We start from the raw sequence: 72,089 nt of genomic DNA on the forward strand, positions 1-72,089 counted from the left end.
GCCATTTTTCTTCTTTCTCTCTCTCTCTCTCTCTCTCTCTCTCTATATATATATATATATGGGGACACACAGAAGAGGCACTATATATGTATAAAGAGTCACCAAAGAGGCACTATATAAAGGGAGCGTCAAGGAGGCATTATATATATAAAGGGGCACAGGAGAAGTGATATAGATATATATACAGTGGATATAAAAAGTCTACACACCCCTGTTAAAATGTCAGGTTTCTGTGCTGTAAAAAAATGAGACAAAGATAAATCATTTCAGAACTTTTTCCACATTTAATGTGACCTATAAACTGTACCACTCGATTGAAAAATAAACTGAAATCTTTTAGGTAGAGGGAAGAAAAAAACACAAAACTTAAATAATGTGGTTGCATAAGTGTGCACACCCTGTTATAACTGGGCATGTAGCTGTGTTCAGAATTAAGCAATCACATTCAAAATCATGTTATATAGGAGTCAGCATACACCTGCCATCATTTAAAGTGCCTCTGATTAACCCCAAATAAAGTTCAGCTGCTCTAGTTGGTCTTTCCTGAAATTTTCTTATTTGCATCCCACAGCAAAAGCCATGGTCCACAGAGAGCTTCCAAAGCATCAGAGGGATCTCATTGTTAAAAGGTATCAGTCAGGAGAAGGGTACAAAAGAATTTCCAAGGCATTAGATATACCATGGAACACAGTGAAGACAGTCATCATCAAGTGGAGAAAATATGGCACAACAGTGACATTACCAAGAACTGGACATTCCTACAAAATTGATGAAAAGATGAGAAGAAAACTGGTTTGGGAGGCTACCAAGAGGCCTACAGCAACATTAAAGGAGCTGCAGGAATATCTGGCAAGTACTGGCTGTGTGGTACATGTGACAACAATCTCCCGTATTCTTCATATGTCTGGGCTATGGGGTAGAGTGGCAAGTCGAAAGCCTTTTCTTACGAAGAAAAACATCCAAGCCAGGCTACATTTTGTAAAAACACATCTGAAGTCTCCCAAAAGCATGTGGGAAAAGGTGTTATGGTCTGATGAAACCAAGGTTGAACTTTTTGGCCATAATTCCAAAAGATATGTTTGTCCCAAAAACAACACTGCACATCACCAAAAGAACACCATACCCACAGTGAAGCATGGTGGTGGCAGCATCATGCCAAGGGGCTGCTTTTCTTCAGCTGGAACTGGGGCCTTAGTTAAGCTACAGGGAATTATGAACAGTTCCAAATACCAGTCAATATTGGCACAAAACCTTCAGGCTTCTGGAACACAGTGGTGCAGTCTGTGGTGCAACGTGACGTTGGTGGATAGAGCGAGACATGATGTACCAGATATGCTCAATTGGATTCAGGTCTAAGGAACGGGCGGGCCATTCCATAGCATCAATGCCTTCGTCTTGCAGGAACTTCATCTTTCAGCATGACAACGACCCAAAGCATACATCCAAATCAACAAAGGAATGGCTTCACCAGAAGAAGATTAAAGTTTTGGAATGGCCCAGCCAGAGCCCAGACCTGAATCCGATTGAAAATCTGTGGGTTGATCTGAAGAGGGCTGTGCACAGGAGATGCCCTCGCAATCTGACAGATTTGGAGTGTTTTTGCCACATGAGGTCTAGCATTGTCTTGCATTAGGAGGAACCCAGGGCCAACCGCACCATCATATGGTCTCACAAGGGGTCTGATGATCTCATCTCGGTACCTAATGGCAGTCAGGCTACCTCTGGCGAGCACATGGAGGGCTGTACGGCCCTCCAAAGAAATGCCACCCCACACCATTACTGACCCAATGCCAAACCGGTCATGCTGGAGGATGTTGCAGGCAGCAGAACGTTCTCCATGGCGTCTCCAGACTCTGTCACGTCTGTCACATGTGCTCAGTGTGAACCTGCTTTCATCTGTGAAGAGCACAGGGCGCCAGTGGCGAATTTGCCAATCTTGGTGTTTTCTGGCAAATGCCAAACGTCCTGCACGGTGTTGGGCTGTAAGCACAACCCCCACCTGTGGACGTCGGGCCCTCATATCACCCTCATGGAGTCTGTTTCTGACCGTTTGAGCAGACACATGCTCATTTGTGGCCTGCTGGAGGTCATTTTGCAGGGCTCTGGCAGTGCTCCTCCTGTTCCTCCTGGCACAAAGGCAGAGGTAGCGGTCCTGCTGCTGGGTTGTTGCCCTCCTACGGCCTCCTCCACGTCTCCTGATGTACTGGCCTGTCTCCTGGTAGCGCCTCCATGCTCTGGACACTACCCTGACAGACACAGCAAACCTTCTTGCCACAGCTCGCATTGATGTACCATCCTGGATAAGCTGCACTACCTGAGCCACTTGTGTGGGTTGTAGACTCCGTCTCATGCTATCACTAGAGTGAAAGCACCGCCAGCATTCAAAAGCGACCAAAACATCAGCCAGGAAGCATAGGAACTGAGAAGTGGTCTGTGGTCACCACCTGCAGAACCACTCCTTTTTTGGGGGTGTCTTGCTAATTGCCTATAATTTCCACCTGTTGTCTATCCCATTTGCACAACAGCATGTGAAATTGATTGTCACTCAGTGTTGCTTCCTAAGTGGACAGTTTGATTTCACAGAAGTGTGATTGACTTGGAGTTACATTGTGTTGTTTAAGTGTTCCCTTTATTTTTTTGAGCAGTGTATATATATATATATATACAGTCCTGATCAAAAGTTTAAGACCACTTGAAAAATGGCAACAAAATCTTATTTAGTATGCCTGGATCTTAACAAGGTTCCAAGTAGAGCTTCAAAATGCAACAAGAAGAAATGAGAGTGAGACAAAACATTTTTTGAGCATTCAATTACTTGAAAATAACGATTAAACTGAAACCGGCTGTTTTTCAGCTGACACAAATTTTAGGACCACATGCCTTTTTAAGGCCAAATTTGTGCAAAGATGTGGATTCATTGTAATTTTCTGTCAGGTAGTCACACGTTGTGATGGCAAAGGCAAAAAAACTCTCCTTTTTTGAACGTGGTCGGGTTGTTGAACTGCATAAGCAGGGTCTCTCACAGCGTGCCATCGCTGCTGAGGTGGGACGCAGTAAGACAAAAAAGTCAAGTGGAAGACCCAAAAAAATTTCATCAGCACTGAGCCAGAGGATCCAATTGGCTGTCCGTGAAGACACTGGACGATCCTCCACCCAAATTAAGGCCCTTACTGGTGCTGACTGCAGACCCATAACCATCAGACGGCATCTGAGACTGAAGGCCTTCAAAAACAAAAAACGTCTTCAAAGACCTCGTCTCATTGAACGCCACAGAACTGTTCGTTTGGACTTTGCAAGAGAGCACCAAACATGGGACATTCAAAGGTGGAGGAAAGTTTTATTCTCTGATGAGAAAAAATGTAACCTTGATGGTCCTGATGGTTTCCAAAGTTACTGACATGACAAGCAGATCCCACCTGAGATGTTTTCTACGCGACACAGTGGAGGGGGCGCCATAATGGTCTGGGGTGCTTTTTCCTTCAGTGGAACAATGGAGCTTCAGGAAGTGCAGGGGCGTCAAACGGCCGCTGGCTATGTCCAGATGTTGCAGAGAGCATTCCTCATGACTGAGGGCCCTCGTCTGTGTGGTAACGACTGGGTTTTTCAACAGGACAACGCTACAGTACACAATGCCCGCAGGACAAGGGACTTCTTCCAGGAGAACAACATCACTCTTTTGGCCCATCCTGCGTGTTCCCCTGATCTAAATCCAATTAAGAACCTTTGGGGATGGATGGCAAGGAAAGTTTACAAAAATGGACAACAGTTCCAGACAGTAGATGGCCTTCGTGCGGCCGTCTTCACCACTTGGAGAAATGTTCCCACTCACCTCATGGAAACGCTTGCATCAAGCATGCCGAAACAAATTTTTGAAGTGATAAACAATAACGGCGGAGCTACTCATTACTGAGTTCGTGTTTGGAAGTTGGATTTCTGTTTTGGGGGGATTTAGTTTTTTTTTGGAGGTGAGGTCCTAAACTAAAAACAGCCTGTTTCAGTTTATTTGTTGTTTTCATTAAATTGAATGCTCAAAAAATGTTTTGTATCACTCCCATTTCTTCTTGTTGCATGTTGAAGCTCTACTTGGAACCTTGTTAAGATCCAGCCATGCTTAATATGATAACTTTTGATCAGGACCGTATATATATATATATATATGTATATATATATAAAGGTGGGCACAGAAAAGACGCTATTTATAAAGGGAGCACAGAAGAGGCACTATGTATATAAAGACGGGCACAGAAGAGGCACTAAATATGGAGGGAGCACCGAAGAGGTATTATATATATATACAGGGAGTGCAGAATTATTAGGCAAGTTGTATTTTTGAGGATTAATTTTATTATTGAACAACAACCATGTTCTCAATGAACCCAAAAAACTCATTAATATCAAAGCTGAATATTTTTGGAAGTAGTTTTTAGTTTGTTTTTAGTTTTAGCTATTTTAGGGGGATATCTGTGTGTGCAGGTGACTATTACTGTGCATAATTATTAGGCAACTTAACAAAAAACAAATATATACCCATTTCAATTATTTATTTTTACCAGTGAAACCAATATAACATCTCAACATTCACAAATATACATTTCTGACATTCAAAAACAAAACAAAAACAAATCAGTGACCAATATAGCCACCTTTCTTTGCAAGGACACTCAAAAGCCTGCCATCCATGGATTCTGTCAGTGTTTTGATCTGTTCACCATCAACATTGCGTGCAGCAGCAACCACAGCCTCCCAGACACTGTTCAGAGAGGTGTACTGTTTTCCCTCCTTGTAAATATCACATTTGATGATGGACCACAGGTTCTCAATGGGGTTCAGATCAGGTGAACAAGGAGGCCATGTCATTAGATTTTCTTCTTTTATACCCTTTCTTGCCAGCCACGCTGTGGAGTACTTGGACGCGTGTGATGGAACATTGTCCTGCATGAAAATCATGTTTTTCTTGAAGGATGCAGACTTCTTCCTGTACCACTGCTTGAAGAAGGTGTCTTCCAGAAACTGGCAGTAGGACTGGGAGTTGAGCTTGACTCCATCCTCAACCCGAAAAGGCCCCACAAGCTCATCTTTGATGATACCAGCCCAAACCAGTACTCCACCTCCACCTTGCTGGCGTCTGAGTCGGACTGGAGCTCTCTGCCCTTTACCAATCCAGCCACGGGCCCATCCATCTGGCCCATCAAGACTCACTCTCATTTCATCAGTCCATAAAACCTTAGAAAAATCAGTCTTGAGATATTTCTTGGCCCAGTCTTGACGTTTCAGCTTGTGTGTCTTGTTCAGTGGTGGTCGTCTTTCAGCCTTTCTTACCTTGGCCATGTCTCTGAGTATTGCACACCTTGTGCTTTTGGGCACTCCAGTGATGTTGCAACTCTGAAATATGGCCAAACTGGTGGCAAGTGGCATCTTGGCAGCTGCACGCTTGACTTTTCTCAGTTCATGGGCAGTTATTTTGCGCCTTGGTTTTTCCACACGCTTCTTGCGACCCTGTTGACTATTTTGAATGAAACGCTTGATTGTTCGATGATCACGCTTCAGAAGCTTTGCAATTTTAAGAGTGCTGCATCCCTCTGCAAGATATCTCACTATTTTTGACTTTTCTGAGCCTGTCAAGTCCTTCTTTTGACCCATTTTGCCAAAGGAAAGGAAGTTGCCTAATAATTATGCACACCTAATATAGGGTGTTGATGTCATTAGACCACACCCCTTCTCATTACAGAGATGCACATCACCTAATATGCTTAATTGGTAGTAGGCTTTCGAGCCTATACAGCTTGGAGTAAGACAACATGCATAAAGAGGATGATGTGGTCAAAATACTCATTTGCCTAATAATTCTGCACGCAGTGTATATATATATATATATATATATATATAAAAGGGCACCGAAGAGGCACTATATATATAAAGGTGGGCACAGAAGAGGCACTATGTATATGAAGACGGGCACAGAAGAGGCACCATATATGGAGGGAGCACCGAAGAGGTATTATATACACTGCTCAAAAACATAAAGGGAACACTTAAACAACACAATGTAACTCCAAGTCAATCACACTTCTGTGAAATCAAACTGTCCACTTAGGAAGCAACACTGAGTGACAATCAATTTCACATGCTGTTGTGCAAATGGGATAGACAACAGGTGGAAATTATAGGCAATTAGCAAGACACCCCCAATAAAGGAGTGGTTCTGCAGGTGGTGACCACAGAACACTTCTCAGTTCCTATGCTTCCTGGCTGATGTTTTGGTCACTTTTAAATGCTGGCGGTGCTTTCACTCTAGCGGTAGCATGAGACGGAGTCTACAACCCACACAAGTTGCTCAGGTAGTGCAGCTTATCCAGGATGGCACATCAATGCAAGCTGTGGCAAGAAGGTTTGCTGTGTCTGTCAGCGTAGTGTCCAGAGCATGGAGGCACTACCAGGAGACAGGCCAGTACATCAGGAGACGTGGAGGAGGCCGTAGGAGGGCAACAACCCAGCAGCAGGACCGCTACCTCCGCCTTTGTGCAAGGAGGAACAGGAGGAGCACTGCCAGAGCCCTGCAAAATGACCTCCAGCAGGCCACAAATGTGCATGTGTCTGCTTAAACGGTCAGAAACAGACTCCATGAGGGTGATATGAGGGCCCGATGTCCACAGGTGGGGGTTGTGCTTACAGCCCAACACCGTGCAGGACGTTTGGCATTTGCCAGAGAACACCAAGATTGGCAAATTCGCCACTGGCGCCCTGTGCTCTTCACAGATGGAAGCAGGTTCACACTGAGCACATGTGACAGACATGACAGAGTCTGGAGACACCGTGGAGAACGTTCTGCTGCCTGCAACATCCTTCAGCATGACCGGTTTGGCATTGGGTCAGTAATGGTGTGGGGTGGCATTTCTTTGGAGGGCCACACAGCCCTCCATGTGCTCGCCAGAGGTAGCCTGACTGCCATTAGGTACCGAAATGAGATCCTCAGACCCCTTGTGAGACCATATGCTGGTGCGGTTGGCCCTGGGTTCCTCCTAATACAAGACAATGCTAGACCTCATGTGGCTGGAGTGTGTCAGCAGTTCCTGCAAGATGAAGGCATTGATGCTATGGACTGGCCTGCCCGTTCCCCAGACCTGAATCCAATTGAGCACATCTGGGACATCATGTCTCGCTCTATCCACCAACGTCACGTTGCACCACAGACTGTCCAGGAGTTGGCAGATGCTTTAGTCCAGGTCTGGGAGGAGATCCCTCAGGAGACCGTCCGCCACCTCATCAGGAGCATGCACAGGCGTTGTAGGGAGGTCATACAGGCACGTGGAGGCCACACACACTACTGAGTCTGAGTTTGACTTGTTTTAAGGACATTACATCAAAGTTGGATCAGCCTGTAGTGTGTTTTTCCACTTTAATTTTGAGTGTGACTCCAAATCCAGACCTCCATGGGTTGAAAAATTTGATTTCCATTTTTAATTTTTGTGTGATTTTGTTGTCAGCACATTCAACTATGTAAAGAACAAAGTATTTCAGAAGAATATTTAATTAACTCAGATCTAGGATGTGTTATTTTTGTGTTCCCTTTATTTTTTTGAGCAGTGTATATATATAAAAGGGCACCGAAGAGGCACTATATATATAAAGGGGGGCACAGAAGAGGAACTATATATAAATGGAGCACAGAAGTGGCATTATACAGTATATATAAAGGGGTACAGAAGAGACACTATATACATAATGGGGGCACAGAAGAGGAACTATCTGTGGAGACTTATTTTTCAAGCAATGTTCCATGAGGAGAAAGTATGCAAAGTAACTCATACCAGCCAAACCAGAGACAGTACAGGACAGGTATGTGCTAGTTTACATCCTTTTTTCCCCATGAAGCACTGCCTGAAAATAAGTCACCCTACACCACGGTGTCTTTTCAAGTCGATGAACCTAAGTAAAAATAAATTCCAAGTATAAAAAGAACTTAACTTTAAAAACATGCCCCCTTATTAAACCTATTAAACGGGTAGTAAATTCTTTATAACATAATTAAAAATTAAAAAGAGGTTCAATTAAAAATAAGTTTGCAATAAATAAATATTAATGTGGGTAAATTTCTATAAGTAGTTAAATAATTCATGCATATCTGAATTCAGAAAGTTCTGAAACAAAAAATGATTCAGCAAAGAATATAATTTTCAAGGTCACCATGTTTAGAAAAAATCTTTATTCATACGCAATAATAAGTATGGACACTAGATGGCACTGTTGTACTATGCTTAATCTCTAATGCCATCACTTCACAATAAATAATATTTTTTTACATTATCATGTAAATGCTGCTGTTGACAGTAAAAGATGACCTTCTTACATAATTATGAATGCGAACATAATGCCCACATTGCTCAGAAAAATGAAGTTTTGATATATGCAAATGAGCAATGAGGGCGTTCCTGTTACACCTAGAGGCTCTGCTCTCTCTGCAACTGCCTCACCCCCTGCATTTTGATGTTCTTATTGCCTGGCCCTGTCAAAGAGGGTAGAGCCTCTAGGATTGCAGGGTGGCCGTAACCTCTGGATACATGTAAAATGCCATTTACTGAAGTGAGACAACCCCTTTAACATGTAGACTAAATTGTACTATGTCAGTACACTGTTACTGCTGTGTTCCTTCCCACTGAAAGCACCCCTTCTGCTATTGATGGATCCAGCCTCTATGGTCCTATCTACCTTGGGTGCCCAGACCTCTTGTTCCAAAGATGTAGTCAGCAGGCCAAGTCTTAACTAGGAGCAACAGTGCAGCACCGAGGAATAAGGCAGAGGCGAATTCAAACAAGCAGAAGGTCAGGGCAGGCGGCACAGGTACAGGTCAGGCAATCCAGATCGGCAACAGGATAGTCAAGGTAAGCAGGCAGGGATCAAACAGGTAGCGGAGTCCAGAAACACAGGCAGAGATAACAGCAACCTTTGCAGGACACAAGGACCTTGACACTCAGACACCTGGGGGCTGGACTACTTAAATAGGTGCAGGAGGGCTAGTATTGGTCAGTTTGGTCACATATGCTAAACCCATAAATTACAGGAAGCGATGCATGCCGGCCCTTAAATGAAGTGCTACAGGGAACAAGCTGAAAGCATGCTGTGCCCAGGGCTGGAAGGAAACCATGGAGCGGGTTCACTATTGAACACTGAGCCTAAGACCGTGGGGGACATCGCCAGACAGCTATCTATATATACACACTTACACAGAGAATGCTATCCATCACTGATAACACCTCCCCCATGTACAACAATCAGTGACTGACAGCTATATCTGTATACAAACTTACACAGAGAACGCTATCAGTCACTGATAACACCTCCCCATGTACAACTATCAGTGTCTGACAGCTATCTATGTATACACACTTATACAGAAAATGCTATCAATCACTGATAACACCTCCCCTGTGTACAACTATCAGTGACTGACAGCTATATATGTATACACACTTACACAGTGAATGCATTGAATCACTGATAACACCTCCCCTGTGTACAACTATCAGTGACTGACATCTATCTCTGTATACACACTGACAGCTATCTATGTATACACACTTACACAGAGAATGCTATCAATAACTGATAACACCTCCCCATGTACAACTATTAGTGACTGACAGCTATCTCTGTATACACACTTACATAGAGAATGCTATCAATCACTGATAACACCTCCCTGTATACAACTATCAGTGACTGACAGCTATCTCTGTACACACACTTACACGGAGAATGCTATCAATCACTGATAACACCTCCCTGTGTACAACTATTAGTGACTGACAGCTATCTATGTATACACTTACACAGAGAATGCTATCAATCACTGATAACATCTCCCCCTGTACATCTATGAAGAAACTGGTTGTTTCGAAACGCGTTTGGCGTGGAAATATATGCTGTAGGAACTACCAAGCTGTATACAGTTGATGGAATTCGTTTGAAGAAATTTTCCAGCTGGAGCGGCAATACAGCCGAAATCAATGCTGCAAACTATCGTGAGATTGGTGCATGAAAATCGACCAGCTGAACAGTGATTGCAGTCTACTCCCCGCCACCACTGACAAGGAAAACCGCTGAACCATGGCGGAGAGGAGGTTAGCTTCCAATATCTATTACACGGACATAGAGGTGAGTCCACTGTACTGTCGATGCGGGACGCCGCACAGGAAGATATCGGTACGTAAGTTACACTACCCCGCATATCTACCTACATATAGGCTGGCTATTTGATCCATACGGGATTTCATCCAGAAGGAATTCCTCTGACGGCTGTTTAGCCTTGCATTTACTACCAGAGACATTGTGACATAATATACTACTGTTGAACTCCATGATTAGAGACATTGCGATATAATTCACCAGTACTGGTCCTTATTGACTGTTTGGATGTCTCAAGCTACTCAATCCTCACATTGTTGCAAGTCTCAGTCTTATTGTTATACTGTTGCAGGTCCCAGTACACATATTGAAATTTGCATTGCCTACAACTCTAGGATTGTATATGTTGCAGGTCTCGGTATACTTATTGTGATTTGCATTGCCTAGCAATTCTAGGATTGTATATGTAAAACACATGCGATTTGCCTATCAATACTAGGATTGTTTATGTTTGTATTTTATTGTAACATTTTATATATTTTATATTTTATTGACCTTATAATAAATTGCTTTCTGCCTAGTCCATAGTCTGAGTGCCCACCCACAATTCCTTTGTCAATTACTGATAACACCTCCTCATGTACAACTATTAGTGACTGATTGATACACTTACACAGAGAATGCGATCAATCATTGATAACACCACCCCTGTGTATAGCTATATACACACTAACACAGAGAATGCTATCAATCACTGATAACACCTCCCCCATGTACAACTGTCAGTGACTGACAGCTATGTATGTATACACACTTACACAGAGAACGCTATCAATCACTGATAACCCCTCCAAAGAGTACAACTATCAGTGACTGACAGCTATCTCTGTATACACACTTACACAGAGTATGCTATCAATCACTGATAACACCTCCCCGGTGTACAACTATCAGTGACTGACAGCTATCTATGTATACACACTTACACAGAGAACGCTATCCATCACTTATAACACCTCCCCTGTGTACAACTATCAGTGACTGACAGCTATCTATGTATACACACTTACACAGAGAACGCTATCCATCACTTATAACACCTCCCCTGTGTACAACTATCAGTGACTGACAGCTACCTATGTATACACACTTACACAGAGAATGCTAACAATCACTAATAACACTTCCCCCATGTACAGATATCATTGACTGACAGTTATCTCTGTATAAACACTTACACCATTGGTGTACTAAGGAGGGGGGGGGGGGGCATGGGGGGCGGTCCGCCCCGGAAGCCTGCTCTCAGGGTGGTGCCAGAAGCAATGAGCGCTTCCATCAATACAGATTGAAGCACTTATTGCCGGAGCGCAGGGAGCTGGGTCCTGTCACTCCCCACGCTCCTCCCCTCCTTCAGGCCAGCAGCGCACAGAATGGTGAAGCAGGAAGACTTCTCGCTGCTCCACCATTCAGCCTGCAGACACAGATCGCTCTGCCGACATGTGTGGGTGAAGCCTGCAGCCCGGAAATCTGCCTAAGCTCTGCCCACACAGTGCTGTAGAGCGATCTATGCCTGTAGGGCAGAGAGGACTGTGAGCTTCAGGAACGGAACAAGGGGAGTAGTTACTGTGTTTTTTTAAATACAGAGGGGGCATAGAAGGCTTTATTACTATGGAGGGGGCACAGAGGACTTTATTACTATGAAGGGGGCACAGAGGGATTTATTACTATGGAGGGGGCACAGACAGAGGACTTTATTACTATGGAGGGGGCACAGAGGATATTACACTATGGAGGGGGCACAGAGGACTTTATTACTATGGAGGGGACACTGAGTGCATTACTACTATGGAGGGGGCACAGAGGGCATTATTAATGTAAAGGAGGAACAATGAGCATTTCTACTATGAAGGGGGCACAGAGCCAGAGGGCATTACTACAATGAAGGGGGCACAGAGGGTATTATTACTGTGAAGTGGGCACAGTGGGCATTATTACTTTGAAGGGGGCACAATGGGGATTTCTACTATGGAGGGGGCACAGAGGGAATTACTAGCACAATGGCCATTACTACTATTAAGGGGGCACAATGGGCATTATTACTGTGAAGAGGGCACAATGGGCATTATTACTATGAAGGGGACACAATGGGCATTATTACTATGAAGGGGCACAATGGGGATTATTACTGTGAAGGGGGAACTATGGGGATTATTACTGTGAAGGGGGCACAAAGAGGGCATTACAACTGTGAAAGGCACACAGAGAAGGCATAACTACTGTGAGGGGGGCAAAATGTGGGCATAACTACTGTGAGGCGGCACACATCTGTACAAATAAACTACTGTGAAGGTTGTACAATGAGGGCAATACTACTGTGAGGCGGTACCATTTTTTTTAAAGTATTGGGGAGGGTGCCAAAGAAATGACCCGCCCCAGGTGCCAAACACCCTAGGCACGCCACTGACTTACACAGAGAATGTTATCAATTACTGATAACACCTCCCCATGTACAACTATTAGTGACTGACAGCTATCTATTAGGGATGAGCGAATCGTCTTCGGATGAAACATCCGAAGTCGATTCGCATAATACTTTATTTGAATACTGTACGGAGCAAGTGCTCTTGGAACCACTTGGAACCGAACCCGAGTTTGGGAAATTGTTTTTTTACAGTAGAAATTGATTTATGAAGTTATCATGAGAAGTCTTGCAAGACTTCGCGCAGTAATAACTTCGGCTCATAGGAGCCAATACATTCTAATACTGTACTGAGCGCTCGCTCCGTACAGTATTTAGACGAAGTATTATGCGAATCGACTTCGGATGTTTCATCCGAAATCGATTTGCTCATCCCTACTATCTATGTACAGGTAAAACTCGAAAAATTAGAATATTGTGCAAAAGTCCATTTATTTCAGTAATGCAACTTAAAAGGAATTGCATTAATGCAGCTTAAAATAAAAATTTTGTGCAAAGGTTCAATATTCTAGGCTCAAAGTGTCACACTCTAGTCAGCTAATTAATCCATACCCCCTGAGCAAAGGGTACCTCAAAATTGTGACTTTGGGGTTTTCATAAGCTGTAAGCCATAATCATCCAAATTATAACAAATAAAGGCTTGAAATATCTCGCTTTGCATGTAATGAGTCTATCTCATATGTTAGTTTCACCTTTTATGTTGCATTACTGAAATAAATGAACTTTGCACAATATTCTAATTTTTCGAGTTTCACCTGTATACACACTTAGGCCTCATGCACACGACCGTTGTGTGCATCCACGTCTGTTCCATCATTTTTCACAGTTTAGCGGAGGTCCTATTCATTTCTATGGAGCTGTGAAAAAAACCTGATAGTCCTCCGTTTTTTCTCCGCGTCCAGGCCGTTTCCAGGCCGTTAAAAAAATATAACCTGTCCTATTCTTGTCAGTGGAAAACGGAGGACGGACCCATTCAAGTCAATGGGTCCGTCAAAAAAAAAAAACGGATGCACACCTTGGTGCAATAAAATTACACTTTTCATTAACCTTCCTTTTTTTTCCCCTGTCAGACAAAAAAAAAGGAAGACACAAGGAAACACAACTGAAGCAAAATCGGACACAGACCACTGAAGCCAAATCACTGACAGTGAAAAAACACTGTCGTGTGCATGAGGCCTTACACAGAGAATGTTATCAATTACTGATACCACCTCCCCTGTGTACAACTATCAGTGACTGACAGCTATCTATACAGTATATGCATAATTACACACCACTGATAGCACCTTCCACACGTACGTCTGAAGTTTTGCTGATCAGTCTGCCCTCCTCCTCTGCTCTATAATGCTGCCGCTGCATTTTTATGGTGAGAGGTTCTATTTAAAACAGTATTAAGAAATCTGCCCCAATGTATTTTCAAAAAGAACTCATCCTTTTATTAAAAGTATTTCGATATGGAAACTGGTGTCCTCCAGAGGAGTATCCTAGCTACCCCCAAAGCAAACTGTTTTACTCCATAAATAAAGAAATGCAGATCATTCCAAAGGCTTCACTAACTTTTTCTTGCAACTGTGTCGCAATCAAATAGCTAAATATTGGAATTCTTCTAACAATAGAAACAGAAAAGAAATTTCATACATGTTTATTTAGTCTACAAAAATACATTTTTGCATAATGTGGAGTCAAGAAACATATACATTATTGGCATCATTCCATGTCATGAAAGCAAAGGGGGGGGGGGGGCTTAAAATAATTAATACATTTACAGTACTTGTATATATGAGTTTTATGCATTTTTTTTTTACTACGGACAAGATTAAGTATAAAAAATAAAATGAATTTTGATTTGAGATTTTGAGAAAACAAATTGATATTTCACAGCTAAATTGGAAAATAGTGTAAATATCGTTTCGCAATATAAACCATACAGCATACAATGCATATAACCTCATGCTATTATATCTACCATTTTCTTACTCAACATGCATGCATAAGTCATTTCACCTAGTCCAGGGTGATTTGTCTTCAGTCAAACGTTAGTTCTGACATTAATGCTATAGAAAATGTGCGACAATAAAAGCCCTTTTATCCAGGATGAGGACCTGGACAAGTACTGGGGATGACTGATGGCACCAACGCTCATTCCTGGTGGTTGCCCCATGTAAAGGTGCCTCTGAGCATCCAGCACATGTGCCACCGACAGACAAGGAAACTGCATGGGGATAAAAAATCACAGTGAAGATCTTTCATCCGCATCCAGCCATCAATGTACTGTACATGCAGCAATGACCAGGGCTGGATGTGGTGGAATGACCTTCACGATGTTTCATGTAAATGCGACTAATGAGGTGGGAATGATCGGGAATAAACAGTCATAGGAAGGTTTGTTCCCGATCATTACCTGATCTCTCAGCCCTCGTAAAAGGGCTGTAAACATTGCAGATTATGTTAGTTTTTTTGTGCGGATTCTCGTGTGAAAAACCGCAGCATAAGGGCTCGTTCACACGGTCCGCAATGCACAGGCACCGACCGTGGCCCAGCCGCATAGGGATCGCGGACTTATTAACTTGAATGGGTCCGCGATCCATCCGTTCAGCAAAAAGATAGAGCATGTTCTATCTTTTTGCGGTGCGGAGGCATGGAATGGAACTCCAGGAAGCATCACCGGATTTGCGGACCCCATTGAAGTGAACGGTGCCCGTGTATTGCGGATTCGCAAATGCGGTCCACAATATGGCAACGGGCAGCACACGTTTGTGTGTACGAGCCCTAATACAGAACCAGCAAAGTCCGTGGCTAGTTTCATATCTGTGGCAGCAATTCTGGCAGAGAAATAGCCGGTCGGAATTCTCCAAATCCAGCGCTGTTGGTTACGACCACAATGCCCACCGGTCCTATAGTTAATGGGGCCTGATGAAGATCTGGCCGCAATCCGGCAAAAATGTGCATGCTGTGTTTTTTGTCCAGCCAATTCCTGGCATTCTCTGCCACAACTGGTGGCGGATCACATTGCCGCAGATGGGAATGTAGCCTATGAGATATAGACAAATCGCTTTATTCTGCTGTGTGGACTTTGAAGACTTTGAATGTCAATTGTATGTGTGATTTTTGGTTTGGATTTCTCCCTTTTCAATAGATGAGAGAGATCTGGGGCAAAACTACATCAAATCCACAACAAAATTGCAAGTAACACATGTGGATTTTGATGTGGATTTGGTGCAGAAATTCACAGAAATCCTCACGAAATTCATGCAAGTCTACCCACACCCATGTGATGACATGTAGATCAAATCTCAACACAATGGTATGCGCCTTGAGTATTAGCGCTTGTTCACACAACCGATGCCCCTCCGTGCCCGTGCTGTGGACTGCAAATTGCGGCCCGCAATGCACAGGCACCGGCCGCGGGGCTACCGCATGCAGATCGTGACCCCCATTCACTTGAACAAGTTCTATCTTTTTGCAGTGCGGAGGCACGGAACGGAACCCACGGAAGCACTCCGTAGTGCTTTCGCAGGGTTCCGTTCCGTTCTGCACCGCATGTCTGGATTTGCGGACCAATTCAAGTGAATGGGTCCGCATCCGTGATGCGGAATGCACACGGCCGGTGCCCCGTGTATTGCGGACCCGCCGTATGTGGGACGCAATACGGCAACGGAGGGACAACGGTCATGTGAACAAGCCCTTTGTCCTCTTGCACACAAACGTTTTTTTTTCAGATCACGTTCCGTTTTTTGCTTTCCGTATACGGAACCATTCATTTCAATGGATCCGCAAAAAAAAAACCCAGAAGGTACTCCGTATGCCTTCCTTTTCCGTATTTCCACTTTTCCGTTACGTTAAAAGATAGAACATGTCCTATTAGGCCTCTTGCACACGACCTTATGGCTTTTTCAGTATTTTGCGGTCCTCAAAAAACAGATCCGCAAAAAATACGGATGACGTCCGTGTGCATTCCATTTTTTGAGAAACTGAACAGCTGGCCTCTGATAGAACAGTACTATCCTTGTCGTTATGTGGACAATAATAGGACATGTTCTATCTTTGAACGGAACGGAAAAACGGAAATACGGAAATGGAATGCATACGGAGTACATTCCGTTTTTTTTTGCGGACCCATTGAAATGAATGGTTCCGTATATGGACCGTATACAGAACGCAAAAAACGTAACGTACACGGAAAAAAAACATTCATGTTCAAGAGGCCTAAGAGTCCATTCACACGTCCGTATGTGTTTTGCGGATCTGCAAATTGCGGATCCACAAAACACGGACACCGGCAATGTGCGTTCCGCATTTTGTGGACCGCACATCGCCGACACTCTCATAGAAAATGCCTTTTCTTGTCCGCAAAAGCGGACAAGAATAGGACTTGTTTGTTCTATTTTTTTGCGGAACAGAAGTGTGGATCCGGAAGTGCAGATCCGCAAATGAGGATGCGGACAGCACATTCCGGCCCCATTAAAAAATGAATGGGTCCGCACCTGTTCCACAAAATTGCAAAATGGATGCGGACCCATTTTGTGGACGTGTGAATGGACCCTTATTGTCTGCATAACGGACAAGGATAGAACTGTTCTATCAGGGGCCAGCTGTTCCGTTCCGCAAAAAGTGGAATGCACACTGTCGTCATCCGTATTTTTTGTGGATCCGTTTTTTGCGGACCGCAAAATACTGAAAAAGCCATACGGTCATGTGCAAGAGGCCTTAGTTACACTTTAGAGTCCATTCACACTTACGTAGTGTATTGCGGATCCGCAATACACCCGGCCAGCACCCCCATAGAACTGCCTATTTTTGTCCGCAATTGCGGGCATACGGAAACGGAATGCAAATGGAGTAACTTCCATTTTTTTGGCGGACTCGTTGAAGAGAATAGTTCCACATACGGTTCGCAAAAAAAAAAAAAAATACGTTCGTGTGCATGAGGCCTTAGTAAGAGGTTGGCCTGATGAAATAAACCGTTGTTTCGTATCTGAGTTTTGTTTTTCTCTGATATAAGTCCTCTTCCGTTCCGTTATTCCACAAAACATATCCGAATGGTTTCCGTATGCGATCCGTTTTTTGCGGATCGGAAACGGAAACAATAACTTATTAATCACCAAACACATGAGCAATATGGGCTGGTCATAGCATTTCTACAGTATGGATCCGTAAAATGCGGATGACATACGGATGTGTTCCATGTGCGTTACGTATTTTTTGCGGACCTATTGACTTGAATGGGGCCTCGGACCATAATTTGCAGACAATTATAGGACATGCACTATTTTTTTGTGGAATGGAAATACGGAAATAGGGAAACGGAATGCAGAATTCGCTGACCCATTGAAGTGAATGGTTTTGCATACGGTCCGCAAAAAAACCGGAACGGAAGCGGAAAGGAAATGCGTTCATATGCCTGAGCTCTAATACTGAGTAGATACAGCTGTCACATAGCCCTGCTCAGCAGATCCCAGAATATTCCTATCCAATTATCAAAAGCTTTAAAGTAAAGTTGGTGCAGCCCAACGAAAGGTTATTCCTAATCCTGATTAAAAGGTACAGAACACTGCTTGGTTGTAATGGACAATATCTATAATAAGAACATTATTATAATGTCATATAATATATTCAGTAATTTCTCATAGGGGTCTTCAGAAATTCCATTCTACAGAATGCAGTAAACTAGTTCCAGGTACCAGACCTTCTGGATCTGTAGCACAGTGGTCAGCAACCCTCCGCACTCCAGCTGCTGTGAAATTCCCAGTATGTGCACTTACCTCTCAGACCTCCCATAGAAGTGAGTGAAGCATGCTGGTAACTGTAGTTTTCACAAGAGCTTGAGTGTGGACGTTTGATGCCGGCTTCTGCAGAACCTCAGCTACTTAGGCTCTGTTCACATCTGCATTGTCATTTTCATTTATAATAGAAACCAAGATGCATGGCTGGATCCATTACATGAGGGACGCCAATGGCACCTGATGGACCCCATTGACGTATAAGTGGGATCCATCCGGATGTGTTGAGGTGTCCATTATTTTTCCAGAAAAAAATTATGCTGCATGTATCACTATTTTTCCTTTAGGGCTACATGCACACGACCGTATGTGTTTTTCGGTCCGCAAATTGCGGATGACATCCGTATGCCATTTTTTTGTAACAATACCTAAAACGGACAAGAATAGGACATGTTATATTTTTTTTAGTGGGGCTATGGAACGGACATACGGATGCGGATAGCACACGGTGTGCTGTCCGCATTTTTTGCAGACCCATTGAATTGAATGGGTCTGCATCCTATCCGCAAAAAAAACAAAAAACGGACGGACACGGAAACAAACAACGTTCGTGTGCATGTAGCCTAAAGGTGATTAAATCTGCCCCGGAGCCTCCAATACATAGATCTATCTGTTTGAGTGAGTTTACAATTAGATGTTTGGGATGTAATTGATGAACTTGATATTATGATGAGCTAAACTGCGCTTGCACTTAAAAAACAACTTTGAAATGACATATGAAAGGTTTTGATCGGTGAAGGTCCGAGTGATGAGACCCCCACTGATCACTAGAATGAGGAGAGAGCTCAGTCGATAGATTGGGCTCATAGACTTTCTACCGAATCCATCTACTGCAGTGAGGACAGTGCTCTGCAGGAAAGCTGCTTTCTCATAGCGATCGGGGGGGTCCCCACTGATCACAACCTATGACATATCAAAAGTATTTTTAAAATACAGGGACACTTTAAGACATAATAGTCCACAAGTTTTTTTAAGTCTATGTCCAATGATGGGCACCATTCCACAATAGTCTACATTTAAATCAACTGCATTGACTAAATGCCATTACCTCACAAATTTTTCCTCCATAAAACATGAATACACTCTTAGGGTGCATTCGCACGTCCGTAAAAGTGTTTTGCGGTCTGCAAACTCCAGACAGAGCATGGCCGGTGCTATGATAGAAAAGCAAATTCTTGTCCACAAGAATCGGACATGATCTATCTTTTTTTGTGGGAAATGGAACGGAACTACGGTGTGCTGTCCACATCTTTTGTGTCTCCATTGAAATGAATGGGTCTGTGCCCTTTCCACAAAATTGCGGAATGGATGCGGAGAGAGAAATATGGTCGTGTGAATGGACCCTAAGTATGTAGTATAATAGGAGCCATCATATTGTAATATAACGCTACCGTAGATCTAGCAAATGTTGCTCGCTCTGATCTGCCCTTCTAAGGAATAGTAGAAAATATCCAATAGAGCAAGACATTGGGGGTCATTTATCAAACTAAACTAGAACTGGCTTAGCTGCCCATAGCAACCAATCAGATTCCTCCTTTCATTTTCCAAAGGAGCTGTCGAAAACGAAAGGTGGAATCTGATTGGTTGCTATGGGCAGCTAAGCCAGTTCTACTTTACACCAGTTTGATAAATCTCCCTCATTGTTTTCTCTGTCGACTAAACATCTGACATTTGACATCTACAAAAGAATTTGGAGGGCATTTATCCATTTTGCGTTAAAAAGTTGCAAATGATGGCACACGTCATATTTGCGACATCATTTGTAACTTTTTCAGCTTTTCACACTTTTCTAAAGAAGAGGGAAGGGGTGGACCCTATCACGGCCCGCAAGATTTACCATAACTTATACCAGAAACTGGCATAAGTTATAGCTCGTCTCCACCAGCATAGATTTGAGTTTCCGGCGCACACAATGCCAGAAATGCAACCTAATTTATTAAGATGCATCTCACTCCAGCACACAAAGGATCAAGACTAGCCTATGGGAATGCCAGTCTTGATAAATGTCCCCCATTGTCTTTTTTCAGCCGATAACGTTAAGAAAAGGAGTAGAAAATAACGGCCAAGTTTATCCAGTGTCTTCTCACCATTTTTTAAAGTTCTCCTAATGCCCATCAGCTTCCACTTTGGTGGAGATCTCAGGAATGGGTGACTCAATTTTCTGCTCTAGCCAACAGCAGATCATATCAGGAATGCAGCATAGTCAGCTCGTTCTAAATAGTAAATTCTGCAATGAGCTACTGAATGTGACAAACGTTGGGGAAAATTTGCACCATTTTGGTGCACAGAAAATCATCAAAATGGCACTTTTTTTTTATAAATAAGTTGCAGGATGCTTGGCCAGATTATAAAAGCAAACCATTATAATTTCACTACAAGCTAAAAATGAATGTTGACTGCCTTTACAGTCTGGTGTCACCCTATAGTGGGTCAGACTCACAATAATAATACTTTAAAGGGATATTCCGGGGCAATGGTTGCCCCCCCCCCTTCCCCCCCCAGCGTTCACAAGAACGGGAATCCTGTGTCCCTTGTTTGATTTGTGCAATGGTCAATCATGGGACTGTTGGACATAACTAAGTGATAAACTTGGCTATCTCCAGCAGTCCAATAGAGATTAATGTCACGTCAGTGTGCATGCTTTACCTGCTTCTCCATTCATACAGGGGCATTGGACCCCCCATTCTTGTGATCAGTGGAGGTCCCAGTGGTCAGACCCCCACCAATCTTACAGTATGCACTGAACCTTCTCTAATCAGAATACTCCTCTAGAAGCATTGCTATGGGTCATGCATCACATGCACACCAGAAGGCCACCTACATAACTAGAATATATTACTGTTATAATGGACAGATACGTAAGTCTTTATTATTTAGAGTTACAGACAAGAGACAAGTCGTTCTTCAAGGTAACGTATAGAATGCAACTGTGGAGCATGCCCTTTATTTCCTGAGTTAGGGCGCTTAATGAGAATCCATGCATTAAATAGAGAAATGCAAATTCTTCTAGAATCCACTGAATTGCCATAATTTAAGTGCAGAAACCAAGGTAGAAAATAAAAACTCCTTAAAGTAGAGCTGGAAGTGATTGTATGATGGGCGTCAGTCATTTGATGATATTCCCATTCTGAAATGAAGATTCGCTTTTGTCCTCTTTACTCTGAAACTGGGATTGTAGGAATCCTTTGTGTTTCGGGGAATTGCTGCTGCTGCTGGATTTGCTCCTGCTCTGATCTGGCGTTGGCTGAATCGGCAAAGACCTTGAGGTGCTGGACTTGGCCAAACAAGCACACACTAGGCGGAAGAAAGCCCGGCGCATCTCCTTGCTGGCCAAAGTGTAGATGAGAGGATTCAAGGCTGAATTGAGCACTGCTAGAGCGATAAACCATTGCGTTTTATATAAGATCTGGCACTCGCCTGCTTTACAGGCGACATCGATCAGGAGAAGAATGAACAACGGGGACCAGCAGGCGATGAATACACCGACCACGATGACAACTGTCCTAAGCAGGGCCATGGATCTCTCCGAATTGCTGTGATTGGTGACTCTTCTGCTGCTGGACTTTACCAAGACATAGATCCGTGCATAGAGGATGACTATTGCAATCAAGATGGCTATGAAAATGCTGATGCAAAAGCCGACATACTTCTTAGAATACAACGGCAACACCGTGGAGCAGTCCTCCAAGTTGTTCCGACAGTTCCAGCCAAGGATTGGTAAGGCACCTAAGGAAAACGAAATAAGCCAGCAGGTCCCAATGAGAAGAAATACACGGTATTTCTTGTTGGCATCATAAGGCCTCATTTTTATCATTGTCAAATGCCTTTCAATAGCAATGGCCAGCAAACTTAAGGTGGATGCACCAAGGGCTATGAACATACTGCCTTCGCGCACGAACCAGGCCGTCAATGAGATATTACAGGTGTTAACTCCGGACATGAGGATGTTTCCTATGTAGGCAATGCCAGCTAACGAGTCACAAAGTGCTAAATTACCAATGAAAAAGTACATTCTGTTGTGGAATCTGTTATTTTTCCATATGGCAATCAGTACCATGAGGTTTTCCAGGACTATAAAGCTGCATATGATAAGAAATAACAAACTGGTTTTGTCCATCCGATCCCCATTGATTTTTAGAGGCCTCCCTGTGTAGTTATAATGAAGTTTGATTGTAATGTCACATTTCTGATGTTCTTGGACAATCAGATTAGTAGAAGTTAGGTAATCAGCGCCCATGGTAGTTGAGATTGGAAGAGAGATTGCCACCTTCAATGCTGTCATTTAAACACAATCCACTAGAGGGCACTGTAGCCACATATTCTGCAACTTCTCTTTGGAATGAACTGCAGGGAGTGAGTTGTACATCTTGCAAGGCAGAGTGAGATCCTGCAAAATAAAAGACAAAATGAGTTTTATAATTCTTTTACAAGCTGCACCCAATTTTTTCAATAGTTTGCTTCTCTCCAGTCTATAAGGGCTTATGCACACGGCTGTAGACGTTTTTGTGGTCTGCAAATTGCAGATCTGTAAAACATGGATATCGGCCACGTGTGTTCTGCATTTTGCAGAAGGGAATGTCCAGCCCTCTATAGAACTGTCCCATCCTTGTCCGTCATGGGGACAAGAATTGAACATGTTCTATAGTTTCGCAGATGCCATGGAATGGACAAACGGATCCAGATAGCATCTTTTGCGGCCCCATTGAAGTGAATGAGTCCACATCCGTCCCGCCAAAAAAAAAAAGCAGATCGGATGCGGACAAAAAATACATTTGCGTGCATAAACCCTAAGTCACACATAAAATCTATATGCTTCTTTTAATCGCATTAAAATATAAAGCAGCATATTAGTTGTATGTGGCAACTTAAAGAGGATCTGTCGCCTCTCCTGACATGTCAGTTTTAGTAACTACTTGCATTCCCCATGTAATACATACTTTTCTCATATCTCTATGTTGTGCCATTCCTCTGTTATTCCTTTTAGAATTTTATGAATGAATTGCCAACAGTCTGCAATGAAGGTCCATCTCGGTGCTACCAGTTGGGGGGGGGTGTCCCTGCACAGTATCACACCGGCAATACAGAAACACACCCCCAACTGGTAAACCTTGGCAACTCATTCATAGTCTTCTACTAGGAATAATAGAGGAATGGTACAACATAGAGTTATAAGAATAGATGCTCCAGAATTGTTATTACATGACTTACTAAATCAGACATTTTGTTACAACGGAGAATCAACACCATTCTTTTTGTTAATGTTAAACATTGTCCTTCATGTTTGTGCCCATTTATATGCAAAGTGCGTTTTTTAGTTTCCAAAGTACTTTTGAGCTGCAGTTGTATAGCAGAGATAAATTTGTCATTTGTCCATACAATTCATAAGGATTTGTCATAGTTCTTAATCAACTCAAAGAGTTATCACAGTGAATTTAAGACACATTCAGCTCTGCTACATGATTGTGTTTCCGATCTGTCTTGTGGTATGAGGTCTGTAACTTCCACATCATCAGTCTGATAGCTAAAGAGGGAAGAACACAGCAGAGGTCTGTGTATGGAACATGTACAGAGGAGCATGGAGTCCGTTCAGCTCCATATTACAGCCCTATAGTCCAACCAGGTTCCACCATTTGGTGTCTTTGTATGACACCATCTTACAGATATGACAGTACTTCTCCAAGACGGCTTGAGGTGGAGTATGTTATTGCCCCTTAGACTCCTATTGATGCCATATTACACTTCAGTACAGAGCTATGATACAGCCACATACATGAGGTTTAGTAAGGAAAACACCTCTAGTCCCTGGTCGTGACCTTCTAAATTCCAGCCTGGGCCTACTGCTGAAACCCCTCAACAGTTTCCACCACCTGGGGTTTTGCTTGTAAATCCTCCAAATTCCAAACTATCTTGTGATTCTGCACTAAAAAGAGACTATTTGTGAACTCATTCAGACAACTGGGCCCGGAGCGAAAAATGTTACGAGAAACTAGATCATTATGATCAGGGAATACTTCCAGTGTTACTTGGAGTTAATGTGCAACGAAGATGGAAATGAGTGCGATTCCTTCTTCATCTTATCACGGGAATCGTGTGCATTAAACTCATTACTGGCTGTTTAGTGCTACAAATGGCTGTTCTGGGAACAAACCAAAGTGAAGCCACCAGCCAGATGCTAGACATCATTTATTATGTGTCGGGGTAGGGCAGCCTTCTTGATGGAAACCAAAGCAAGCACCTTGCCTGAGGCAGCATTGGCTTAAGGGAGCTGCAGGCAGGATGTATCTTTTGATATGGAAACTGAAGAATGGAAAATGCCCCTCTTAAAAAGAACGACCTATGATTGTATATAGGACTTGCAGACCACACTATCACTATATAAAGTTTCTATATGATAAAGACAAAATATATACAAAAAAACCCACTAAAATATAAAAGAATGCCTAGGTGATAATTTGCTCTGACTGCAATTCATATGCAAACAATGCCTTTACGTGGCAGGTGGGTAGCTGCACATGGCTTAGTTTCATTGAATTGGCAAAAATCTCCAGGTGGATCAGTGGCATGCTAAATAGTTTCCGAAAACCGAGGGTCAACCTTGGATTTCTGCTGCAGATTCTTCTGCAAAAACACATTGGAATTTTCCAACGTGTATTTTCACCATCTGAACATACCCTAAGCCCTCATGCACACGACTGTACTGCGTTTTGCGGTCCGCAAATTCGGTACAGTGCGTGCGTTCTGCATTTTGCGGAATGGAACGTCCCGTCCTGTGATAAAAATGCCTATTCTTGTCCGCAAAACGGACAAGAATAGAACATGTTCTATTTTTTTTTTTTTTTCGCAGGGACGCGGAACAAAGCAACGGATGTGGAGAGCACCAAAGTGCTGTCTGCATCTTTTGCGGCCCCATTGATGTGGAACAAAACAACGGTCGTGTGCATGAAGCCTAAGTCAGAACTTAGTGAGCTTTAGGAACGGGCAACCCTCACCATTTGTCTCAAAGACAGGGGGAGATTTATCAAAACTGGCGTAAAGGAGAACTGTCTTAGTTGCCCATAGCAACCAATCAGATTGATGGTCTCATTTTCCAAAGAAGCTCTGAAAAATGAAAGGTGGAATCTGATTGGTTGCTATGGGCAAATAAGCCATTTTTTCTTTGCACCTGTTTTGATAAATCTCCACCAATGTTGGGGTAGATTTATCAAAACTGGTGTAAAGGAAGTCTGACTTAGTTGCCCATAGCAACCAATCAGATTGCACCTTTCATTTTCCAAAGGTGCTCTGAAAAATGAAAGCTGGAATCTGATTGGTTGCTATGGGCAACTAAGTTTTGGTCTAAACCAGTTTTGATCAATCTCCTCCATTTTTTCCCCCTTAATTGACCCCTTTGTGTATGACCTGAAATCACTTCAGATATCTCTTTGTAGCCAGACATTGTTTCAAAAATGCTTTGGTTTTAATGAACTTTCGGTGTGCTTCAGCATACTTCAGTATTCTTCACCTGCCATTTGTATATGTACCTTTGGATTTCCAAAATGATTGTTTAGATGAGGTCCTCATTGCCACTTGAATGTAATGCATGTTTCCAAAACAGGCGGCCATTATAAGTGAAAGGGGCCATGTGCTGGCCTCTACAAAGGACAAGATCTTTGAAAAGAGAGGGTGTGCTCCCTACTTGCATGCGAACAGGGCAGAAGAGAATAGCTTTAGTTACAGTTACCCAGATGTACTATTAGGGTTATAGGTGACATGCTGAAATTAGTAGCCTGGAGACACGACTAAAACAGATCATGATTGCCTGACTTTAGAAGCTCTTTTTTCTTAGAATTGTGGTACTTTGTGGTCTCTTAGGCTACATTCACACGACCGTATGTATTTTGCGATCCACAAAAAACACTGATCCGCAAAAAATACGTATGACGTCCTTTTGGCATCCGTATTGCATCTATTTTTTGCGGATCCATTGTAACAATGACTATCCTTGTCCGCAAAATGGACAAGAATAGGACATGCTCTATATATTTTTTTTTGTGGGGCTACGGAATGGACATACGGATGCAGACAGCACACAGTGTGCTGTCCGTATTTTTTGCGGACCCATTGAAATGAATAGGTCCTCATCCAATCCGGAAAAAAAAAAAACTGAACGGACACGGAAACAAAATATGTTTGTGTGAATGTAGCCTTAGATTAACCACACTTTATTTTGTATCCTCGCTGATATTGGTGACCCATCCAGAAGTTAGGCCCTCAATATCAAAATCCCGAGGGTTTTACTTTTACTGGCATATTCAGGGCAACCATTATGACAATCATTTTATTTTCATGATGTGATTAACAACATACTTAAGACCTTTCCTGGGATTTTAAGCATACGTTCAAGAAACATTGTACTCATTCAAGGACTATATATATCTATCTACACACCGATTGCCTAAAACAAAAAGCATATGTGCTGTTTTCTGTTCACTCTCGGTGTGGGGACAAGCAAGAGGGTCTTAATGGGCCCTGGAGATGATATGTTTATTGATAGAGAACTCTAACGTGACCTTCAGATTCCTATAGTTCTGAGACTTTTTCTCAAGGAACCTATCCTATTTCATCTTAAATTCCCCTGGTGAATTTGCTGTAACTACTTCCTCTAGAGCAAATTCCATTCTCGCTTCCCTTTAAGTAGCCAGTATTTAATTTTACTAGTTAAATTCTTTCCTAAAATTTGGATTTGCTTGAAACATTTGACACTACAGTATGCCCTAAACAGTACATATTCATTGCAAGACGTAATGAAGACTATTATTTGAATATAATGTAAAATATAGTGACTAAATTGTAAGTATGTGTCATGCACACGACAATAAGGGCTCCGTGCCCGTAGTTTGGACCCACTGACTTGTTGTATTTTTTTGTGGAGCCGAGGCAAGGATCTGAAGCCCATGGAAACACTACGAAGCACTTCCGCAGGCTTTCGGGTCCATGACTCTGCACCGCAGAAGATGTCCTTTATTTTGCCGTATCCTGCAGATCATGGACCTATTCAAGTCAATGGGTCTGCAGCCCGGAGTGCACACGGCCAGTGCCCGTGCATTGTGGACCGCTAATTGCGGTCAGTGGCACGGTCACGGAGCCCTTACATTTATGTGCATGAATCCTTAAGGCTACTTTCACACTTGCGGCAGAGTGATCCGGCAAGCAGTTCCGTCGCCGGAACTGCCTGCTGGATCTGGCAAAACGTATGCCAACTGATGGCATTTGTAAGACTTATCAGGATCCTGATCCGTCTTAAAAATGCCTGATCAGTCAGAAAAATGCTTTGAAAATGCCAGATCCGTCTTTCCGGTGTCATCCAGCAAAACGGATCTGGCATTTATTTTTTTCACCTTTTTTTCAGTCAGCGCATGCGCAGACCGGAGGGACGGATCCGGAATTCCAGTATTCTGAATGCCGGATCCGGCACTAATACATTCCTATGGAAAAAAATGCCAGATCCGGCATTCAGGCAAGTCTTCAGATTTTTTGGCCGGAGATAAAACCGTAGCATGCTGCGGTTTTATCTTTTGCCTGATCAGTCAAAATGACTGAACTGAAGACATCCTGATGCATCCTGAACGGATTACTCTCCATTCAGAATGCATGGGGATATACCTGATCAGTTATTTTCCAGCATTGAGCCCTTTTGACGGAACTCAGTGCCGGAAAATAAAAACGCTAGTGTGAAAGTACCCTAAGGATAAACTGCAAAGCTCTCAAGATACATATCTAATACATAGAACTAAAAGTAATGTAAGACTACTTTCACACTAGTGTTTTTGTTGGATCTGGCAGGGTTCAGCAAAAACGCTTCCATTACTGATGATACAACCATCTGCATCTGTTATGAACGGATCCAGTTGTATTATCTTTAAGGGTACTTTCACACTTCTGATAAAGTTTTCCGGTATTGAGTTCCGTCCTAGGGGCTCAATACTGGAAAAAAAATGATCAGTTTTTATCCTAATGCATTCTGAATGGAGAGCATTCCGTTCAGTATGCACCAAGTGTTCCGGCAAAACGGATCCGGTTTTCCGGTCTGCGCATGCAGCAAAAAAAAAAAATACCGGATAAGTTTTTCCGGATGAAACAGGAGAGACGGATCCAGTGTTATAATGCATTTGTTGGACGGATCCGCATCAGGATCCGTCTACAAATGCTATCCGTTTGCACATGGATTTCCGGATCTGGCAGGCAGTTCCGGCGACGGAACTGCCTGCCGGATCTCCACAACGCAAGTGTGAAAGTACCCTAACATAGCCAAGACGGATCCGTCATGAACTCCATTGACTTTCAATGGATCCATTTTCTATTGTGTCACATTGTGTCAGAGAAAACTGATCTGACCCAATTGACTTGCATTATGCATCATGACGGACCGCCTTGCTCCGCATCCCAGGACGGAAATAAAACCACAGCATGCTGCAGTTCTCTCTCCGGTATGGGAACGCAACCAAACGGAACGGAATGCATTTTGGAGCATTCTGTTCTGTTCAGTTACGTTTTGTTCCCATTGACAATGAATGGGGACAAAACTGAAGCCTTTTTTTTTCCGGTATTAAGACCCTATGACGGATCTCAATACCAGAAAATAGAAATGCTAGTGTGAAAGTAGCCTAAGGCAATAGAATTGCTGCACATTTAAGGCGCATTTACACTGTGCCGACAAGCAGACATTTATCAGGAAGGAATCTTTCCTCCGCTGTATGGGGATGAGTGATGGCTACTGCATACAGATTCATTGGGGGAGATTTATCAAACTGGTGTAAAGTAGAACTGGCTTAGTTGCCCATAGCAACCAATCAGATTCCACCTTTTATTTTCCAAAGGAGCTGTGAAAAATAAAAGGAGGAATCTGATTGGTGGCTATGGGCAACTAAGCCAGTTCTACTTTACATCAGTATGATCAATTTCCCCCATTTTTTTCTGGGCAGAAGAATGCCATTTACACAGCACGATCTGCTGCCCAGAAACAATGATTGAGATGTCCGTATCAAAGTTCATTTCATCCTATGAACAAGTATTTTGCTCGTTCATCGGGTGATCTGTGGCACCTTCACACGGGCAGCATTTGTACAAACGTTCGTTTCTGATAGTCGGCCTGAAAATCTGATCGTGTAAACCCACCATTATAGTGTGGATTCTGCACTGGAAATACGCAACAATTTAAAGTACAAAAGACCCAGACCAATGAGCTGAAAATCCTATCATTATACTGTGGAAAAGCCACAGATTTTCCAGGTTTCAGAGGAGTTATCCAGCTTTTTACCACAGCCAACTGTACCTGGTCTCTGCTGCTCTGTTCTGGCTCCCTGACTTCACTGGTCTTCAGCACCACTGCAACCAATGATTGACCTTAGAGGTGACATATCACTGCTGGGTCACATGCCGCTTGGGGACACATCACCCCTGAGGCCAGTCATTGGCTGCAGCGGTACATGTGACCCCGATGGGACTGGAAGTGAAGAGAACCAGGAAGCCTGAACGAAGCAGCAGGGAGAAGGTGAGTGTGGGTTTTTCCACAGGTAGAGTTGGCTGAGGTGGAAATAAAATAAAAAAGTTGGACAACCCCTTTAATATATAGGACGAAATCCACTGCATATATGCAGCACAGTGTGTAGAAAAATCCACATGTTATATGGCAATTCTTTAACACACTAAATATCATTAAATCATTACATGACAGTTAATTAGCTATCAATACTTTTCACAATTAGCTGCAGGAAAAAAAATAAATAAATATCGATATATATTACTTCCATGACTGATCCCTTGTCTAGTTTTTGGTAATCTTAGTCGAGCCAGGGCAGTACTATACCATGATTGATGATAAGTAGGTCACTGGGAATAGTGTTCACTTTTAATCTACGGCTCATGTTTCTGGAAAGTTTGACACCGCTATGACAGATGACATTGATACGTATGTCATATATTTCTACCACGTTGCTTGCGTTCAGTAACAATGGCACACATTAAATGTAAGAATACAAACCCAGCAGCCAACAAGCAAGGTATCTGTCTGACCAGATGCCATAGTGTATCCATCACGACTGGATGTAATGTCATTCTGCAGGATCTTTTTTGATATCGTTCTCACCTTAATTCAATATTGCAGGGTACATACATATTGGATCCATTAATGTTAATGGCACCTGAGTCTAGATTAACCGCTTCATTATCGGGGGATTTTCTCTAGCGTTTTAATTTTTTACTCCCTGCCTTCCCAGAGCCATAACATTTTTCTTTTTCTGTTCACATAGCCATAGGAGGGTCGTGTTTTTTTTTGTGCGACAGGTTGTACTTTCTAATGGCAACAATTAATATCGCATACAATGTCGTGGGAAGCTGCAAAAAAATAGGGTGGAATTGGAAGAAAACACAATTCCACCACAGTTTTATGGGTTTTGTTTTTACAACGTTCCCTTTGCGGTAAAACTGACCTGTTACCCTGTTACCTTCATTTTCCGAGTCAGTGCAATTAAAATGATACCATACTTTTTTCTTGTTTTAATACTGAAAAAAATATAAACTTTGTAAAAATGTATTTTTTATTTGCATTGACATATTCTGAACCCCATTTTTTGCGGGACAATCTGTACTTTTTATTGATACCATTGTGCTCACTATTTATTAAATTTTTTGGCAGAGGTGGCCCAATGGAAAAATGGTGACTCAGCCATTTTGATATCCATTCTGTTACGCCGTTTGCTGCATGGGATAAATACTTTTATATTTTAATAGTATGGGCGTTTGCCTATGGGGGAACCGTTGCAGCCTCACATTTGACCATGGCATCTGAGGAGTTAAAAGTCTGCGATCTGCGTTATCACCAATCACAGACACTATGTTGATGTATAAAATTGTATGTAGTACAAAGTAGTTAAAGGGGTTTTCTGGAGTACAGAATGATATTGATGACATTTCCTGAGGATTGGTCATCAATACCAGATAGGTGGGAGTCTGACACCGAGAACCCCCACTGATCATTGGGCTAGAAATAGTGTACAGAGCAGGAGGCATATAGCTCCGTACCCTGTGTAGTGGCTATGTCAGGTAACACAGCTCAGCTCTCATTCAGTACGCCAGCTCCCTAAGTGTACGGAGCCTTCTGCTTCCACTCTGTACACTTGTAAATTCCGGCCCAAAACAGCTGATTGGTGGGAGTGCTGGGTGTCGGATCCCCACCGATCTGATATTGATGATCCATCCTGAGGATAGGTCATCAAGATCTGTAGTCCAGATAACCCATTTAATACTGTATATTATTGGACTGCATGAGCTTTTATCAAATGAACAATAAGAGGTAGCCACCACCTTCAGTAGTAGGTGATGGTAACAGGACTATATGTGTCCAAGTCCATGCTCATTGTCAAAAGTTCAACTGAAGTAGAAAATGTATATATACAAAAGAAAATAGGACAGATTTACTAATGTTGTCCAGAATTTAGACAGCATAAAATTAGACAAGGCAGCCTGAAGATGCACTAAATTTATAGTATGAAGATGCGCAAAATTTATCCGCCATGTGATACATTTTTCACTTCTTGCTCGAAATTTCTTTTAAAGGCTCCTTACTTTGCACCATTATTCTGCAACCAAAAAACGGTGCAGGCCGTTGATAAATCTGGTGCGTTTTTATTAAAGCCATGCTCCCTTTTCTACTCACTTTTGAAAAGCGTCAAACCAAAAGTGCCTAAAACATATAAAAAGAATAATCAGAATATCAAAGCCAAATGAGCCAAATAGTCACATTTCCCCAAATCAACCACAATGGAAGGCGGAAGATAGATTCCTATTTGATTCCTATAATAGGGGATTTCTAATGAAATAGAAATAAGGGTTAGCCTAGCACATTATCTACCAAGAGCTTTTGATTCCAGCATTGTGACTAGTGGGACTAGCTCATCACATAGATACGCAGTACAGTGGCCCTTTCATGAACCGTAGAAACAAAGCTCTTTAAAATAATATATCCAGTGAGGCGGTTCAGACTGAATGATGTGCTTTTATTCAGGCGAAGGTCTGACAAAAAGCTAAAAGACTCCTATGAATCATCATACAAACTCAATGGGAAAATGTGTAATACAAACATCTAAAAAAACAAAATGATGTACATGAAATCTTAGGACTGTTCCTGGCAATGGTAGTAATCTTACAGTCGGGCTGTAATTTACATTGGCATCCTCAGAATTATGCTGTTAACCTCTATTTTGCTAGTTCTGTCTGATGGAATCCATTTCTTATAGTACTTCTATACCCTAGAGTATTATCACTATGTTACTGGCATCTTAACTAGTTTTGAATTTACTCAAGAAAGCTAGCTATAGTCACCTTCAAGGTTAGGACATACCAATGCATATATACCCAGAAAACATATGTTTAATATACAGATCATACCGAAATTCAACATGGAGTATAAGAGAAGAGATGTGACATATAGAGAGACTTAGGCGTCTGTGCAAAATGCATACAGATGGTTAGGAAAGCATACAGTAGATATACAGAACTATGTGGCAGTATAAAGAATAGAAAAATATTCGGAGCAAGTTTGGATACATACAGAATATAGACAGATGAATATGGACACATATTAAATAAATGCAGAATTCTTTAAAATGAAAAAGAGGTAGAGACATGTAGTTTAGTAACTTACCTCTAGTGCTTAATGCTAATAGTGCAATTTCTAAATTAGTTTGTAATTCCAGGTTCACGTGTATCGTATCCCCCCCACCCAGAAGAGCAATGTATCGGGATGTATGAGCAATGATCAGAAGAAGGATGTAGGATGAGTTTATCCTCCTTTCTGAGGGTTTCTCTGTCCTAAACAGATGTTGTCTGGCCACTCTGTAGGATGTGAATGAGGGCAGCACATCCCAGCCTTTCCTTATAGTGCCTCCTCCTCCTCCACTGTAATGCTCTCCCTCCAGCTCCTATGAATAACATTGTGATGGTAATTCTACATTGTCAAAGGGCATTGTTTTTCAGTAGCTGGCAAAATAGCAGTTCAAACTTTCATATTCTACTTGCAGCTCTACAGAAGAGCAGTAATTCATGCAGATGTAGCATTCACACATGGACCTTGGAGCCTGAGGGTGCTGTCCCATAAGAAGACGTCAGTATTATCACTGGCAGGGGGGTTTTATAATGAGGTCTAGGAGCTTTAAGTTATGATTCTGTATCAGGACGTACACAATTCCTATACCCAGGCCACTCTGCCTAGTCATATTCGTCCCACTTGGTGGCCTAATCTCACTGTGAAGGCTTGGAAGTTAGCCCGTTCCCCACAGCTGACAGTAAATTTACAAGCTTTTTTATAATGGCGACCGCTGGCGCATGTAGCGGGTGCCATGACCGCCCGGTGTCAGGCTGTAATGTCGGTCACAGACTTTTAACCCTTCAGATGCCACAGTCATCTGGGGATCAGGGATGCCGGAGAATACATGCAGCAGCCCCTGTCCTCCTGTGTGATGGTACCAGAGATGGTACACAGCATTGAGACGGGAAACCTTCCTCAAGGCAATAAAATTTAGGGATCCACAACAGGGATGACCATAATCCCACGTGGATCCCTCCATAAAGTCTGGGATCCCTCCCTACAATAAACCTAGTGGTATTTTGCTTTAAAAATTATTAAGGTTCAGACAAGATGACAGAACATGGTGGATGTCTCCAACATGGCCACTGGATTGTTGCTGCAACACTGTCCCTAGCGCATGATCGCTTGCCACGTCTCTCCCTATGTTCAGCTCACAGGACAATGGCGGACACCGCACTGGATGAGGGTTTCATAGGGGATGGCTATCTGCGGATTTGGCTGGCAGCATGGCATTACGGGTGATCTCGCGCTCCCGGGCTTCTTATTTTCACTTTTTAACACATGCAGCCACCATTTTAGGAAACCTGATTCATTGCCACAAAGTGCGAGAAAATATTTGGATTCATTGCGAATCTAAGTTTTCTTAAACTTCAGACCGAATTCCGCTTTGGATGCATTGCCTCGCTCAACGCTAGTTATATTGTACTGTATATAGACTGTAGTACAAAATACATATTTCACAAACTGAGGCAGATGTATCAACACTGTTTGGAGGGGCAGGATTTGGTACTGTAGAAATAAAATAAAAAGCGCTTTGATGGATGTCTATGACATATTCAGAATATTACACATCTCATTATAAATATCTAATATTACAAACTGCTGTAAAAAAGACATACACATAGCAAGTGCTCTTTTTTAAATATAAAAATATTTATACCATACAGCAAACATTAAACATTAAACTGGAAAAAAACAAAACCTTTTTTGGCTGGTTCACCTCCCACAAAAAATGAATAAAAAGTAATCAAAAAGTCATACACACCCCACATGTTATCCATGAAAAGTACAGATCGCCCTGCAAAAAATGAGCCCTAACACAGCTCCGTACACATAAAAATGAAAAAATTATGGGGGTAAATGGTGGTTATGTGGTGATGCAAAGAAAAAATTAGTTTTTCCCAACTTTTATTTTTAGCATTAAAACACAAGAAAAACTATACATACATGTGGTTGAGTTGTAATCATACTGACCCAGAGAATGAAAGTAACAGGTTAGTTTTCCTGCATAGGAAACGCTGTAAAAACAAAACCCATAAAACTGTGGCAGAATTGTGTTTTTTTTTAAACAATTCTACCCCATTTGGAATTTTTTTCCCCACTTACCACTACATTGTATACAACTGTAAATGGTGCCATTAGAAAGTACAACTTCTTCTGCAAAAAACAAGCCCTCATACAGCTATGTGAATGAAAAAAATTTATGGTTAAAAGTTATGGCTTTGGGAAGGATGGGAGTAAGAAACGGAAATGGTAAATTTAAAGAGTTAAGAATTTTTTTTTTTTTTTTTAAATAAACAAAAGAAACACATAACTGGTATTGCTGCTATTGCTGAGCTATAACATTTATTATGCGATTTAACATTCATGGGGAGAGGCCATAATTGTTGTTTATGTTCATCCCCCCTCCCAGAAAACAGAAAAAAAAGTGATCAAAAAGCTATAATTACCCCAAAATGGTACAAAAAAAAACCTAAAACTGAACTCATCCCATAAAAAAAGGCCTACCACAGTTTCATTCAGGAAAAAAAAAATGCTATGGCAAGACTAAAAAATGCTTTTATTGCGCAAAGTAGTAAAACATGAAAACACTTAAACTTTGGTATAGTCATAATCGTACTGACCTTTACAATAAAGTTATACAATGCTCATCAAAACCCTAAAAATTGTGGTATTGCTGTTTTTCCATTCCCTCTAAAAAAAGATAACAATTTTCAATACATTATACAGTGTGTACCCCAAAACTATGCGATTAAAAGATGCAACCCATCCTGTAAAAAGTAAGCCCTTATACGGCTATGTCAACAGAAAATAAAATTTTTATGGCTCTCAGAATGCAGGGATGAAAAAACACCTACCGGTAAATACCAAAACTGGCTGTGACGTCAAGGGTTTAAATCACATTTTTATGTTAACATAACTTTATTTTTAGGATTTTTGGTGAGTTTTTCTTAATCCTTCCATGTCACTATCTACGTGTATATATCCGTATATTAAAAAAAGTTACATAATTTTGCAACTTTCCCACTATGCCTACAATATGTTAAAACTTTCTATTTTTTGAAAGCAGCTACATGGGACATAGACACATTGGACAGGTACTAGCTCTTTTGACTTCTATGGGAGAGTTTTCTTGTCACGCTCTGTGACCTGTTGCAGGTAATTTGCTCCCACAGCTTGCCTCCTGAAACAGAAAATTCATACTTACCTACTCTTAGCTGCTCTAGTATCCTTGCCATCCATGTTCCAGTCCCCAGAGTTTTTACATCTGGCATAATCACATTCTCTGCTGCAGCCAGTGACTGGCATATAGCGCAAGCGGCACATCACTGCTGAAACCATTCATTGGCTGCAGGGTAGTTTGTGACCATGCCCATGGAGTGCCAGATGTAAGTAAACACTGCAGGGACCAGAACATGGAGGCAGCACATAAGACCTGTTTCAAGAGGCAGGCTCCGGCTATTAGATAAAAAGTAATTATTCCCTAACATGTATATGTTAACATGTCGACACACCATATGTATATATGAGGCTGCTGAAGTAGGTATATTGGGGGTCATTTACAAACAGATATATACCACTTTTGAGGCGTATATATGCTATATATTCTGTCGCACGCCATGTTGCAGCAGAATCTGTGACTTTTCCCCGCTCACGCCAGGTCTAAAAAAGTGGGCATGGCATGGGCGGGAAAGGGACAGGCAAGCAGGCCCTTGTCATTCATCATTTTCTACACCTGTTTTAGGCCTTGCATTTAGCATCGGCAGTGGATCCGCCAAAGTTATTTAGAGGTCGGCGCCTTTACAAAACTTCAGTGATCCACTTCCAGAGCAGGAACTTATTTAGACTGGCATCTAAAACGTCAGTCTTAATAAATGTGCCCCATTGTTCTTCTACTTTCTATGTCTGCTGCTATGTGAGTGTGTATATATATAGAGAGAGAGAAAGTACAAAGAAGCCAGCAGCACTCCAGTCAGGTCAAGGAATCAACGTGGTTTATTCACCCAGTGTCAAATAGCGACATTTCAACAGATTGTTGCGGTCTTTCTCATAGCTTGAGAAAGACCGCAACAAGCGGTTGAAACGTCGCTATTTGACACTGGGTGAATAAACCACGTTGATTCCTTGACCTGACTGGAGTGCTGCTGGCTTCTTTGTACTTTCTCCATTGAATGGGACCTTGGTGCCAGTTCGTATTGGACTGATCCTGCACCCGACTGATAGTGTGCTGCGTTTTCATTTTCCATTTTATATATATATATATATATATTTATATATATATATATATATATATATATATCTACAGTTGTGTTCAAAATAATAGCAGTCAGACATCACTAACCTAATCAATCACTGTTTTTGGTAGAAATGATATTTCTACATGGCAAATAATTTACTAGCCGGTGTAATAGAGTAATAGAAACCAAACAGACCCAACAGTCATGACATGCATGCTGCTGATTCTGTGTAATTGAATCACTAATTGAAAGGGGCATGTTCAAAATAATAGCAGTGTGGAGTTCAATGAGTGAGGGCATTCATTCTTTGAAAAACAGGTGGCAATTATTGTCCTTATTTAAGGAAGGAAGGCAGCAAATGTTGTACATGCTGGTTACAGTGCATTTCTCTCTGAAATTCTGAGGGAAATGGGTTGTTCCAGATATTGTTCAGAAGAACAGCGCACCTTGATTAAAAAGTTGATTGGAGAGGGGAAAACATATAAAGAAGTGCAGAAAATGATGGGCTGCTCAGCTAAAATTATCGCAAATGCTTTAAAATAGCAACCAAAACCTGAAAGACGTGGAAGAAAGCGAAAAACTACCATTTGAATGGATAGAAGAATAGCCAAAATGGCAAGGACTCAGCCAACAATCAGCTCTAGGAAGATCAAAGAAGGTCTAAAGTTACCTGTGAGTACTGTTACAATTAGAAGAGGCCTATGTGAAGCCAAGCTATCTACAAGAAGCCCCCACAAAGTCCCACTGTTGAAAAAAAGACATGTGCTGAAGAGGTTACAATTTGCCAAAGAGCACATTAACTGGCCTAAAGAGAAATGGTGCAACATTTTGTGGACTGATGAAATTAAGATTGTTCTTTTTGGGTCTAGTGGCTGGAGACAGTTTGTCAGATGACCCCCAAAAACTGAATTCAAGCCACAGTACACTGTGAAGACAGTGAAGCATGGTGGCACAAACATCATGATATGGGGATGTTTCTCTTACTACGGTGTTGGGCCTATTTATCGCACATGGATCAGTTTGAATGTATCAGAATACTTGAAGAAGTCCTGTTGCCTTATTCTGAAGAGGAAATGCCCTTGAAATGGGTGTTCCAACAAGACAACGACCCCAAACACACCAGTAAACGTGCAACATCTTGGTTCCAGACCAACAAGATTGACGTTATGGAGTGATCAGCCTAATCCCCGGATCCTAATCCAATAGAAAACTTGTGGGGTGACATCAAAAATGCAGTTTCTGAGGCAAAACCAAGAAATAGAGAAGAACTGTGAAATGTAGTCCAATCATCCTGGGCTGGAATACCTGTTCACAGGTGCCAGAAGGTGGCTGACTCCATGCAACACAGATGTACAGCAGTTCTCAGAAACACTGGTTATACAACTAAATATTAGTTAAGTGATTCAAAAGAAAACAAAATCTTCAAACATTTTTCAGTTTATATAGTGAATGTTTGAGTTTGTAAAGAAGAATACAAACTGCTATTTTTTTGAACAGTCTAATATTCACTTTTCTTCAATTTCTTTAGAGGAACAACACAAATTTGATATATTTTTCTTCATGTCTTGATTTGGAATAGAATGTGTAGTGTTCCCAATGCATTTGTGTGTATGGAAATAAAAGCTATTAGAAGAATTTTGAGCTTTATTCACTTTTTTAAACACACTGCTATTATTTTGAACACAACTGTATATAGATATATATATATATATATATATATAAAATTAAACTATATATAATCACACACTGTATATTAAATTAAAGAATTCTCTTACATTATGTAGGATGTAGAATGAGCACATGTCAAATCTTAATTATGTATGTTTAGTATCTAAAACTTACAAATACCAAGCTTACAATTTGTTGCTGGCAGGGTGTGCATGAAAATGTCCTCAGCATGACACTCAGAATTAGCCACAGACAACTTTCCAGACTCCATAAGATAGCGTTTTGGCGACAGCTATCACTGTCGATCCCCTCACACACATGCCTTCTTGGCTTTGCCAACCAAGCACGTGAAGACTGCCTCAGACTCCTCTGGCAGCAGCTTATCTACCCGAGAACAAAAGGATCAGACAGTTGAAATAACTCATCTGCCGTCAGCATTACAGTTGGGAGGCTCCATACTGTATTACATGAGAATAGGCAGTGCTGGTTTTAGACAAAATATGGCCCTAGGCAAAATCAAAAGTGGGCCCAAATCTTTAATAATGTGCTAAAAACACAGTCCGACACCTGACACCCCGGCCCCGCGATCAGCTGTTTGAGCAGATGGCGCGTGCTGTTTACTGCTGCTGTCCCATAGACATACAGCGGTGTGCAGGAAGAGAGGAGGGAAACAACACGTGAGGACAGCCCACGCCGTCTCCTCAAACAGCTCATTATTACTACAGTACCTTAGTAGTAATAATACAACCATAATGCCCATTTCACACGAGCGAGTTTTCCGCGCGGGTGCAATGCGTGACGTGAACGCATAGCACCCGCACTGAATCCTGACCCATTCATTTCAATGAGTCTGTGTACATGAGCGTTTTTTCACGCATCAGTTCTGCGTTGCGTGAAAAATGCAGCATGTTCTATATTCTGCGTTTTTCATGCAGCCCTGGCCCCATAGAAGTGAATGGGGCTTCAGTGAAAAACGCATTGCATCCGGAAGCAAGTGCGGATGCAATGCGTTTTTCACTGATGGTTGCTAGGAGATTTTGTTTGTAAACCTTCCGTTTTTTATCATGTGCGTGAAAAACACATCAAAACGCATTGCACTCGCGCAGAAAATACTGACCAACTGAATGCAATTGCAGACAAAACTGACTGAACCTGCTTGCAAAATGGTGCGAGTTTCACCGAACGCACCCTGAACACATCCGGACCTAATCCGTCACGCTCGTGTGAAAGGGGCCTAATGCTCCCAGTGGCTCTAATGTCCTCCTGTAGTGCCTCCCACTAGTTCCATATAATGCTCCCCTCTATAGTGTCAGTATATACAGTGCTGCCCATAATTATTCATACCCCTGGCAAATTTTTACTTAGGCCCCTTTCACACGGGGCGAGTATTCCGGGCGGATGCGATGCGTGAGTTGAACGCATTGCACCCGCACTGAATACCGACCCATTCATTTCTATGGGGCTGTTCACATGAGCGGTGATTTTCACGCATCACTTGTGTGTTGCGTGAAAATCACAGCATGCTCTATATTCTGCGTTTTTCACGCAACGCGGGCCCAATAGAAGTGAATGGGGTTGCGTGAAAATCGCAAGCATCCGCAAGCAAGTGCGGATGTGGTGCGATTTTCACGCAAAGTTGCTAGGAGAAGATCGGGATGGAGACCCGATCATTATTATTTTCCCTTATAACATGGTTATAAGGGAAAATAATAGCATTCTGAATACAGAATGCATAGTACAATAGCGCTGGAGGGGTTAAAATAATAATAATAATAATTTAACTCACCTTAGTCCACTTGCTCGCGCAGCCCGACATCTCCGTCTGTCTCCTTTGCTGAACAGGACCTGTGGTGACGTCACTCCGGTCATCACATGATCCATCACATGATCCATCACCATGGTAAAAGATCATGTGATGGATCATGTGATGACCGGAGTGACGTCACCACAGGTTCTGTTTAGCAAAGGAGACAGAAGGAGATGCCGGGCTGCGCAAGCAAATGGACTAAAGTGAGTTAAATTTTTTTATTTATTTTTTTAACCCCTCCAGCGCTATTTTACTATGCATTCTGTATTCAGAATGCTATTATTTTCCCTTATAACCATGTTATAAGGGAAAATAATACAATCTACACAACCCCAATCCCAAGCCCGAACTTCTGTGAAGAAGTTCGGGTTTGGGTACCAAACATGCGTGATTTATCTCACGCGAGTGCAAAACGCATTACAATGTTTTGCACTCACGCGGAAAAATTGCGCGTGTTCCTGCAACGCACCCGCACATTTTCCTGCAACGCCTGTCTGAAAGAGGCCTTAAAGTTACTTTTATTCGACCAGCAAGTCGTTTTTGATGGGAAAGGACATAGGTGTCTCCCAAAAGATAATAAGATGATGTATAAGAGGCATTATTGTGGGGAAAAAAACATTTCTCAGCTTTTATTTACATTTGAGCAAAAAGTGTTCAGTCCAAAATTATTCATACCCTTCTCAATAATCAATAGAAAAGCCTTTATTGGCTATTACAGCAATCAAACGCATCCTATAATTGCAGACCAGATTTTTGCATGTCTCCACAGGTATTTTTGCCCATTCATCTTTAGCAATGAACTCAAAATCTTTCAGGTTGCCTTCTTGCCATCACCCTGATCTTGAGCTCCCTCCACAGAAACTCTTATACATCGTCTTATTATCTTTTGGGAGACACCTATGTCATTCAATTGGATTCAAGTCTGGACTCCAAAACGTTAATGTTGTTGTCTGCTAACCATTTCTTCACCACTTTTGCTGTGTGTTTTGGGTCATTGTCATGCTGAAATGTCCACTGGTGCCCAAGGCCAAGTTTCTCTGCAGACTGCCTGATGTTGTCGTTTAGAATCCTCATGTATTGCTCTTTTTTCATGGTGCCGTTTACTGTGATTAGGTTCCCTGGTCCATTGGCTGAAAAACACCCCCAAAGCATTAGGTTCCCACCACCATATTTGACAGTGGGGATGGTGTTCTTTGGGTTGAAGGCTTCTCCTTTTTTACGCCAACTGGACACTTTTTGCTCAAATGTAAATAAAAGCTGAGAAATGTTTTTTTCCCCCACAATAATGCCTCTTGTACATCGTCTTATTATCTTTTCGGAGACACCTACAGTATACAAAACTGAAAAATGGTGTAATGGGTATGCGTCCTTATACACAGTCAAATAAATATATGTGGGGATAGGAAGCTAAAACAAAATAACAAATACTTTATTAAATTGTCTCAATAAAATATAGGGGTATCTACCCAAACTACACAAAGCAGCAACTTAAATCGTCACTGATTTATGGGACCACCCTCATAATAACCACATACTGTACAGTCATGGCCAAAAGTTTTGAGTTGTTTCTGTGATGTAGTGAAATATAATTACACGCACTTCATACGTTTCAAAAGCTTTTATCGACAATTACATGACATTTATGCAAAGAGTCAGTATTTGCAGTGTTGGCCCTTCTTTTTCAGGACCTCTGCAATTCGACTGGGCATGCTCTCAATCAACTTCTGGGCCAATTCCTGACTGATAGCAGCCCATTATTTCATAATCACTTCTTGGAGTTTGTCAGAATTAGTGGGTTTTTGTTTGTCCACTCGCCTCTTGAGGATTGACCACAAGTTCTCAATGGGATTAAGATCTGGGGAGTTTCCAAGCCATGGACCCAAAATTTCAACGTTTTGGTCCCCGAGCCACTTAGTTATCACTTTTGCCTTATGGCATGGTGCTCCATCGTGCTGGAAAATGCATTGTTCTTCACCAAACTGTTGTTGGATTGTTGGAAGAAGTTGCTGTTGGAGGGTGTTTTGGTACCATTCTTTATTCATGGCTGTGTTTTTGGGCAAAATTGTGAGTGAGCCCACTCGCTTGGATGAGAAGCAACCCCACACATGAATGGTCTCAGGATGCTTTACTGTTGGCATGACACAGGACTGATGGTAGCGCTCACCTTTTCTTCTCCGGACAAGCCATTTTCCAGATGCCCCAAACAATCGGAAAGAGGCTTCATCGGAGAATATGACTTTGCCCCAGTCCTCAGCAGTCCATTCACCAAACTTTCTGCAGAAGATCAATCTGTCCCTGATGTGTTTTTTTGAGAGAAGTGTCTTCTTTGCTGGCCTTCTTGACACCAGGCCATCTTCCAAAAGTCTTCGCCTCACTGTGCATGCAGATGCGCTCACACCTGCCTGCTGCCATTCCTGAGCAAGCTCTGCACTGGTGGCACTCCGATCCCGCAGCTGAATCCTCTTTAGGAGACGATCCTGGCGCTTGCTGGACTTTCTTGGACGCCCTGAAGCCTTCTTAACAAGAATTGAACCTCTTTCCTTGAAGTTCTTGATGATCCTATAAATTGTTGATTGAGGTGCAATCTTAGTAGCCACAATATCCTTGCCTGTGAAGCCATTTTTATGCAACGCAATGATGGCTGCACGCGTTTCTTTGCAGGTCACCATGGTTAACAATGGAAGAACAATGATTTCAAGCATCACCCTCCTTTTAACATGTCAAGTGTGCCATTTTAACCCAATCAGCCTGACATAATGATCTCCAGCCTTGTGCTCATCAACATTCTCACCTGAGTTAACAAGACGATTACTGAAATAATCTCAGCAGGTCCTTTAATGACAGCAATGAAATGCAGTGGAAAGTTTTTTTGGGGATTAAGTTAATTTTCAAGGCAAAGAAGGACTATGCAATTCATCTGATCACTCTTCATAACATTCTGGAGTATATGCAAGTTGTTATTATAAAAACTTAAGCAGCAACTTTTCCAATTTGCAATATTTATCTAATTCTCAAAACTTTTGGCCACGACTGTAGATGGCGGTGGGGCCATATCGGGATAAATGAAGGGTGGATCCCACAAACTAAAACCCACCAACACTTAGGGGGGCCAAAACACCACAGGGTCCTAGGTGTGTGACCTGGGTGAGGTACTATCTAGGTGGATATCTGGTACCAAGTAGACACCAGGTATCACTCCTAACAATGAATGTCAGCGCGCAGACATCCACTGCACTAACATAGTAAAGGTGCAGGACTGTGGCAGGGCAAAACCCTTGGCTCAGTTTAATGTACTTGGAGCACCGATTACCCTGACACTGTCCTTAGTGGTAAATGCTCTACGCGTTTCCATGCATTAAACATGCATTTCATCAGGAGCAACATGCACCACAAATAATGAAGCCCAAAACCTCTGACATAGATGTTTGACCGAGGCTATGAACACAAGGCAGAGGTAAGGTGACCTGCCTGACACCGAGTTCCTCTAGTGTGAGGTACGGTATTGTCACTATGATCTACGCTCCTGCCTAAGCTGACCACCTCTAGGTTGAGGGGCAGCGTGCGGGTGTGCAAACAAATCGGCGCTGTAATGGCCGCGAAGCGGCTCACAGAACGCTGCGATTTAAAGGGTGAAACCCCGCCCCGCCAAACATGCCCCCCGCGTGACAGCCGATCCGGCCAGGAGGCTCGGTACAGGAACAACCAATGGCTGAACAGCGGGAGGAGCTACATCAGTCCCGGGGAAAGCTCAATGTGCCGCATTAAAGACAGAGAAATTTACGGCGGCTCAGTATGAGCATGCCATCACAATATCAAAACCTAAACATTACCATCTGTAGACAGTGGAATAAGACCAAAATCGAGGAACCTAAGAAAGAGTGCTGACACACAGCTGTATACTAGGGAGCCCAAGTATATCCAATAGTACCCCTGATGTTTAAATAACATAGGACTCATCAAAGCCAGTGTAAATTCATATAAAGGGCACAAACGAGATGGCATCATTGAGGCCAGACGGTTTGATGGTATTTAAAGAAAAAATCCATCTCGCCTCTTTTTGCAGCAGGATGCGGTCACAGTCACCGCCCCTTGATGACATCTTCACAGAATCAATCACCTGAAATTTAACCGATGACGTTCTTCCACTGTGAAAATCCGATACATGGCGTGCAATAGGGGTGTCCTTTAGGTTCATAATGTCCAAAACATGCTCCCCAATGCATCGCCTGAGCTCCCTAATGGTTTTGCCAACATATTTGATGCCACACACGCATGTCATCAGGTAGATAACACCAATCGACTTGCAGTTGTAAAATGACCTAATAAAGGTAGAGATTTGCAAAAGTCGGGGCACAGGGACTGCCCATTGCGACCCCCCCTGAGCTGGTGGAAGATCCGCCCATCAAACAAAAACACATTGTACTTGAGAATGAAACCCAAAAGTTCCATTACAAAAGTATTGTGGTTCCTGCAGTGCTCACCTCTTTGCTGAAGGAACGCGAGGACCGCTCTACAGCCCAAATCATAAGCCAAAAAAGTGTCCTTGAGCTAGATACAGAGATTTCATCTTCAGAGGGTGAACCTGAGCCGGAGACTGCTGGTGTGAAGAGAGCAGGTCCTCAGTCTAATAGAAGACCGTATGGTGGCAGAAACAGGTGTCAGGGCAGAAGGGGACGAGGTGGTAAAGGTTATAGTTGCAGGGGGGGTTTTTTAGACAATACCCCTCCGGTATCCCAATATCTGCTACGGAACAAACAGTGACATCCTCCCAATCATCCCGAACACACCTAATATCCCAACCACCGCCAAGAGGGATGATTTACAGATCATCAACTTATCTTCCGGTGTTCTTACCACTATGGAAACCCACGTTTTACAGAAGGGCCTCTCGTTTGTCCCCATGCGGAGGTTTGACTGTGTCGGCTGGGTGAAAGACTTAAATTTGTTTGCGAGCAAACTTAAATGGCGCAAGTTTTTTGTCACCCATGACCGCAGAAAGTGTGAAGAACTGGGAATTGAGACTTCGGATCTGCCGAATGTCCAAATCTTGGCTGACATGTTTGGCGAGGGACAACGGGTTCCAGGGGATGGTCCCTTCACTAATCTTAGACTGCCATCTACCAAAATGCCCCCCATCAGTGATTGTACTCCTATTGACACATTTGTGTCTATGGTCTCTAGCAAGTTAAGTCAGATTCATCTCCATGCATATAGCATGGATAATCTGAATGAACAGGAGAGAGAGGCTCTCTGGATGCTCCAACAGGACAAGGAGCTGGTGATTAAACCTTCAGACAAGGGTGGGAATATTGTGATCCTTGGGCACGAGAGTGCTCAAGGATAAGCTCACATATGAACAACTCCCGTCTGATCCTACATCAGCTTAAAGGATGGAACTGTCCTGTATTTTAAACAGAGCTCTAGAGCAGAAACTCATTGATAGAACTGAATTAGCTTTTCTTCTACCTGCGCACCCAGTCACAGCCGCCTTTTACTGTCTTCCCAAAGTTCACAAGGTGTATGAGCCTCTAAAAGGCAGGCCTATAGTGTCTGGGACCAATTGCCTCATGGCTAACATCAGTACGTATGTGGACACTGTTTTACGCCCATTCGTCAGCAGTTTGTCAGGGACACCATGGAGGTACTGGGACGTTTGAACGGTGTCCATTGTGACAAGGACACTTTTTTGGCTAGTTTGGACGTGGAGGCGCTCTACAGCTCAATTCCTCACGATTTGGGCTGTAGAGCGGTCCTTACGTTCCTTCAGCAAAGAAGCGAGCACTGCAGGAACCACAATACTTTTGTAATGGAACTTTTGGGTTTCATTCTCAAGCACAATGTGTTTTTGTTTGATGAGCGGATCTTCCACCAGCTCAGGGGGGGTCGCAATGGGCAGTCCCTGTGCCCCGACTTTTGCGAACCTCTACCTGGGCTGGTGGGAGAGGGAGGTGGTATTCTCTGAGGACATGGAGCAATTCACATCTGTCATCCCCCTCTGGATCAGATACATCGATGATGTGCTGGTCCTGTGGGGGGGTGATAGAGTCTTGTTCCAGGAGTTTGTTTCAGCCCTGAATATCAATGCACTAGGGCTATTTTTTACGTCGGAGATCGATTCCAACTTCATTTCCTTCTTGGATCTCAGCATTTCACTTGATGCTGGTGGTCACATCAATACTAATGTATTTAGGAAGCCTACAGCTACTAACAACTTGCTGAAATGGGAGAGTGGGCACCCGTTGGCCCTCAAAAGAGGGATCCCAAAGGGACAATACTTAAGGGTGAGGAGGAATTGTTCTCAACTTAGCGACTTCAGGGTGGCTGCGAGAGACCTTCAACAGAGGTTCCGGCGTCGCGGTTATCCCTAGCGATGCCTGAGACAGGCGTATCAACATTCATTAAGCACCAACAGGGACCTTCTGTTATCCCCTAAAAAGAGGGATATCGGTGATAACATTGTCAGAATTATTGGCACGTATGACAGTGCCCATTATACGCCAAGTCCTCTCTGAACATTGGGATATACTTAAATCTGATCCCGATATTGGCAGTATGATCCCACCCAGACCCTCTGTCACCTATTGGTGTAGCAACAACTTACGAGATATGTTGACACACAGTCTATATGTAAGCCCTAAACCACAGTCTTGGTTGCGTAATCAGCTCACAGGGACATTTCCCTGTGGATCCTGAAAATTCTGTGGGTTTATAGACAAGACCAAGAGTTTTGCCAGCAGCACTTTAGACAATACCTTTTTTATTAGGTCATTTTACAACTGCAAGTCGATTGGTGTTATCTACCTGATGACATGCGTGTGTGGCATCAAATATGTTGGCAAAACCATTAGGGAGCTCAGGCGATGCATTGGGGAGCATGTTTTGGACATTATGAACCTAAAGGACACCCCTATTGCACGCCATGTATCGGATTTTCACAGTGGAAGAACGTCATCGGTTAAATTTCAGGTGATTGATTCTGTGAAGATGTCATCAAGGGGCGGTGACTGTGACCGCATCCTGCTGCAAAAAGAGGCGAGATGGATTTTTTCTTTAAATACCATCAAACCGTCTGGCCTCAATGATGCCATCTCGTTTGTGCCCTTTATATGAATTTACACTGGCTTTGTTGAGTCCTATGTTATTTAAACATCAGGGGTACTATTGGATATACTTGGGCTCCCTAGTATACAGCTGTGTGTCAGCACTCTTTATTAGGTTCCTCGATTTTGGTCTTATTCCACTGTCTACAGATGGTAATGATTAGGTTTTGATGTTGCGATGGCATGCTCATACTGAGCCGCCGTGAATTTCTCTGTCTTTAATGCGGCGCATTGCGCTTTCCCCGGGACTGATGTAGCTCCTCCCGCTGTTCAGCCATTGGTTGTTCCTGTACCGAGCCTCCTGGCCGGATTGGCTGTCACGCGGGGGGCATGTCTACCGGGGCGGGGTTTCGCGGCCATTACAGCGCCGATTTGTTTGCACACCCGCACGCTGCCCCTCAACCTAGAGGTGGTCAGCTTAGGCAGGAGCGTAGATCATAGTGACAATACCGTACCTCACACTAGAGGAACTCGGTGTCAGGCAGGTCACCCTACCTCTGCCTTGTGTTCATAGCCTCTGTCAAACATCTATGTCAGAGGTTTTGGGCTTCATTATTTGTGGTGCATGTTGCTCCTGATGAAATGCATGTTTAATGCATGGAAACGTGTAGAGCATTTACCACTGAGGACAGTGTCAGGGTAATCGGTGCTCCAAGTACATTAAACGGAGCCAAGGGTTTTGCCCTGCCACAGTCCTGCACCTGTACTAGGTTAGTGCAGTGGATGTCTGTGCGCTGACATTTACTGTTAGGAGTGATACCTGGTGTCTACTTGGTACCAGATATCCACCTAGATAGTACCTCACCCAGGTCACACACCTAGGACCCTGTGGTGTTTTTGCCCCCCTAAGTGTTGGTGGGTTTTAGTTTGTGGGATCCACCCTTCATTTATCCCTATATGGCCCCACTGCCATCTATGTGGTTATTATGAGGGTGGTCCCATAAATCAGTGACGATTTAAGTTGCTGCTTTGTGCAGTTTGGGTAGATACCCCTATATTTTATTGAGACAATTTAATAAAGTATTTGTTATTTTGTTTTAGACAACTACAGTATGTCATTTCCCGTCAAAAAATTATTTGCTGGTTGAATAAAAGTAACTTTAAGTCAAAATTTGCCAGGGGTATGAAAAATTATGGGCAGCACTGTATATATAATGATCTCCTTCCCCCCTTTCCTGGTGCCCCCAGCAGTGCGGACATTTAGTTTAAAAAAAACAACTCACCTCACGGAAATAAGCAAATAACGCCATATAAGCATGGCTTCATGAGGGATCGGTCATGCCAAACTAATTTAATCAGTTTCTATGAGGAGGTAAGGTCTAGACTTGACAGCGGCGAATCAATGGATATCGTATATCTGGACTTCTCCAAAGCATTTGACACTGTACCACATAAAAGGTTAGTATATAAAATGAGAATGCTCGGACTAGGAGAAAACGTCTGTATGTTGGTAAGTAACTGGCTCAATGATAGAAAACAGAGGGTGGTTATTAATGGTACACACTCAGATTGGGTCACTGTCACTAGTGGGGTACCTCAGGGGTCAGTATTGGGCCCTATTCTCTTCAATCTATTTATTAATGATCTTGTAGAAGGCTTGCATAGTAAAGTGTAAATTGTTGCAGATGACACTAAACTGTGTAAAGTAATTAACACTGAAGAGGACAGTATACTACTACAGAGGGATCTGGATAGATTGGAGGCTTGGGCAGATAAGTGGCAGATGAGGTTTAACACTGACAAATGTAAAGTTATGCACATGGGAAGGAATAATGCAAGTCACCCATACATACTAAATGATAAAACACTCGGTAACACTGACATGGAAAAGGATCTAGGAATTTTAATAAACAGCAAACTAAGCTGCAAAAAACAGTGTCAGGCAGCTGCTGCCAAGGCCAATAAGATAATGGGTTGCATCAAAAGGGGCTTAGATGCCCGTGATAAGAACATAGTCCTACCACTTTACAAATCGCTAGTCAGACCACACATGGAGTACTGTGTACAGTTCTGGGCTCCTGTAAACAAGGCAGATATAGCAAAGCTGGAGAGGGTCCAGAGGAGGGCAACTAAAGTAATAACTAGAATGGGGCAACTACAGTACCCTGAAAGATTGTCAAAACTATGGTTATTCACTTTAGAAAAAAGACGACTGAGGGGAGATCTAATTACTATGTATAAATATATCAGGGGTCAGTACAGAGATCTATCCCATCATCTATTTATCCCCAGGACTGTGACTGTGACAAAACTAAACAATAGTTTTATTTATATATTTTTCGCATTTTACTTCACCAACTTAGACTATTGTACACAAACATAGAAAAGGATTCTTTACAGTAAGAGCAATGAGACTATGGAACTCTCTGCCTGAGGAGGTGGTGATGGTGAGTACAATAAAGGAATTCAAGAGGGGCCTGGATGTATTTCTGGAGTGTAATAATATTACAGGCTATAGCTACTAGAGAGGGGTCGTTGATCCGGGGAGTTATTCTGATTGCCTGATTGGAGTCGGGAAGGAATTTTTTATTCCCCTAAAGTGGGGAAAATTGGCTTCTACCTAACAGGTTTTTTTATGCCTTCCTCTGGAACAACAATGCAGGATGACAGGCCGAACTGGATGGACAAATGTCTTTTTTCAGCCTTATGTACTATGTTACTATGTTACTCCTGCTTTCCCCGCCGCTGTCTGCGATGAAGACGACAGTGTTATCTGCGCCTCCCTTTATGGGTAGCGAAGTGGTGCCCTAGGCAGATGACTACCCTTGCCTATCCATTGTCTTAGCCTTAATGCAGAGCACATTACCGCAGGAGGTATAACAGTAGAGGACTATAACTCCCAGCATGTCTAAGCCATTATTATTTAATATCAGAGCACATTACAGGGGGACATATAAGAGGATGGGATTACAGCTCCCAGCATGTCCAAGCCGTTATTATGTAATATAAGAGTACATTATAAGAGTAGGTATAAGAGGAGATAACTACAACTCCCAGCATATCCAGGGTGTTGTAATATAACCTAACATTATATAATAACGGGCTGGACATGCTCAGAGTTGTAGTCCTTTTATACCTCCTCTTGTAATGTGCTCTGATATTATATAACAGGAGGTATAGGAGGAGAGGACTACAACTCCAAGCACTTCCCTGGCACTTACATTGAATCCTTCACTTCTTTCCATGCATCACTGGTCTTGGTCTTTATTATTTTGCTGCACTGCTTAGCTCCTCCTCCTGTTCTGGTCACATGATGGTGAGGTCATCACAGGTCCTTTATACCCTCTTCTCTGCTGAGCTCCGCCTCCTGCACGTGACATCATCGCAGGTCCTACAGATCCAGTAGAAGAGTGTTGCTGGTGTACGGAGCTGTCAGTTTGCAGAGCAGCACTGTGGTAATAATTTGTGTTATGTGTACAGGGAAGGCCCTTACTCTGCATTGTAAAGTGCAGCTTTTCAGCTGTCCGCCTGTTTGATTCAGCTGAACAGCAGCATTGAAGCAGGGGGCCCCTAAGATGATGGGGGCCCGGGGCAATTGCCCAGTTTGCCCCCCCTAACGCCGGCCCTGAGAATAGGACATCAGCATAAAAATCCTGGTAAACACCTTTATCCCCTTCCTGAAGCAGTCTTTTTTTATTTTATTGTTTTAATTTTTTACTCCTTGCTATTCAAGAGCTATAACCTTTTCTGTATTTATTTTCTTGCATGGCTTGTTATTTTGCAGAACTAGTTGTACTTTCGAATGGTACCATTTAATATTCCAAATGACATAGTCGGCAGCTTAAAAAAAGATCTAACTATCCGGTAAAACCGACATGTTGACTTTATTCTGTGGGTCAGAACAATTACAGTGATACCAACATTTCTATGTTTTCTTCTTTTAAAACTTAAAAAAAAAGACTATTATTTTTTATTGCATCACCACCTGAACTCTCCGATACTATGGGACTTCCAAAATTAGTCAAGCGACACTTGCTATTTTCAGGAGGTCCATAGCAGTGAATGGAGAGCAATCCGGAATGTGCTCTCCTTCACTTCAGGGGCTTTATTCTGGAGATAGGAGAGGGTCCCAGAGGTGGGGCCTTCACCTATCTGACATTGTGTCTTAAACAAACTACCATGCCTGCAGTGTCTACGGACTTGTCTTCTGTTGTTAACATCTTTGACTTCATTGATCAGCAACTGCAAAAGGAGCTGCGTGCAGCGGATCTTGATGATTTCCATTCCCAAGTGCATTCAGCTTGGCAGAAAGTTCCTCATGCAACCATTAATAACCTCACAGGTATCATGCTAAGGCATATAAGTGCATGCATTTCTGCTTGTGGTACTTATACTTGATACTCAATAAATCTAAATGTTTTGAATATATTGTTTCCTTTTTTGTTTATCATTTGCATATAATTAAAACATCAATCAATCCTGTCATTTCCATGAGTTTTCTTTCTTGGTGGTGGATTTCACTTTTGAGGAGCGTAAATCTATTAATATAGACAAGGGCACTACGTAGGAAGGTTTACTAAGTGTGGGGCATTATAAGGGGTTTTCAGTACCTACCTTTAGGATTGGTCATTATTATCAGATTGGTGTTTTGGGAAGCCATTTGCACCAGAAACTATACAGTGGACAGAAGGTTCTGGTTTTATTTGCTTATTCCTTGCTTTAATGGGGTTGTCCATGTGTTGATGAATGTTAATAAATCTTATAAACAGGAGCTTGGCAGGGACAGGAGGGTCAGCTGTCAGAACCAACAGCCAGATGGTAGGTACAGTTTAGTTAGCAGACAGAAAAGCCATTTTTTATTGTAGGTACAAGACTTCAAAAAATAATATATACTCAAGAACTTGACACATAAGGCTACTTTCACACCCCCGTTTGGTGCGGATCCGTCATGGATCTGCACAGACGGATCCGCATCGATAATACAACCGCATGCATCCCTTCAGAACAGATCCGTTTATATTATCTTTAACATTGCCAAAACTGATCCGTCTTGAACACCAGTGAAAGTCAATGGAGGAAGGGTCCGTTTTTCTATTGCGCCATATTGTGTCAGTGAAAACGGATCCGTCCCCATTGACTTACATTGTGTGTCAGGACGGATCCGTTTGGCTCAGTTTCATCAGACGGACAAGCAGCAAGCAGCATTTTGGTATCCGCCTCCAAAGCAGAATGGAGCGGAACAGAGCCAAACTGATGCATTCTGAGCGGATCCTTTTCTATTCAGAATGCATTAGGGAAAAACTGATCCGTTTTGGACCGCTTGTGAGAGCCCTGAACGGATCTCACAAATGGAAACCAAAACGCCAGTGTGAAAGTAGCCTTACTTTTAAGTGGAAAACAACACGTGGTACCAGGAGTGGTGACTCAGAAGATGGACAGACCCTAAATCATGTCAGATACAACAAGAACTACTGAGACTACAGCAGGTTCATCACAGCCGATGACTGCTGCAATCCCTTCATTGGCCAGGACAGACAGTCTAGACCCACCAGTTTGTTGGAGGGGGAAATATGGAAAATACTTTTATTATACATGAAGGCTACCAAGACTGCCCAGTGAACAGAAGATGACAGTCTTATTAACTACAGCAGGGGAGGAGGCCATACAAACATATAACTCATTCCAACCAGATGAGGATAACAGTAACGATTGGAGGAATACTATACCCCAAGTATACCTAAAAAGATTTCTATTAGCTCCGGAATACTGTTTCCACAATTAAGTATAGAGGAACAGATCTCAATTGATCAGAGACAGACTTGTTATACAGTGCGATAATCCAAAACTCCAAGAAACACTGTTAGGGGAGCAGGACCTGACATTAGAGAGAGCTATGAGGATGTGTCAGGCAGCAGAACTCACCAGACACCAGCTCAAAACCTTAACAGGAGTAAGGCTTCTTTCACATTAGCAGTAGGCTTGTCAGGTTTTGCCTCTTGGCATGTTTGCCGTGCTGCGACCGCATTGTAGTGACGGGGCGGACTTCTAGCAGCACACATGTGCAAGTGTTAGTATGGCTCTGGCAGGCTGTTCCCCTGCTAGAACAAGTTGCCGGACAACCCTAATGCTAATGTGAAAGAAGCCTAAGAGTAAAGTTTCTCAAGTAGACAGAATCACCACATTTTCTATGACATAAAGAACTAAAGTCCATAAATAAGATGCTAAAAAAGAGAAACAGAAATGTGATACAAGGTTTACAAAAAGCAAACTGTGTCCAAAATGCAGAAAGGATTCACCCCCTTGTCTTTTTTCGTATGTTGTTACATTATGGCCCTAAATTCAATGTTTTGTTAATCTGAATTTTATGTGATGGATCAAAACACAATAGTCTAAGTTGGTGAAGTAAAATCCGAAAAATATATAAATAAAACTATTGTTTAGAAATAGAAAACAGAAAATTGGCATGTGCGTATGTATTCTCCACCTTTGTTAGGAAGCCCATAAAAAGATCTGGTGCAACCAATTACCTTCAGAAATCACATAATTAGTGAAATGATGTCCACCTGTGTGCAATCTAAGTGTCACATGATCTGTCATTAAATATACACACCTTTTTTGAAAGGCCACAGAGCCTGCAACACCTAAGCAAGAGGCATCACTAACCAAACACTGCCATGAAGACTAAGGAACTCTCCAAACAAGTAAGAGACAATGTTGTTGAGAAGTACAAGTCAGGGTTAGGTTATAAAAAAATATCCAAATCTTTGATGATCCCCAGGAGCACCATCAAATCTATCATAATCAAATAGAAATAACATGGCACAACATCAAGCCTGCCAAGAGACGGCCGCCCACCAAAACTCATGGACCGGGAAAAGGAGGGCATTAATCAGAGAGGCAGCACAGAGATCTAAGGTAACCCTGGAGGAGCTGCAGAGTTCCACAGCAGAGACTGGAGTATCTGTACATAGGACGACAATAAGCCGTACGCTCCATAGAGTTGGGATTTATGGCAGAGTGGCCAGAAGAAAGCCATGACTTTCAGCTAAAAACAAAAAGGCACATTGTGAGTTTGTGAAAAGGCATTTGGGAGACTCCCAAAATGTATGGAGGAAGGTGCTCTGGTCTGATGAGACTAAAATTTAACTTTTCGGCCATCAAAGAAAACGCTATGTCTGGAGCAAACCCAACACATCACATCCCCCAAAGAACACCATCCCCACAGTGAAACATGGTGGTGGCAGCATCATGCTGGGGGGATGTTTTACAGCAACCGGGACTGGGAAACTGGTCAGAGTTGAGGGAAAGATGGATGGTGCTAAATACAGGGATATTCTTAAGCAAAACCTGTACCACTCTGTGCGTGATTTGAGGCTAGGATGGAGGTTCACCTTCCAGCAGGACAATGACTCCGAACACACTGCTAAAGCAACACTTGAGTGGTTTAAGGGGAAACATGTAAATGTGTTGGAATGGCCTAGTCAAAGCTCAGATCTCAATCCAATAGAAAATCTGTGGTCAGACTTAACGATTGCTGTTAAAAAGCACAAACCATCCAACTTGAAGGAGCTGGAGCAGTTTTGCAAGGAAAAATGGGCAAAAATCCCAGTGGTAAGATGTGGCAAGCTCATAGAGACTTATCCAAAGCGACTTGGAGCTGTGATTGCCACAAAAGGTGGCTCTACAAAGTATTGACTTTAGAGGGTTAATAGTTATGCACATTGACTTTTTCTGTTATTTTGTCCTATTTGTTGTTTGCTTCACAATAAAAATTTTTTTTAAACATCTTCAAAGTTGTGGGCATTTTCTGTAAATTAAATGATGCAAATCCTCAAACAATCCATGTTAATTCCAGGTTGTGAGGCACCAAAATACGAAAAAATTTAGTCCAACTTTGTTATAGCAAGAACAAGTGTAATGCAGTTACTGTAAGAAGAGCAGCAGTGAGGACAGTTAGAAGGAAATATACGTGAGTAATATTAACAGTAGAAATGCAAGAGTATCAACATTGACACTAATGGAACCCATATTTATACACTGCTCAAAAAAATAAAGGGAACACTTAAACAACACAATGTAACTCCAAGTCAATCTCACTTCTGTGAAATCAAACTGTCCACTTAGGAAGCAACACTGAGTGACAATCAATTTCACATGCTGTTGTGCAAATGGGATAGACAACAGGTGGAAATTATAGGCAATTAGCAAGACACCCCCAATAAAGGAGTGGTTCTGCAGGTGGTGACCACAGACCACTTCTCAGTTCCTATGCTTCCTGGCTGATGTTTTGGTCACTTTTGAATGCTGGCGGTGCTTTCACTCTAGTGGTAACATGAGACGGAGTCTACAACCCACACAAGTGGCTCAAGTAGTGCAGCTTATCCAGGATGGCACATCAATGAGAGCTGTGGCAAGAAGGTTTGCTGTGTCTGTCAGCGTAGTGTCCAGAGCATGGAGGCGCTACCAGGAGACAGGCCAGTACATCAGGAGACGTGGAGGAGGCCGTAGGAGGGCAACAACCCAGCAGCAGGACCGCTACCTCCGCCTTTGTGCAAGGAGGAACAGGAGGAGCACTGCCAGAGCCCTGCAAAATGACCTCCAGCAGGCCACAAATGTGCATGTGTCTGCTCAAACGGTCAGAAACAGACTCCATGAGGGTGATATGAGGGCCCGACGTCCACAGCCCAACACCGTGCAGGACGTTTGGCATTTGCCAGAGAACACCAAGATTGTCAAATTCGCCACTGGCGCCCTGTGCTCTTCACAGATGAAATCAGGTTCACACTGAGCACATGTGACAGACGTGACAGAGTCTGGAGACGACGTGGAGAATGTTCTGCTGCCTGCAACATCCTCCAGCATGACCGGTTTGGCATTGGGTCAGTAATGGTGTGGGGTGGCATTTCTTTGGAGGGCCGCACAGCCCTCCATGTGCTCGCCAGAGGTAGCCTGACTGCCATTAGGTACCGAGATGAGATCCTCAGACCCCTTGTGAGACCATATGCTGGTGCGGTTGTCCCTGGGTTCCTCCTAATGCAAGACAATGCTAGACCTTATGTGGCTGGAGTGCGTCAGCAGTTCCTGCAAGACGAAGGCATTGATGCTATGGACTGGCCCGCCCGTTCCCCAGACCTGAATCCAATTGAGCACATCTGGGACATCATGTCTCGCTCTATTCACCAATGTCACGTTGCACCACAGACTGTCCAGGAGTTGGCAAATGCTTTAGTCCAGGTCTGGGAGGAGATCCCTCAGGAGACCGTCCGCCACCTCAGGAGCATGCACAGGCGTTGTAGGGAGGTCATACAGGCACGTGGAGGCCACACACACTACTGAGCCTCATTTTGACTTGTTTTAAGGACATTACATCAAAGTTGGATCAGCCTGTAGTGTGTATTTCCACTTTATTTTTGAGTGTGACTCCAAATCCAGACCTCCATGGGTTGAAAAATTTGATTTCCATTTTTTTATTTTTGTGTGATTTTGTTGTCAGCACATTCAACTATGTAAAGAACAAAGTATTTCAGAAGAATATTTAATTAACTCAGATCTAGGATGTGTTATTTTTGTGTTCTCTTTATTTTTTTGAGCAGTGTATAAAGTAGACATACCGGCAAGGGCGTACATAGAAATCACTGGGCCCCATAGCAAGAATCTAAGGCTACTTTCACACTCGCGTTTGGTGTGGATCCATTATGGATCTGCACAGACGGATCCGTTCAGATAATACAACCGTCTGCATCCGTTCAGAACGGATCCGTTTGTATTATCTGTAACATAGCCAAGACGGATCCGTCTTGAACACCATTGAAAATCAATGGAGGACGGATCCGTTTTCTATTGTGCCAGATTGTGCCATAGACAACAGATCCGTCCCCATTGACTTACATTGTGTGTCAGGACGGATCCATTTGGCTCAGTTTCCGCCTCCAAAGTGGAATGGAGACGGAACGGAGGCAAACTGATGCATTCTGAGCGGTTCCTTTGCCATTTAGAATGCATTAGGGCAAAACTGATCCGTTTTGGACCGATTGTGAGAGCCCTGAACGGATCTCACAAACGGAAAGCCAAAACGCCAATGTGAAAGTAGCCTTAATTGGGCCCCCATGCCCCATATATAGCACATCACATTACCAATTTCGGGCCTCTCCCTTTGCTCCATGAACTATGCTTGTTGCTGCGTATTATACAGTGTGCCATCAGGGCCTTAATGGGATTACAAAACAGCCCTGGCACATAAAAGAGGTATACTAGATGCAGTGTGTACAGATATATAGTATATAGAGCAGTGTACTGACAGGTATGAGACAGCTTTTACCTCACATATCAGCACACTGCTGTATGTACTATATATCTGTACACACTACATCTATTATACCTCGTACCTCACATATCAGTACCCTGCTGTATATACTATATATCTGTACACCCTGCATCTATTATACCTCATGCCTCACATACCAGTACACTGCTGTATATACTATATATCTGTACACACTGCTCATATTATACCTTGTACCTCACATACCAGTACACTGCTGTATATACTGTATATCTGTACACACTGCATCTATTATACCTCATACCCCACATATCAGTACACTGCTGTATATACTATATATCTGTACACACTGCATCTATTATACCTTGTACCTCATATATCAGTACACTGCTGGATATATGATATATCTGTACACACTGCATCTATTATACCTCATACCTCATATATCAGTACACTGCTGGATATATTATATATCTGTACACACTGCATGTATTATACCTTGTACCTCACATATCTGTACACCGGTGTATATAATATAAATCTGTACACACTGCATCTATTATACCTCATACCCCACATATCAGTACACTGCTGTATATACTATATATCTGTACACACTGCATCTATTATACCTTGTACCTCATATATCAGTACACTGCTGGATATATGATATATCTGTACACACTGCATCTATTATACCTCGTACCTCATATATCAGTACACTGCTGGATATATGATATATCTGTACACACTGCTTGTATTATACCTTGTACCTCACATATCTGTACACCGGTGTATATAATATAAATCTGTACACACTGCATCTATTATACTTCGTACCTCATGTATCAGTACACTGCTGGATATATGATATATCTGTACACACTGTCTGTATTATACCTCATACCTCACATATCTGTACACCGCTGTATATAATATATTTGTGTACACACTGCATTTATTATACCTCATATATTAGTACACTGATATATATATATATATATATACACTGCATATATGATAAACACATATATATAATATTATTATTATATTATAAATGCAGTGGGTATAGAAATATAGTATATACAACAGTGTACAAGGTGTAATTTATACCTCATACGGTACCTCACATATCAGTACACTGTTGTATATACCATACAGTACAGACCAAAAGTTTGGACACACCTTCTCATTCAAAGAGTTTTCTTTATTTTCATGACTATGAAAATTGTAGATTCACACTGAAGGCATCAAAACTATGAATTAACACATGTGGAATTATATACATAACAAACAAGTGTGAAACAACTGAAAATATGTCATATTCTAGGTTCTCCAAAGTAGCCACCTTTTGCTTTGATTACTGCTTTGCACACTCTTGGCATTCTCTTAGTAACATAGTAACATAGTACATAAGGCCGAAAAAAGACATTTGTCCATCCAGTTCGGCCTGTTATCCTGCAAGTTGATCCAGAGGAAGGCAAAAAACCCTGTGAGGTAGAAGCCAATTTTCTCCACTTTAGGGGAATAAAAAATTTCTTCCCGACTCCAATCAGAATAACTCCCTGGATCAACGACCCCTCTCTAGTAGCTATAGCCTGTAATATTATTACGCTCTAGAAACACATCCAGGCCCCTCTTGAATTCCTTTATTGTACTCACCATCACCACCTCCTCAGGCAGAGAGTTCCATAGTCTCACTGCTCTTACCGTAAAGAATCCTCTTCTATGTTTGTGTACAAACCTTCTTTCCTCCAGACGCAGAGGATGTCCCCTCGTCACAGTCACAGTCCTGGGGATAAATAGCTGATGGGATAGATCTCTGTACTGACCCCTGATATATTTATACATATTAATTAGATCTCCCCTCAGTCGTCTTTTTTCTAAAGTGAATAACCATAATTTTGATAATCTTTCAGGGTACTGTAGTTGCCCCATTCCAGTTATTACTTTAGTTGCCCTCCTCTGAACCCTCTCTAGCTCTGCTATGTCTGCCTTGTTTACAGGAGCCCAGAACTGTACACAGTACTCCATGTGTGGTCTGACTAGCGATTTGTAAAGTGGTAGGACTATGTTCATATCACGGGAATCTATGCCCCTTTTGATGCAACCCATTATCTTGTTGGCCTTGGCAGCAGCTGCCTGACACTGGTTTTTGCTGTTTAGTTTGCTGTTTATTAAAATTCCTAGATTCTTTTCCATGTCAGTGTTACCGAGTGTTTTACCATTTAGTATGTACGGGTGACTTGCATGTTTCCTTCCCATGTGCATAACCTTACATTTATCAGTGTTAAACCTCATCTGCCACTTATCTGCCCAAGCCTCCAATCTATCCAGATCCCTCTGTAGTAGTATACTGTCCTCTTCAGTGTAAATTACTTTACACAGTTTAGTGTCATCTGCGAAAATTGATACTTTACTATGCAAGCCTTCTACAAGATCATTAATAAATATATTGAAGAGAATAGGGCCCAATACTGACCCCTGAGGTACCCCACTAGTGACAGTGACCCAATCTGAATGTGTACCGTTAATAACCACCCTCTGTTTTCTATCACTCAGCCAGTTACTTACCCACATACAGATGTTTTCTCCCAGTCCGAGCATTCTCATTTTATATACTAACCTTTTATGCGGTACAGTGTCAAGAGGTAGTCTCCTAAAATGGTTTTCACTTCACAGGTGTGCCCTGTCAGGTTTAATAAGTCGGATTTCTTGCCTTATAAATGGGGTTGGGACCATCAGTTGCGTTGAGGAGAAGTCAGGTGGATACACAGCTGATAGTCCTACTGAATAGACTGTTAGAATTTGTATTATGGCAAGAAAAAAGCAGCTAAGTAAAGAAAAACGAGTGGCCATCATTACTTTAAGAAATGAAGGTAAGTCAGTCAGCCGAAAAATTGGGAAAACTTTGAAAGTAAGGGCTATTTGACCATGAAGGAGAGTGATGGGGTGCTGCGCCAGATGACCTGGCCTACACAGTCACCAGACCTGAACCCAATCAAGATGGTTTGGAGTGAGCTGGACCGCAGAGTGAAGGCAAAAGGGCCAACAAGTGCTAAGCATCTCTGGGAACTCCTTCAAGACTGTTGGAAGACCAGTTCAGGGGACTACCTCTTGAAGCTCATCAAGAGAATGCCAAGAGTGTGCAAAGCAGTAATCAAAGCAAAAGGTGGCTACTTTGAAGAACCTAGAATATGACATATTTTCAGTTGTTTCACACTTGTTTGTTATGTATATAATTCCACATGTGTTAATTCATAGTTTTGATGCCTTCATAGTCATGAAAATAAAGAAAACTCTTTGAATGAGAAGGTGTGTCCAAACTTTTGGTCTGTACTGTATATCTGTACATATTGCATCCATAATACTGTGTAATGTATGCAGTGTGTGTATATACACTCACCTAAAGAATTATTAGGAACACCATACTAATACGGTGTTGGACCCCCTTTTGCCTTCAGAACTGCCTTAATTCTACGTGGCATTGATTCAACAAGGTGCTGATAGCATTCTTTAGAAATGTTGGCCCATATTGATAGGATAGCATCTTGCAGTTTATGGAGATTTGAGGGATGCACATCCAGGGCACGAGGCTCCCGTTCCACCACATCCCAAAGATGCTCTATTGGGTTGAGATCTGGTGACTGTGGGGGCCATTTTAGTACAGTGAACTCATTGTCATGTTCAAGAAACCAATTTGAAATGATTCGAGCTTTGTGACATGGTGCATTATCCTGCTGGAAGTAGCCATCAGAGGATGGATACATGTTCTCATTCTGTTTACGCCAAATTCGGACTCTACCATTTGAATGTCTCAACAGAAATCGAGACTCATCAGACCAGGCAACATTTTTCCAGTCTTCAACAGTCCAATTTTGGTGAGCTCGTGCAAATTGTAGCCTCTTTTTCCTATTTGTAGTGGAGATGAGTGGTACCCGGTGGGGTCTTCTGCTGTTGTAGCCCATCCGCCTCAAGGTTGTGCGTGTTGTGGCTTCACAAATGCTTTGCTGCATACCTCGGTTGTAACGAGTGGTTATTTCAGTCAACAATGCTCTTCTATCAGCTTGAATCAGTCGGCCCATTCTCCTCTGACCTCTAGCATCCACAAGGCATTTTTGCCCACAGGACTGCCGCATACTGGATGTTTTTCCTTTTTCACACCATTCTTTGTAAACCCTAGAAATGGTTGTGCGTGAAAATCCCAGTAACTGAGCAGATTGTGAAATACTCAGACCGGCCCGTCTGGCACCAACAAAAAATGCCACGCTCAAAATTGCTTAAATCGCCTTTCTTTCCCATTCTGACATTCAGTTTGGAGTTCAGGATATTGTCTTGACCAGGACCACCCCCCTAAATGCATTGAAGCAACTGCCATGTGATTGGTTGACTAGATAATTGCATTAATGAGAAATAGAACAGGTGTTCCTAATAATTCTTTAGGTGAGTGTATGTATATAGTGTATATATGTATATATATATAAAACGTATACATCAATACCTTGAGGAGCCAGCCATTTATTACTTTAAGAAGAGATTAGTTTTTCAAATCAGACATGCGTCACTCTATGTGAAAATAACTTTTCTGAGATATTTTCTTGTGATACATCACACTTCATCTTAGTGGTAAATTTGAAGCAATATGTTTTACCATTATTTTAAAAAAATATAAAAATTTGGAAACATTCACTAATTTGTAAATTTGAATTTCTCTGCTTTTAAGACAGATAGTGATACCTCAAAAAATAGTTATTAATTAACATTCACCATATGTCAAGTTTATATTGGCATCACTTTGTAAATTACATTTTTTTTTTCGGATTGTAGAAGGCTTACATTTCAACAGCAAGGAATAACTGCAAAACAAACCTCAATATTGATTAGCCTGATTCTGCAGTTTACAGAAACACCCCATATGTGGTCATACTCTGCTCCATGGTTTTTGGGCGCTGTGTCATTTGAAAAGACCTTGAAGTACCCCTAGAGTGGAAACCTCCCAAATGTGACCCCATTTTGTAAACTACCCTCTCAAAGACTTTTTTTTTGAAGGGTGTATTCGACTCTTTGACCCAACAGGCATTTTATGAAATTTAGAGCCACTTGGCTATGAAAATGAAAATTTCATTTTTGCAATAAATTTATGCTTTAGCCTCAAAATTTTCTGTTTCACAAAGGGTACTTCTTGGTAGCACCTATATGTGGTCGCAAACTTCCTTATGAGCACATGGCAGGGCTCAGAAGGGAAGGAGAGTCATGTGGCTTTTGGAGGGCAGATTTTTCTGGAATGGTTTTCTGGCACCATGTCATATTTGAAGAGACCATGAGATACCTCTACAGTGTATATCCCCAAAAAGTGATCCCATTTTGGAAATGCCACCCCTTAAAAAAATAGATTTTTAGGGTGGGTTCACACTAGCGTTATGGAGTCTGTTATGGCTTTCCGTTATAACAGGGTTATGACGGAACATAACAGAATCCATAAAACGGAAGGGCAGATCCGTTATTGCATCATGACAGAATGCAAAATGGACGCCTTTAAAAGGCATTCCATTTGCTCTTAGTCATAATAAAAGTCTATGGGAATCAAAACGGATCCGTCTGGTTCCCGTTATGCAAGACGGAAAACCAAGTCCTGTCGACAGTACTTTGTTTCCCGTCCTGCATAACGGGACCCAGACGGATCCGTTATTTTTTCCCATAGACTTCTATTAGGACGGAGAATAACGGAATGCCTCTTAAAGGCTTCCGTTTTGCATTCCATACTATGGATTCCGTTATGTTCCGTTATAACCTTGTTATAACAGAAAGCCATTCAAGGGAAAGGACTCCATAACGCTAGTGTGAACCCACCGTAAGGGGTTTTGAGAGGTGAACATGGTCATAAACCGCTATATGGGCAGACAGCGGAGCTAAGAAGGAAAGGAATGCAATAAGATTGTTGGAAGGAAGATTTAGCTGGAATTGTATTTTTGGAAGGATTTGGACGCCATGGGGTGATCTGAAATGGTCTGTGCACAGGAGATGCCCTCGCAATATGACAGATTTGCAGTGTTTTTGCAAAGAAGAGTGGGCAATAAAGTGCTGTAATAAAATCAAAAGGTGCTTCAACAAAGTATTAGTTTAAGGGTGTGCACACTTATGCAACCATATTATTTTATTTTTATATTTTTTCTTCCCTCTACCTAAAAGATTTCAGTTTGTTTCTCAATTGGATTGTACAGTTTATAGGTCACATTAAAGGTGGAAAAAGTTCTGAAATGATTTATCTTTGTCTCATTTTTTTACATCACAGATACCTGACATTTTAACAGGGGTGTGTAGACTTTTTATATCCACTGTATATACACTCACCTAAAGAATTATTAGGAACACCATACTAATACGGTGTTGGACCCCCTTTTGCCTTCAGAACTGCCTTAATTCTACGTGGCATTGATTCAACAAGGTGCTGATAGCATTCTTTAGAAATGTTGGCCCATATTGATAGGATAGCATCTTGCAGTTGATGGAGATTTGAGGGATGCACATCCAGTGCACGAAGCACCCGTTCCACCACATCCCAAAGATGTTCTATTGGGTTGAGATCTGGTGACTGTGGGGGCCATTTTAGTACAGTGAACTCATTGTCATGTTCAAGAAACCAATTTAAAATGATTCGAGCTTTGTGACATGGTGCATTATCCTGCTGGAAGTAGCCATCAGAGGATGGATACATGTTCTCATTCTGTTTATGCCAAATTCGGACTCTACCATCTCAACAGAAATCGAGACTCATCAGACCAGGCAACATTTTTCCAGTCTTCAACAGTCCAATTTTGGTGAGCTCGTGCAAATTGTAGCCTCTTTTTCCTATTTGTAGTGGAGATGAGTGGTACCCGGTGGGGTCTTCTGCTGTTGTAGCCCATCCGCCTCAAGGTTGTGCGTGTTGTGGCTTCACAAATGATTTGCTGCATACCTCGGTTGTAATGAGTGGTTATTTCAGTCAACGTTGCTCTTCTATCAGCTTGAATCAGTCGGCCCATTCTCCCCTGACCTCTAGCATCCACAAGGCATTTTTGCCCACAGGACTGCCGCATACTGAATGTTTTTCCCTTTTCACATCATTCTTTGTAAACCCTAGACATGGTTGTGCGTGAAAATCGCAGTAACTGAGCAGATTGTGAAATACTCAGACCGGCCCGTCTGGCACCAACAACCATGCCACAATCAAAATGGCTTAAATCACCTTTCTTTCCCATTCTGACATTCAGTTTGGAGTTCAGGAGATTGTCTTGACCAGGACCACCCCCCTAAATGCATTGAAGCAACTGCCATGTGATTGATTGACTAGATAATTGCATTAATGAGAAATAGAATAGGTGTTCCTAATAATTCTTTAGGTGAGTGAATATACAGGTGAAACTCGAAAAATTTGAATAATGTGCAAAGTTCATTTATTTCAGTAATGCAACTTAAAAGGTGAAACTAACATATGAGAGAGACTCATTACATGCAAAGCGAGATATTTTAAGCCTTTATTTGTTATAATTTGGATGATTATGGCTTACAGCTTATGAAACCCCAAATTTACAATTTTGAGGTACCCTTTCCTCAGGGGGTATGACTAGAGTGTGACACTTTGAGCCTAGAATATTGAACTTTCCACAAAATTCTAATTTTAAGCTGCATTAATGCAGTTCCTTTTAATTTGCATTACTGAAATAAATAGACTTTTGCACGATATTCTAATTTTTCGAGTTTCACCTGTATATAAAGGTTTTTATAAAAAAAAATTTACACCGTTCCCTATGCGGTAAAATTTACCTGTTATATTCATTCTCCAGGTCAGAACAGTTACAACAATACCACATTTCTATAATTTTTCTTGCGCTTTAATGCTGAAAAAAAAATTAAAACCTTTGAGAAAATAAAAAAAAAAATGTTATCACCATATTCTGACCCCTATAACTTTTTTATAGTTATGTGTACAGGGCTCATTTTTTTGTGGAGTGTTCTGTACTTTTCAGTGATACCAAGTGTGTGCAACTTTTTGATCACTTTTTATTAAAAAAATTATTGGGGAGTTGAAGTGACGAAAAATGGCGAATTGGCTGTTTTTATTTTCCATTTGCCGTATGCCATTAATATTGTTATATTTTAATGTATGGGCATTTTTGCACGCAGCGATGCCCATGATGTTAATTTTTTTGTTGGTTAAGTATTTTTATTTTAAGGAAAGGGGGTGATTTGAACTTTTATATATATTTTTTTTCACTTCTTTTTGAGTCACCCTGGGTGACAATAACTGGCAATCATTAGATTGCCCATTGTGTTAATTAATGGCTATATAGCCATCATTGAACACCTAATTTTTAATATAACAATACAGTGCTGCCACCCAGTGGCCTGTATTGGTACCGTATATTCCTCTAACAGACTCTGAAGCCTGCTTGATGCTTTAGTCTATTAGAGTATTGTAACACTTTCCCCCATCTCTGCCAGTTAATGCTGGTAGCCGTCATGGCACATAACAGGTAAAATTTAGTGTTAGGAACCCGTCTAACTAGAGATCGCCTTGACGTGCGGCAGACGGGCTCAAATAATTTTGTACAAAACGATTTGCCAAGCATCTCTAACTTATTAGTATAGCATTTGCAATTATGATGCAATTTTGTACTTTATTTGGTTTGCAGTGAGCTGTTGCATTTTTTGTTTAACTGCCAGTTAATGCTGGTCACATTTGACATCTGGAGGGGAAATTGTATGTGATCAGCCTTATGGCTGATCGCATACATGTGCCATGGGTCTCTGCTATTTTAATTAGCAGAAACCCAGCGGCTATGAAGCCCGCTGCATGTGCGAGCGGGCGCCATGTTTAAAGACCGGACCTCGACCGTACATGTACGGTCGGAACTCCTGAAGGAGTTAAAATGGCCACCAGTTACCTGTCCTAGAGTGGACTGCTCTGCTCTACAATAGATGATCATGATTCAATGCTGCCTATGATATTCCATTATGGCTAAGCATCCTGACAGGACAACTCACCAATATGTAGAATATGAAAGTGCTAGAGTGTAGTGTGTAATGAAGTCCCACCCTTTCACCCCTCTAGGCAGCTCTGCAAGTGGAGGAAACTAGTCCTTCTCACATTCTGGGACAGGTTGCTGACAGCCATTTGAAATCATCCCCGGAGAACCCCTTTAAAGAGAACCTATCACCATAAAATACAGTGCAATCAGCAGCAACCTGCTCCAAGAGTCGCGTATACTGCAAAGTGCAAAAATTCATTTGTCATGTCATGTATGCATTTACTGTGTAAGCACATGGTAATTATAGGTCATATCTCTTAGACACTACTAAATGGGGCTGGTGTCTCCCTCTATATAAGGAGGGGGCAGAACATTCTAGAGCCAGTCTAAGCCAGGTCATTCCAGTATGAGCTAGTCTGAGAGAGACAGAGCAACTAGGACACATGCCAAAAGATGTGAAGCTGACATTTTACCTCATCCTGGACCTGGATCCACCCAGGATAGAGAAAGAACATATCCAAATCAGACTAGATGCTAGAGAGGTATAGAGAAAGACCTGTAGAGGTGAGCAGTATTATAAAGGAGTTATTTGACTCATCACCGGTATTTGTCCGGCTGCCTCTCAGCATATTTGCCATACTGAGGCCGGATCTCCGTCGCTCCCCATTATAATGAATGGGGGTGGGCAGACTTCCGGCAGCACACGTGTGCAAATGGCAGTATGGATCCAGCAGGCTGTTCCCCTGCTGGAACAGCTTGCCAGAAAAGATATACCCCAGTCTGAAAGTGGCCTAAGGCACCCATGTTCAGAAGAAGCCTCTGGTGCCTGAGCACACAGTTTGGCGCACTTGTGAATACTTCCGCATTCCAAGGTTGATGAGTGTATTAGCAACCTGTCAAAGAATGTAGCAGAAGTGTTTGCCAGCTGAGGAGGGGAACTACCTTATTGGTTTGCGAGATTTAAAGTGAAGTATTACATCTCACATCTGGAAGTTAAAGGGGGTGTCTCACTTCAGCAAATGGCATTTATTATGTAGAAAAAGTTAATACAAGGCACTTACTAATGTATTGTTATTATCCATATTGCTTTCTTTGCTGGCTTGATCCATTTTTCCATCCCATTATACACGTCCTGTTTCCATTACGACTACCCTGCAATCTAGCAACGATGGCCATGCTTGTACATTATAGGAAAACGCGCTGGCCTATATGCGCTCCTATGGTCCTGGCCACCAGAAAGGCTGGAGCTTTCTTCTATAGTGTGCAAGCGCGACCACCACTGCTGGATTGCAGTGTGGTCACAACTAGAGATGAGCGAATCTAAGTTAACGAAGTGGAATTCGATCAAAATTTCTGGAAAAATTTGTTTCACACCGAATATGAATTTCCTCACGATTTGTGGTAACGAATCACATTTTTTCCTAAAATGGCTGCTGCAGGGGTTAGGACATACAGCAAAGATTTCTGGGAATGAGGAATCACCCACAATGCTATGCATGCAGCCAATCAGCATCCAGCCAGCTCCTGTGATGTCACATCCCTATAAATAGCCTCAGCCATCTTGGATTCAGCCATTTTTCAGTTGGCTTAGTGCAGGGAGAGACGTCAGCTGGCACTAGGGACAGTGCTAGGAAAGACTTTATTGTGCTGAAAAAATGATTTACAAGTTCAGGGAAAGATTAGTCAAGGTGTGGGGAAAGGATAGGGAGGCATTATCCACACTATAAAAGCTAAACAGGCTCCAATAGGGGAGTGTACAACCTGGGTAATAGGAGTGATTCTATTACACCTTGCTACACTAATTGGGGTTCCAAATTGATGTTATACTCATGTTTTTAGGTTGTTTGCAATATATTATGAGATGGGGAAACAGCTCTCCTTGTCTGAACAATGTTTGTGTAGACTAAATGCAATGATCTGGACTGACATTCTGCTGTTTGGCCACAAGATGCCACTGTTTCCTAAACACAGCTACAGACTGCATATTTCCATATTCATGAGAGGTGGAGTTACACACAGAGTCTGGAGAGAAAGAGAAAGGGAGCAGCCATCTTAGAGGGAGCTGAGACTGAAGAACTGTGTCAGCAGAGGATCCGATGGCATCCAGGTGTGGAAGCATACATCAGTGACCAGAGCTTCAGCTAAGTGAAGCTTATCGTGTCCAAGACCCTGATCCTGTCCAGAGGAAGGAGGATTGCTTCCAGGAACGCTGATGAGAGCTGAGGAGCAAAGCTACATACACTGTGGGACCGCATGCTTGTTGGAGAGGCATTTGTTCGGTTCAGAGTCACCAGCGGATGCAGAGCACACCTGGGTCGGTAAGATCGTGCACGCACCTCATTACAGTGTTGGTGCCTAGAGACTGAGACCAGGCCTGTTGTTAGTTAGGGTCTCTGTGTCAGGCCACAAGTGTTGCTACTGTCGCAAGAACTCCACAACTTAAAGTGACACTTCACACTGGAGAGCTGATAAACTTCCCACAAACGCAAGCCAGGCTGTCGTTTTCCTCAGGAGGAATACTCAGGCATGTGCTACAGGACCAGTTATGAGAGGGGGAATTCTGTAGAGCTTTGTAAGATGGTAAGCCGTTGTACTGCACCGCAGGCTAGCACGCCGCACACACCCAAAAAGTTATTCTTGTTTTGTTAGGATAATAACAGGTAAGGTGTGGCAGTTTAGTTGTGCCTGCCAGTAGATAAATACCACACTTTCCTCCTGCATCCATCGGAGGGTGCCGCGCTGTGCAGCACAAGGGTCTCAGCTTTCGGGATGGGTGTATGTAAATTTATTGTATGTTCCCAGCATATGTGGTTGTGTTCATTAACACGTTTATGAAAAAAATTTGGGCAAAAGCTGGTGGTAGAGTTGTTTTCCTCGTTTGTGACTTCGCTGTATCCTGGGGTGCCCACCTCGGTACACGGCTTACAATATGATACATCACTAATTTCAGCAAACCTTGTTTGTGATTGGGGTGCAAGTTCTTTGTGATACAGCCATTTACGGAGTGTATTAATAGGAAAGATACGTACGTCCTATTAGCCGTTTTGCGTTGATTTTACATTGTTTTCCTTTTTTGGGGGGGTTATTAATAGGAAAAACAAAAGGGAAAAATATATGTCATAATTGCCGTTCAGCGGCAAAGTTACACTGTACTACAGGCATTTATGGGGTGTATTAATAGGATAGATACGTATGTCCTATTAGCCGTCCTGCGTTGGTTTTTACATTGTTTTACTTTCTTTGGGGGGGTGTATTAATAGGGGAAAAAACTTAAAATAAAATTTCATAAGTGCCGTTCAGCGGTGAAGTTACATTGTACTACAGCCATTTACGGGGTGTATTAATAGGAAATATACTTACGTCCCATAAGCCGTTCTGCGTTAATTTAACTTTTATTATTTTTTGGGTGTATTACGGTAATAGGAAAAAAAAGGGAAAAATATATGTCATAATTGCTGTTCAGCGGTGAAGTTACATTGTACTACAGCCATTTACAGAGTGTATTAGTGTATTAATATGATAGATATGTACGTCCTATTAGCCGTCCTGCATTGATTTTCCTTTTCTCTTTTTTTCATTTTTTTTTGTTAGGGTGTATTAATAGGAAAAAAAAGGGAAAAATATGTCATAACTGCCGTTCGGTGGTGAAGTTACATTGTACTACAGCCAGTTAGGCGGTGTATTAAAATATTAAAAGGAAATATACGTACGTCCCATTAGCCATTCTGCTGTGAATTGTGATTGTTATATTTCTTATTCTGGGGTCTAGAAATAGGAAAAAGAATATATCTTAATTACCCTTCTGCGCGTGAGGCAGCAGCTTTGCCAGCAGGGTGGCAGCATGGCAGTGAGTCAGCAGGGTGGCATCAGTGGGAAGCCGGGAGCCAAATGTGCCCGGGGTAGACCACCCACTTCACAGGAGCCTACTGGCCCAGAAACTAGCGGTGCAGGAGTTCAAGGAGGCAGCAGTAGCAGGCAGTCAGCGCGGAGTGTTGGGGGGAAAATGCCATACTTGGTAGTGTGGCAATTCTTCATTAGGCTTCCGGAGGAGGTGAACATGGCCATTTGCCGAATTTATGGGCAGAAAGTGAAGTGTGGGCCGTGCGTCAACACATGCAGCGTCACCATAAAGTGGCCTGGGAGAACCGTGGCTCAGATGTGGTGGTCCAGCCTGTAGCAGCAACCGCTGCATCACTCAGTGGCACGCACACAATTTTATGCAGTCAAGGCTCCACCACCTCAGCCAAAGGTAGCTGTCTGTCCTTCCCATCATCTCCTGGTCCCGATGCCCCTGATTCTCCTACTCCTCGTCAGTCATTCCGCCAGCAATCGATCACCGAAGCGATTGCCAAAAGACAACAGTATGCATGCACTCATCCAACGGCGCAGAAGCTGAATATGCTCCTGGCCAAGTTGCTGGTGCTGCAGTCCTTCCCCTTTCCAAGTGGTGGACTTTGCATCTTTCAGTGTGGAGCTGTAACTATGGTCAAGGACAATATATGTCCTTTACGGCCCACTGGGTAAATGTGGTTCCTGCCCAGCCATACCAGCAACTTGGCCAGGTGATGCTGCTTCCGCCTTCACGTTCTCACACTGTTGGTCCTGCGACAATGTCCGCCTCTGCCTCCTGATCCTCCACCATGTCCTCAGCCTCCATTGTAGGGAAAATTCACAGTGCTCCTCCAGCATACCACATGTGCAGGGCACGGTGGTGTCACGCTGTTCTGCACCAAGTTTTCCTGGGCGAACTGAGTTACACAGGGGAGGAACTGCTCTGCGTCCATCAAGAAATACAGTCAGGTCCATAAATATTGGGACATCGACACAATTCTAACATTTTTGCCTCTATACACCACCACAATGGATTTGAAATGAAACAAACAAGATGTGCTTTACCTGCAGACTGTCAGCTTTAATTTGAGGGTATTTACATCCAAATCAGGTGAACAGTGTAGGAATTACAACAGTTTGCATATGTGCCTCCCACTTGTTAAGGGAACCAAAAGTAATGGGACAATTGGCTTCTCAGCTGTTCCACGGCC

The 72,089-nt window shown here is 42.5% G+C and overlaps 1 protein-coding gene across 1 annotated transcript; it reads right to left on the bottom strand.

Moving 5' to 3' along the window:
- Positions 1 to 20,901: 20,901 nt before the first annotated feature.
- On the bottom strand, positions 20,902 to 33,242 carry S1PR3 (sphingosine-1-phosphate receptor 3). Its single transcript, XM_040416959.1, has 2 exons — positions 33,062 to 33,242; positions 20,902 to 22,768 (listed from the first exon to the last, which is right to left on the bottom strand). The coding sequence occupies exon 2, from the start codon at positions 22,661 to 22,663 to the stop codon at positions 21,488 to 21,490; it is 1,176 nt and encodes a 391-aa protein (XP_040272893.1). The 5' UTR covers positions 22,664 to 22,768; positions 33,062 to 33,242; the 3' UTR covers positions 20,902 to 21,487.
- Positions 33,243 to 72,089: the final 38,847 nt, after the last annotated feature.

Source organism: Bufo bufo, chromosome 2, assembly GCF_905171765.1.
Source record: "Bufo bufo chromosome 2, aBufBuf1.1, whole genome shotgun sequence".
NCBI lineage: Eukaryota > Metazoa > Chordata > Amphibia > Anura > Bufonidae > Bufo > Bufo bufo.

Bases quoted from the DNA above. Each gene is read 5' to 3' on its own strand.
- S1PR3 (XM_040416959.1), bottom strand. From the start codon at position 22,663: ATGACAGCATTGAAGGTGGCAATCTCTCTTCCAATCTCAACTACCATG.